Source organism: Salmo salar, chromosome ssa12 (assembly GCF_905237065.1).
Source record: "Salmo salar chromosome ssa12, Ssal_v3.1, whole genome shotgun sequence".
Lineage (NCBI taxonomy): Eukaryota > Metazoa > Chordata > Actinopteri > Salmoniformes > Salmonidae > Salmo > Salmo salar.
In genome coordinates, this window is record NC_059453.1 from 61,429,858 (window position 1) to 61,486,156 (window position 56,299).

Below are 56,299 nucleotides of genomic sequence, written 5' to 3' on the forward strand. Positions count from 1 at the left end.
CATTTTAACAGATTAGTATCTTCAATAGACCATATTTCACACTTCCAGAAAATCTGCATATCTGATCTTTGATTTTGCAGCATATTAAACCGAAACTTTGGTGTCTCTGATACTGGCAATTAATAACCAACTTTGTCACGTTGCAAGAAAATAGCGCTGCTGTGATGTACTGTAGTCCGACAAGCACTACACCAGCTAGTGGGACTGAAATTTTGTTGATGCCACAAGTCAACACTTATTATAGGCCAAATTATGGAGTAGAATAGTTATTTTTTCATTGACTGCTGATAACTTTCAGATATGAATAACATCAATTGAGTGCTACAGTATTAAGAATGAAGAGATGCAAATAAAATAAAAACATTACTTATCCAACAGCTCTACCTTGTGGTAGAAAAATAAACTACATTTACATGCAATTATTATGACACTCAAGAAATGGCTCAACTAATGACATTTTAATTCAAGCTTTCATACAAAAATCAAACAAACTGTCACATGGCTTTGGCTTAAGTAGCACTAATACATACACATACACAATATCACTTTTTACGACTGATTCCCTATCCTGGTCCTAAATGTATCTTTGCATGTACCAATTCAACCTAAACCTATCTGTATGAACTAAAAGGAAACACAGTTTTAAAACAAATCCATTGTCTTAAAAGGCACTGTGGAACCTCCTGATATGAATCCCAATTTAAACTTTAAAACAAGACTAAACTGGTGTTACGGTCCTGTAGTTACAAGGAAAGTATCATTTAGGTTCTTTGAGATGAGATTCACCCTAAAATGTCCAGCAGCGGAAAGGTATGTGATGTAGCCAAAGACCACAACCATTCTCAGAGTGTGGGTGTCGTGCTTTTACTCCACTGAATAACCATGACTAAAGGGGTTCCGGGTTACTCTCCTTCAAGTCTGTGGTCCTTCATGTGGTCCTCGTCTACTAGGCTCCTGGTGGTGTCCATTGGCCACCATACGTTGCTCTGTATGAAGGAGCTGGCTAAGCAGTGGACACAGGCATGTGTCTTACCCTTAACTGCTTTTAGCAACGCTGGTACACTGACACACTAGCATTACTGGGAATTGGGTTGCTAAAAAACAGAACAGGCTGGAGGAGCAAGAATTTTATTTATTTTTATTACAAAAAACACAAGGAAGGGGTAACATTGAAGTATTAGAACATGAAGGACAAACAATGCAGCGTCAAGACACTATCAAACATGTATCAGTCTTTCCGCAACAGAGCAAGAAGTTAAATAAAATTCAATTTCCGCTAACTCTTGCCGGTGGTCTGGACGGTTGGTCTTTATAACTGGGGGAACTTGAGACAAATTACCTAAAGTTATTATTTAACAGACTTTCCACATAATTTGGATATTTTATCTCAAATTCCCCCCGCTATAAGGACCAACGGCCAAGATCACCGGCAGAGTAAGTTGAAATATAATTTTATTAACTTCTGGCCTGCGGACTGTTCAGTTTTTGCAACCCAATTCCTAGCAATGCTTGTGTGCCAATACACCAGTGTTGCTAAAAGCAGCTATCTTGGCCTCTCTCTCACTGCTGATTCATCTTAGCTGCTTCTGCCTTGATGAGTGAGATCAGCTCCTGGTTAATCAGAAACACAAAACGAAGACCTGCAATCTGGAGAGACAAATGACTTGTTGTGACATTCATGTATTAGTAGAGGTGGTTGTTATAGATCAGGTATTATGAAGTAAAAAGCATGACAGGCAGACAGAACTCAATCTCAACTATGTAGTCTTGTTTATAAGCCCCTTTAAAACATTTCTTCATCTCACTCTTCTTGCACCAGCTACCGTATAATACATCCTGCCATTTAAGTCTTCCAGAACCTTCCACAAACCTCCACTACAGAGTTGTTGTTGAGTTTCCACTTGTTGCCCGACAGGACTGGTCTGCCGTCTATGTAGATGGGCCTGCGGCCCTCGTTGGCTATGAAGAAGTCCCCGTTGTTCTTCAGTTTAATGATCCCTGTACATTAGACATAGACATTTATAAACAGTTACAAACACACAATGAAAAACTAGATCAAGTCCTGATATTTTGCCATAATATTACTATATGATATACGTTTATCAGAAAACAGTCATTTCAACAGGGTCTAATTTCACTATGGTTAATTGAGGACAGGGCAAGCACTGTCCTCTAGAGCCCAGATAATACAGGTTCTTCAGCATCAGACCCGGGTAATGCAGATATGGGCTGCATCCAAAATGGCATCCTATTACCTATTTAGTTCACTACCATAGGGTGCCATTTCAGTCACAGCCAATGTTAAATGAGGTCCATGTCATGGTGCTGATAAGGGAGTCACCTTGTTTCCTGGAGATCTTCCAGGCAGGTCCTTCCAGAGACAGATCCACATCTATTTGCTTGTCCTTGGTGGCTCTGCCCAGGGTGATCTAGAGGAAGTCAGATTAGCTTCATAAATATATATATATATATAAAACATTTTCATAAGAATACATTTCCATATAATGAACCTGCTCCACAGTCATCTTACTATGGTCCTAATACAATTTGGTACTGTACTGTAAATTCAGTTAATTCAATCTGAAATGAGCTGCTCACCTCTCGTGACCTCATAAGGTAGCGAACCATCCGGCCTCTCAGAGCTGCCAGCGTCTGGTTGTCAAAGTCTGGAGAGTTCATACCTGAGAACACAACAACATAAACCCCCTGCAAGACTGGCTTCTTACACACACACACTCTCTCACACACACACACACACACACACACACTCTCACCTGTGATGCTGTCCACCAGGACCTGCCAGCGTGGTAGCTCCTGCTCCAGCTGTCTTATCTCCTTCTTCTGATGGCGGTCAGATATCATCAGCTCTGAAAGTGGGGACAGAATGAGGAAGGGCAGCAGGAGAGAGAATGGGGAAGAGGAGAAGAGATGACAGACTTTAAGCCAATCAACATGCATTAAGGTGCTTTGAATTTGATCAATGAAGCACCTTCTTAGATAGAACCTTGCACATTACTGACACATAAAAAGGAGTCTGTTTGAGTAACTCACCATGCTCCAGCACCTCATCTCTGCTCTCCCTGGGTAACGAGACAGAGAAACTGATTAGAATGACGGGGAGAGGAGGAGCTCTAAATTTGAATTCAGGGAAACTGGAAATGAATTGTGGTCAGAATGTTGACCGGTTCTCTTACTTTAGCTTAGCATCATCCACCAGCTGTTCAGCATCAGAGAAGTTGAGGACTTGGTCACCTTTAGGGAAAGGTTGGACTGCAAAAGACAATCAAACCATACAATAAGGCATTATATATAGGGGGACTGATGGGCACTGTCTACTCACTTAGTTTTAGTTTGCAACAGTGGAACAAATCAAATTTGTCACATGCGCCGAATACAACAGGTTACAACCTTACAGTGAAATGCTTACTTACAAGCCCTTAACTTAAAAGGTTGGTTAAGTAAAAAAGAAGAAGAAAATAAACAAATAATTAAAGAGCAGCCGTAAAAGAACAAGCAAAGCTACATACAGGGGGTTCTGGTACAGAGTCAATGTGCAGGGGCACCGGTTAGTCGAGGTAACTGAAGTAATATGTACATGTAGGCAGAGTTAAAGTGACTATGCACAGATTATAAACAGAGAGTAGCAACAGTGTAAAAGAGGAGTCAGGGTAGTCCTTGATTAGCTGTTCAGGAGTCTTATGGCTTGGGTGTAGAATCTGTTAAGAAGCCCTTTGGACCGAGACTGGGTGCTCCGGTACTCTCCTTGCTTGGAAAATGGCTGTGTGGTTTTTCTTGTTAAGGTGCTGTCCTAACATAATCTAATGTTGTGCTTTCGCCGTAAAGCATTTTTGAAATCGGACAATGTGGTTGGATTAACGAGAAGTGCATCTTTAAAATGGGGTATAATAGTTGTATGTTTGAGAAATTTGAATTATGAGAGTTTTGTTGATTTGAATTTGCGCCCTGCTATTTCACTGGCTGTTGAATAGTGTGTCCCGCAGGTGGGACGCTAGTGTCCCACATACCCCAGAGAGGTTAAAGTTCTTACTCACATTGGCTAAGGAAAGCGTGATCATACAATCGCCCGGAACATATTCCAGTCTGTGCTAGCAAAACAGTCCTGTAGCTTAGCATCTGCTTCACCTGACCACTTTCTTATTGACCGAGTCACTGGTGCTTCCTGCTTTAGTTGTTGCTTGTAAGCAGGAATCAGGAGGTAGTTCAACTTTTAGAAATAATTCACTCCATGGATATCAAGTAATGGACTAACGGGGTAGCAGCTTCCCAAATGGTACCCTATTCCGTATTAGTGCACTACTTTTGACCAGAGGCTATGGGAATAGGGTGGCATTTGGGACAAAGCATATGTAACGAACCAATAAGCCCATTTGAGTTTCTCTCACCACTCTGGTCCTCCAGCAGGTAGTACTGTTTGAGCAGCTGCCAGTGCACCAACAGGCTCTTGGGTGTGCGGGAAGGGTAGAACACACTGGGGTGCTTACTCAGCAGCTCCTGGAACACCTCCAGCTTGGGCTGACTGCTCTGTTCATCAGAAAACATAAACATATTTAAACAAACCCACACTCACTTCTTCAAGCTGACACGCATATAGTGCCATCAATCCCACACATGTAAACATATGCAGCAAGTAAAATATTTCACCAATGGGCAGGTCATTGCTTTTTCCAGCATCACTACACTTATTTTATGGCAGAACCATATATACACAAATGTTTATAAATCACTCTATATACAGTCAGTCCACACCATCTGTATTTGGACAATGAAGCTAACATTTGAAATGAGGTTCTACAGTGAGCTCCCATAGTATTGGGACAGTTACACATTTTTTGTTGTTTTGCCTCTGTACACCAGCATTTTGGATTTGAAATGATATGTTGACTATGAGGTTAAAGTGCAGCCTGTCAGCTTTAATGAGGGTATTTTCATCCATATCGGGTGAACCGTTTAGAAATTACAGCACTTTTTGTACATAGTCCCCCCCATTTTAGGGGACTAAAAGTATTGGGACAAATTCACTTATGTGTATTAAAGTAGTCAAAAGTTTAGTATTTGGTCCCAAATTCCTAGCACGCAATGATTATGTCAAGCTTGTGATTCTACAAACTTGTTTGATATTTCCTGTTTGTTTTGGTTGTGTTTCAGATTATTTTGTGCCCAATAGAAATTAATGGTAAATAATGTATTGTCATTTGAGTAACTTTTATTGTAAAGTAGAATATAATATGTTTCTAAACACTTCTACATTAAATGTGGATGCTAAAATGACTATGGATAGTCCTGAATGAAATCGTGGATGATGAGTGAAAAAGTTATACGCACAAATACCAAACTTCCCCCAAAAATGCCAACCTCACCTGTTATTGTATTGGTGAGAGGTTAGCATGTCTTGGGGGTATGATATTTGTGCATCTGTAACTTTCTGACTCATTATTATTCACGATTCATTCAGGACTTACGTGCTAGGAATATGGGACCAAATACTAAACTTTTGACTACTTTAATGCACCCACCTGCAGCATGCCCTCCAGCAGGTATATTTCACTGGTCACCCCCAAAGCCAATTCCTCCTTTGGCCACCTTTCCTTCCAGTTCTCTGCTGCCAATGACTGGAACAAACTGCAAAAATCGCTGAAGCTCACTAACTTCAAGCACCAGCTGTCAGAACAGCTCACAGATCACTGCACCTGTACATAGCCCATCTGTAAATAGCCCATATAACTACCTCATCCCCATACTGTATTTATTTATTTTGCTCCTTTGCACCCCAGTATCTCTACTTGCACATTCATCTTCTGCACATCTATCACTCCAGTGTTTAATTGCTATATCGTAATTACCTCGCCACTATGGCCTATTTTATTGCCTTACCTCCCTTATCTTACCTCATTTGCACACACTGTATGTATGTATGCATGCATGCATGTATATATGTATATATGCATGTATATATGTATATTCCCCTACTGTATTATTGACTGTATGTTTGTTTATTCCATGTGTAACACTGTGTTGTTGTATGTGTCGAACTGCTTTGCTTCATCTAGGCCAGGTCGCAGTTGTAAATGAGAACTTGTTCTCAACTAGCCTACCTGGTTAAATAAAGGTGAAAAAAAAATGCACATAAGTAAATTTGTCCCAATACTTTTAGTCCCTTAAAATAGTATGTACCGTAAACTCCGGACTATAAGCCGCAACTTTTTTCCCACGCTTTGAACCTCGTGGCTTAAACAATGACGCAGCTAATATATGGATTTTTCCCGCTTTCAAATTTGTGGGTCCTGACAGCGTGGAGTATTGTAAAAAAATCCACTATCATCAACGGGTTTCGAAAGGCTGGACTGCTGCGTGTTGAAGAGGGCTCAGCGGGGGATTTGCCTCCGGATGAAAGTGACGAGAGCGACAATGAAAACGATCCAATATCGGATGAAGCAATTCTGAGGCTATTCAACTCCGACACAGAAGGAGATGAGTTCAGTGGTTTCAGTGCACAGGAGGAGGCAGATAGTGACCAATGACTTTCTTGGTAGGCTACTGTTTACTGCAAATGTTTTATTTTTGTTACAAGCCGTGTTTCGTTAAAGCCTATTTATTTTTCTTACAAGCCGTGTTTCATTAAAGCCTATTTATTTTTGTTACAAGCCGTGTTCGTTAAAGCCTGTGTAAAGTTAATTTGTTTCAATGTACCGGTAGGCACCTGCAGCTTATAGACATGTGCGGCTTATTTATGTTCAAAATAAAAAAAAAATTTAATTCAGTGGGTGGGGCTTATATTCAGGTGCGCTCAATAGTCCGGAAATTACGGTAAATAAAGTTCACCCGATATGGATGAAAATACCCTCAAATTAAAGCTGACAGTCTGCACTTTAACCCTATAGTCATTGTATCATTTCAAATTCAAAGTGCTGGAGTATAGAGCCAAAACAGAAAATGTATCACTGTCCCAATACTTTTGGAACTCACTGTATACTCCAGCATTGTGGATATGAAATCATGTATTTCATACAAGACGACAGAACAGAAAGTCACTTTTTATTTGAGGGTGTATTTGTTTTACTGTTTAGAAATGAAAGCACTTTATGCATCCCTTCCCCATTTGAAGAAGTCATATGTATTTGGACAAATTCACTTATTGTGTTTTAAAGTAGTCAAATATTTAGTATTTGGTCCCATACTCCTAGCACGCAATGACTAGGTCAAGCTTGGGACTCGTTGGATGCATTTGCAGTTTGTTTTGCCCAATAATAACTGAATGGTGAATGATAACTGGAGTAATATAAGTGTTCAGAAATATCTATTCTTACTTATAAAAAAGTGACTCCAAAATGACATGACATTATTCACCATTCAGTTCCTCTTGGGCAAAACATAGTCATTGTGATGTAGTCATTGTGTGCAAGGAATATGGAACCAAATACTAAACTTTTGACTTCTTTAATACACTAGAAGTGAATTTGCACAAATACTTATGAATTCTTCAAACATGGCATATGTATGAAAATACCCTGAAATAAAATGTGACATTCTGTACTGTCGCCCAATATGAAAAATGCTATATCAAATTCAAAATGCTGGAGTATAAAGCCAACTTTAAAAATGTTTGCTTCACTGTCCAAATAGATATCACGTGGACTGTATATGGTTCTGGTTTTTGATGTTTATTCAACCATCTCTGAACTGTGTGTCTGATTAAAGAGATTGAGATGCAATAGAGAGCATCAATAACTCTATATTTGGGCGTTGCTTTGTGACTGACTCCATATTTCGAGAGCAAGAACTGGGTCATCTTCACCTGATGTGACTTCATATTTTAAACACCATAGAAACCCCCCAGCCTCACTCACTGATGCAATCTTGGCCAGCAGAGCCTCCTCAGCCTGACTGAAGAGAGCTTTGCTCTGGATTGCAGCAATGGCCTCCGGATGAAGCTGCCTCATCGCCTGCCATGCCAATCTATAACACAGAGACAGGTGTAGAACATTGTTACACATTATAGAGATTTTATTTTCCTTTACTTGACCAGTCAAATCAACAATAATTGGTTGTCTATTACAATAACAGTCTTGAGGTTAATTAATAAGGGGGAGGAACAAATTTGACAGTGGTGTTCAAATGTGCTGCATGGAGCGAGAAAGATAAAGAGAGTGGAAGGAAAAGGATAGTTGGAAGTGGATAGTAGGAGATGGCCAGGGGTGTGTGGGTTGTGGTGGAGCTCTCACTTGGAGATGACGGGGTCGTAGAGCAGAGAGTACCAGCGCTCCTGGATCTCCCTCAGGGTGAAACGACAGCTGAATTTCACTCCCAGATGAACAGAGGTCAGATCTGTCGTCTAACAGCGCACACACACAACACACACACAGGCAGTTGTGCATTACCACATCAATGAGCTGTATTACACATCCATAGAAAGATTATATGGATACATCACAAACACATTGAAAATTCATATTTTCCATTCATCAAGGTCAATGTTTACATAGTATACTATGCTGCCAAATTCCAATGATTTATAGCACTGATGCTTCAGTTATATATCAATAGCCTCTCTCTACTGTCTTTAGGCCTATTACCTGTAGCACAGCGTTGATGAGCAGCAGGTCATCAGTGGGTTTCCAGCGACCCAGGTCTTTAGTGATCTGGAGGGGCTGCTTGCTCTTCTTCACCCTCTTGGCGATGGGCGGGGGGGTGATCACCATGGTGAGGGGCGGCGTGAGGGCCGTGTTGGACTTGGACATCTGACATAGGAAAGCATGGAAATGGGGAACCAATGAGGCATCTCCTTTGCCTTTTTCAGCATTTACTTTAGTAGGGATTTCATCATCGGTCAGACACCCTTATTAGTTAGAGTCTAGAGACAAATAAAGAACTGACCATATAAACAGCGCAATACTCTGCAGGTTGCAGTTTGTCATGAGTCTTGTCCTGGAGGCAGAACTCAGCGATTTTTCCTTAGACAGTCCAGCTGCAAAGTCAAAATTGGCTATATTGTAAATATTCATGAAAATGAAAAAATAAGCTTTTTGGTCTAAATGTAAAGTTAGGCATTAGGGATAGCAGTATGGTTAGGTTTAAGGTTTAAAATCATATTTTTCGACTGTGGCTGTGCTAGGTAGTGACCACTCTGCAGAGCTGCCTCCAGAACAAGACTCATGACAAACTGCAACCAGCAGAGTATTGTGCTGTTTATGTGGTATATGATTTTTATGGTCAGTTCTGAAAAATGCTAACCTGCTAATAGTCTAGCCATTTAATCAAGAGTAATTCAACAACTACCGGTACCTCCCCATCTACCTTTCTCAATATGAGCTACCCATAAAAACACCACCCTCTCTTTGGAGTCAATTCCTCCTTCATACCTTCTTCTTCTCATTGGATGAGGGTTCGCTCCCAGAGAAGCGGATTGGCTCGATGACAGGTGGGCCCTTAACCCTGCTGGATGACTTGGCCAGGCTGCTCTCCACCAGTTCATCATCAAACTTCTTCCTTTTAATTGACCTAGGAATAGGAGAGGATTAGATATCATATAGATATCATATAGCAACCAGAGCTGCAACAGAGAGAACCCCTGAGCTTCCTTTCAGGCAGGCCTACTTCAAATTCAAAGGGTAGGTGATGCAGAATGAATGCTGTCCACTGGTCAGAAGTGTAGGCAGTTATTTTTAATCACTGAACTGTACAAGGTGTTAGATGTTCATATTTCAGGTTAAAACTAATGGAAAGATTGAAGCTAAAAAAGTGCCTCCATAGACAAATTAGTAACGTTCAAACCTCGAAGAGCTCCTGCGATTGGGCACAACACCACCACCCCCAACAAATGCCTGTGTTGCTGTTCTTTTGATATCTTTCATCCCAGTCGACTCCTCGTCCTCTGAACGGCTCTGTGTCCCAGCTGCTCCCATCGGTGCCCCAACCACAGATGCAGCTGCAGCACCTGCCTGCATATCTATCCCCACAGAGACAAATCTCAATGTTAGACACTATGGAATATGGTGACAACATAAATGGCAACAACTTGCAACAAAAGGCAGACAACCAAGAGATGTGCATACCTTTTTCCATGATCTTGTTCACAGTCCAGAGAGTTCGAATAAATGTTGAATAAAGTAATGTTGCTACATTCGGCAGGTGTCACTCAGACAACGTATCTCAGGTGGCAATCTGAGATGAAAGGAAGGTATTAGTCAGAGATGGGCGGTAAATGGGAAGCATGTACTCAACAAATATGGAGTTTCGATTAGCAACTATCGACATTTACTGACGTCACAGGCGGTATGTACATCCAAAAAAGATCTAAATAAAAACGTAGAAGCAACCAATGTAAATCGCACATGTCCCAAGGATCCCGGTTATTACAAACCCTGCTTCCATGTATAGGTCGTTAGTCTACAACAGGTAAATACATTGGAGGTGCTGAATAGGCATTTTTTCGGTTGCATGTAACTTTTTATTTACACATTTTTTGGAAGTACATGCCGGCCGTGACGGCAGTAAATTACGATAGTTGCTCATCAAAAGTCAATATTTAGTGAGTAACGAATGTATTTTGACATTATTAAGCTTGAAAAGCTGGTGAATGGCTGGTTCCTGGGGCTGAAAGGAGATTCGCCATATCAACGTCTCCGTCCTGTAAGGCCAGATTCTGGTTCAAGTGAAACTTGAGCTGGTGAATGCGAGTTTGAATCGGAGCTTCCTGGGAACAGATACTTGGGCAAGTTGTGCTATTGCTAGCTAGTTTGATGTCGATACAGCAGTAACGTTAACGGTCTTCAAAGCTAGGAACATTTCACATCATGGTTATCTAACGAAGCAGCCTCTTCGCTTATTTCTCTACCTACCTCGTCTCAGGCTGGGTTTATCAGCCAACTAGAGTCTGTTCAGGTACGTTGAACTTCGAATAAATCAACACAATTGCTATATGTTTCTGTTATATTCACAATTAGCTAGCTAGTTACATTCATGCTAACAATAACAGAACGAAACATTTCCGGTACGCACAGGAAATGCCGTTGGCCGTCTTCTTCATAACGTTCTCGTAACGTAACATTGTCGCCACCAACAGGACTGGCTCATTTACATCAGACTACCCATTATATTGACCAGATACTCAAGTGGTCGCTCTAACAATGGAAATAAATGTCTTCAAAAATGGATGACAGTCCAAACACGTTATACACTTTCGCTCGGGGTAATCACCGTCGAAACCGGATGCAGATTGATTGCCATCTTAAGTGGAGGCCCAATTCACTAACGTTATCCCCTCAATTTAGCTCGAGGGAGAGAGTGAAGAGTCAAACTCTGGTGACCGTGATATATATATATATATATATATATATATATATATACAGATTTCGGCAAATTGGCATAGTCTCGTAGTGAGGAGCCTAAAAAACGTTGCTAGATTCATAAACATATTTTTTGCAATTCTTAAATGTATTAGAATAAATTACGAAACTATAAAACTAGCTACCTGACAGGAGTGCTAGCTAGATATGTTAGGTTACTAGGTACATTAATAGCTTTAGGTTGGTTGTTTTTAAGCGCAACTTCAAGATTTCCTCCAAGGATGTTTCCTCTCCGATCATTACTCTCCCTCGCTTGGGCAAGGGACATTAAGGTACACTCGGATGTGAATATGTAAAACGTCATTCAAGGGCCGAGGGCTGTCTATGGTGGCTTGCATTCCAAACACTTAAGACACCCTATCCCCTCAAATTAAAGTCGACACTTCTGATGATGTATTATGACGTCTGACGAGTACACGCTTGCAGGGCGAGGGAGGAAGGAATGATTTTTAAATGGACCGCCCATGCCTGGAAATTCGTCACTCGTTTATCCCACGATGATTGTGTTTTCAGCCACCGGTAGCTTGTCGTTGCTTTATATGTGCTACAGTCAATTATGATTACATGTCTACTTATATTAACTATATAATTATTAATAAACGCCTAATGTATGATAGCTAGCAAATTAATTAGCTAACTAACGTTAGCCTGCCTAGCTACTTCTGAAGAAGGAAAATGTTTTATTTCCAAAAGTTAACCAAACAAAAACATTACTTTTATGAGACGTGTTTGTGCATTAGCACAATTTCAAAATTATTTACATTCGTTTTTACTTACACTTGTATGTTGACTCCATATTGACATTGAGGTTATACGTTTTGGCTGACTTTTCTTAGCAGATGTACAATCTTCGTGAATTGAGTTATGGGGCGTTTCAGGCCCTGAAGTGAACATAATTGTACACTTGCAAACTCCATTAAAAACGAGGACTGAGGGGCTTACGTTGCAAAGTTCCCTTGCTTGGCTAATCATTTGGACCGATGACAAATATGGCCGTGGCGATTCCCCCACGGGCATAGAGCTGAGGCTTTACGTCCGAGGGCTGTCTACTTTGAGTTTGAAACGCAGCCAGTGTTTTTTCTTAAAGTTTGCCCGGGATGTCACGTGTCCTACTTATATCACTCGTGACAACCTAACATGCTGACCAGACCGCTCACGCCATTACATTTACATTTTAGTCATTTAGCAGACGCCCTTATCCAGAGCGACTTACAGTAGTGAATGCATACATTTCATTTCATACATTATTTTTCTGTGCTGGCCCCCCGTGGGAATCGACCCACAACCCTGGTGTTGCAAACACCATGCTCTACCAACTGAGCTACAGGGAAGGCCATCGCACGCATGTTGATTTTGTCCACCCACACCAGACGCGATCAGTACACGCAGGTTGAAATATCAAAACAAACTCTGAACCAACTATATTAATTTGGTGACAGGTCAAAAAGCATTAAACGTTCTTCTTCTTTGGACTTGATGTGGCGGTTGGCATTAACTTTAAGGTGCACTACCAACTGGACTGGAGTGTGGACGTCAGTTCGTCTTTCAATCACCCACGTGGGTATATGCACCTAAAAACCAATGAGGAGATGGGAGAGGCGGAACTTTCAGCGTCTCAAGCGTCACAAATAGAACCAAGTTCGCAGACGCTCGTGAACAGTGTGAGTTCAATGATTAAATAACATGTATGTGTACATTTGTTTTTGCACCCACACTGCTCGTACGTGTCAACGAGCGTCTGCATAGCCAGGCGCTAAAGTAGAACTTGGTTCTATTTGTGACGCTTGATGCGCTGCAAGTCCCACCTCTCCCATCTCCTCATTGGTTTTTAGGAGCATATACCCAGGTGGGTGATTGAAAGATTAACTGAGGTCCACAGTCCAGTTGGTAGTGGTAATGCACCTTAAAGTTGGTTGCCATTCCATATCAAGTCCGAAGAAGAAGAAGCTGAAGGTGGAGCGATTACGAGAAACTAACTCAGTTTACCCTTTTATCTGTGGATTACTTGTCGGAGTAGAGGATCTTGTGCATTTCAGGTAAAATAACAACTCAATGTTTATATCCCAGGACAAATTAGCTAGCAACAGCAAGCTAGCTAGCTAAATTGCCAGAAATGTTTATTGCTTTTCGATCTGTCCCCAACTTAATATAGTTGGTTCAGAGTTCGTTTTGATATTTCAACCTGCGTTTCCTGATCGTGTCTGGTGTGGGTGGACAAAATCAGCATGCGCGCGATGGCGCACGCAGACCCACGCGAGTGGCCTGGTCAGCATGTTAAGCTTCACATTTTTTGTTGAGCAAATTTGACACTGGACAAAACACCACCTGCTGGAGACAATAGATTTTGGGCCCAGTTATACCTCTCGATTCACCGCTTCCTCTCTGTTTACATAAGTGGTTTACCCCAAAACCACTTTATTTCAATGTGATTCTCTGTCATAAAAATACATGCTATGTGGTTCGAGTAGCTATGTGAACTCATAGGATATGTGCAATTAATGATGACTGGTGGTTTAGTCAAAGAACCATTTTTCCCCAGAGATACTTCTAATATCTCTGGTTTTACCCCATTGAAATATAATTTTATGGTTTACCACAGACTTTCTAGACTGAGGCCCAACATCGCGAAACTTCCAGGAATGCTTGCGAAGGAGACTCGGCAGACCGCAGTTTGGGGTTTGAGAAGTCAATGAGAGAAATAAAAAAATTCTTCCTTAGTTCATTTTCTCTAAATCTAAAGGCACAACCAAGATTTGACCCAGTCTTCAGTAGCTGAACATGTTATTACTCCAACTGCGTGAATGTGACAAACTGATACGTTGACATTATCATCAAAAACAACTTTACATCAAAGGGATGCCTTTAAAACATTCCCCAACCAGAAACCGTGGATTGATGGCAGCATTCGCGCAAAACTGAAAGCGCGAACCACTGCTTTTAATCAGGGCAAAGTGACCGGAAACATGACCGAATATAAAGTGTAGCTATTCCCTCCGCAAGGCAATCAAACAAGCTAAGCTTCAGTACAGAGACAAAGTGGAGTCGCAATTCAACGGCTCAGACACGAGAGGTATGTGGCAGGGTCTACAGTCAATCACGGACTACAAAAGAAAAATCAGCCCCGTTGCGGATCACGATGCCTTGCTCTCAGACAGACTAAACAAGTTTTTTTGCTCGCTTTGAGGACAATACAGTGCCACTAACACGGCCCGCTACCAGGGCTCTCCTTCACTGCAGCCAACGTGAGTAAAACATTTAAATGTGTTAACCCTCACAAGGCTGCAGGCCCAGACGGCATCCCCGGCCGCGTCCTCAGAGCATGCGCAGACCAGCTGGCTGGTGTTTTTACAGACATATTCAATCAATCCTTATCCCAGTCTGCTGTCCCCACATGCTTCAAGAGGGCCACCATTGTTCCTGTTCCCAAGAAAGCTAAGGTAACTGAGCTAAATGACTACCGCCCTGTAGCACTCACTTCTGTCATCATGAAGTGCTTTGAGAGACTAGTCAAGGACCATATCACCTCCACCCTACCTGACACCCTAGACCCACTCCAATTTGCTTACCGACCCAAAAGGTCCACAGACAACGCAATCGCCATCACACTGCACACTGCCCTAACACATCTGGACAAGAGGAATACCTATGTAAGAATGCTGTTCATCGATTACAGCTCAGCATTTAACACCATAATACCCTCCAAACTCGTCATTAAGCTCGAGACCCTGGGTCTCGACCCCGCCCTGTGCAACTGGGTCCTGGACTTCCTGACGGGCTGCCCCCAGGTGGTGAGGGTAGGTAACAACATCTCCACCCCGCTGATCCTCAACACTGGGTCCTCACAAGGGTGCCAGCCCTCTTCTGTACTCCCTGTTCACCCACGACTGTGTGGCCATGCACGTATCCAACTCAATCATCAAGTTTGCAGACGACACTACAGTGGTAGGCTTGATTACCAACAACGACGAGACGGCCTACAGGGAGGAGGTGAGGGCCCTCGGAGTGTGAGTGCGAGGTTATTTTCCTGACACCAATGTCAACAAAACAAAAGAGATGATCGTGGACTTCAGGAAACAGCAGAGGGAGCAGCCCCCTATCTACATTGACAGGACAGTAGTGGAGAGGGTGGAGAGTTTTAAGTTCCTCGGCGTTCACATCATGGACAAACTGAAATTGTCCACCCACACAGACAGCGTGGTGAAGAAGGCGCAGCAGCGCCTCTTCAAACCTCAGGAGGCTGAAGAAATTCAGCTTGTCACCAAAAACACTCACAAACTTTTACAGATGCACAATCGAGAGCATCCTGTCGGGCTGTATCACCGCCTGGTACGGCAACTGCTCCGCCCATAACCGGAAGGCTCTCCAGAGGGTAGTGAGGTCTGCACAACGCATCACCGGGTGCAAACTACCTGCCCTCCAGGACACCTACACCACCCGATATCACAGGAAGGCCAAAAAGATCATCAAGGACAGCAACCACCCGAGCCACTGCCTGTTCACCCCGCTAACATCCAGAAAGCGAGGTCAGTACAGGTGCATCAAAGCTGGAACCGAGAGACTGAAAAACAGCTTCTATCTCAAGGCCATCAGACTGTTAAACAGCCATCACTAACATTGAGTGGCTGCTGCCAACATACTGACTCAACTCAAGCCACTTTAATAATGGGAAAATTGATGTAATCAATTTATCACTTGCCACTTTATATTATTTATATTAGATAATGTTTACATAAGCTACATTATTCATCTCATATGTATATACTGTACGCCATACCATCTACTGCATCTTGCCATCTTGATGTAATTAGATGTATCACTAGCCACTTTAAACAATGCCACTTCATATAATGTTTTCATAACCTACATTACTCATCTCATATGTATATACTGTACTCTATACCATCTACTGCATCTTGCCATCCTGATGTAATGTATCACTAGCCACCTTAAACAATGCTGCTTTATATGTTTTCATACCCTACAATACTCATCTCATATGTATATACTGCACTCCATACCATCTATTACATCTTGCCTACGCCGTTCGGCCATCACTCATTTATATATCTTTATGTACATATTCGTATTCATTCCTTTACACTTGTGTGTACAAGGTAGTTGTTGTGGAATTGGTCGATTACTTGTTAGATATTACTGCATGGTCGGAACTAGAAGCACAAGCATTTCACTACACTTGCATTAACACCTGCTAACCATGTGTATGTGACAAATACCTTTGATTTGATTTGATGGCCTGCACATGTGAAGTTCGGCGCGAGATGACCTTTAGACCTGAAGATGTGTTTCTAGGCATGAGCTAGCCAAGGACGCCATGACATCGCGAAGCAGTTTCTACTTATCTTCATACTTAACCATCTTTGATTTTACCAACAGATTCACAAAGGACTATTTATTTTATAGAACTTTATTTTTAAAATTAGGAAGGACAATCACACTAATGAATTGGGCAACTCTGAAAAAGCCAAATCAATCATCAAAATCTATCGTTTGTGCTACCAATTTCAACTTTTGCCATTAACTTTCCACCTATACAATCATATACCACTGATGTACCCCATATCCACATCCCCTTCAACACACCCTGCTATGTGCTGTCTGTTTACCAAACAGACAGTATACAAACTATACCTCTGAGTCAGTATAGCCACTGACAGGCACAGACACACTGCTTACAGTCACCTGTTAAAGTCCAGCACAGACACCTAAGGCCTCTGCTGCTGCCTCTGCCAGGCAGAGGGGGAAAATAAGAGAAAAAAAGAGCCTATGAATCATTAACCATTTTGGAAACATTTCAGCTCTGACTGAATTTATATTATTGAACTATTACCTCCAATAGACCAACAGCCACTGGCTATAGATGTTTTTGCTCTGGCATTTCAATCCACCAAAACCACAACCACCCCTTTAGGCAGTCTTCAATATTAATTATAGGCCTATTCATGTATAATACTAGGAAATGCACCATATGTTTATAGCTGTGTTGGTAATGCATTGTTCTGTTCATAACCAGAACATTTTGGAGAGTGAAGCAAGTTTAATTGCAGGTAAAGTGTGTTTGGTATTTTACTCAGAAAGAGATGCATACCCAATCACAATAACATATTACTTGAGTAGACCTCTTACTGCAATGTACCCGTTAACATAACTCCTAACCTAGAGGGTTGATTCCTGTCAGTCAACCTTTGTTCCAGTGTGATTGGGGTCTTTTTGGACAGTCAGGGGTTTTGTAAAAAACCCTCTCTCTCTCATCAGTCATCCACAGGGCAGCCAAAGATTAGATAGGAGGATGAGGGTTTTGTAGAATGTAAGTGGGGGTAGAGCGGTTAAGTGATGCAAACTGTTGACCTGCAAACTTAGCACTAATGAACAGTAGGTAGCACAATGAATGTCCCCACAGACATGTCTCACAGGAACAGCGATACCCAGCAGCGGCATTCCCAGAATCACCTGCCTTCATGTCTAAATATTATCCCATCAGTTTGAACCACAGACAAGCTACAACCAGAATGCCTGACAGGAAAATATGCCCCAAGGTAGCGTGACTTTCACATTTCTAGGAAAACAGAAGACCATGCATACATGTATGACATTCTTTTAATAGCGAACAATTACAAAATTATTTTTTGTACCTTTTTATAATGTGTTATGCCAACAGAGAAAGAAGCATTTTGAAGCACCACATCATACAAGTCACGTCAGGTTCTAGATGTAGAAAAAGGCTAACACACAAATTCTTTTTTTGACGTAAGAGATACAGACAACTCACAGAGGATACATAGTTTTGTACAACTGAGTATGACTTCATATAAGATAAGAAGACTTTTAAAAAGACAAAAGTGTTTGTAAACAAGAGTAACCTAGGTGGGAGTATATGAAGCACCATGTTAGTCCCACCAGCTGCCATTTTTCACTAAGATTCTAATGAACACTATATAAGCACCATATGAGCACCATTCTGATAGAAACATCACAGTTTTGTCCAAACTAATAATAATTCAATAACACTCTTCTAAAGGCAGTACATGGCATATTTATAATCATTTTATAGCATCTTCATCAGCAATGCGTAAACATTAATAAATGCAACTGAAGTTTGGTTTGGCTTGGCCTCTGCCAATCTATGATTTAAATTAGAGAGGAATAAGTTGCTTTCTGTTTGTCTAAGCTAAGGAATGACTTACAACTGTTCTGGTTATGAACAGAACAATGCATTACCAACACAGCTGTAAACATAAGTTGCATTTTCTAGGATAATACAGTACCAGTCAAAAGTTTGGACACACTTACTCTATTCAAGGGTTTTTCTTTATTTTTGTACTATTTTCTAAATTGTAGAATAATAGTGAAGACATAAAAACAATGAAATTACACACATGGAATCATGTAGTAACCAAAAAAGTGTTAATCAAATCAAAATATATTTTATATTTGAGATTCTTCAAAGTAGCCACCTTTTGCCTTGATGACAGCTTTGCACACTCTTGGCATTCTCTCAATCAGCTTCACCTTGAATGCTTTTCCAACAGAAGTTCTCACATATGCTGAGCACTTGATGGCTGCTTTTCCTTCACTCTGCGGTCCAACTCATCCCAAACCATCTCAATTGGGTTGAGGTCGGGTGATTGTGGAGACCAGGTCATCTGATGAAGCACTCCATCACTCGCCTTCTTAGTCAAATAGCCCTTACACAGCCTGGAGGTGTGTTAGGTCATTGTCCTGTTGAAAAACAAGTGATCGTCCCACTAAGCGCAAACCAGATGGGATGGCGTATTGCTGCAGAATGCTGTGGTAGCCATGCTGGTTAAGTGTGCCTTAAATTCTAAATAAATCACTGACATTGTCACCAGCAAAGCACCCCCACACCATATCACCACCTCCTCCATGCTTCACGGTGGGAAACACGCATGCCGAGATTATCCGTTCACCTACTCTGCGTCTCACAAAGACAAGGCGGTTGGAACCAAAAATCTCAAATTTGGACTGTTCAGACCAAAGGACAGATTTACACCGCTCTAATGTCCATTGCTCGTGTTTCTTGGCCTAAGCAAGTCTCTTCATCTTATTGGTGTCCTTTAGTAGTGGTTTCTTTGTAGCAATTCGACCATGAAGACCTGACTCACGCAGTCTCCTCTGAACAGTTGAGGTTGAGATGTGTCTGTTACTTGAACTCTGAAGCATTTATTTGGGCTGCAATTTCTGAGGCTCGTAACTCTAATGAACTTATCCTCTGCAGCAGAGGTAACTCTGGGTCTTCCTTTCCTGTGGCGGTCCTCATGAGAGCCAGTTTCATCATTGACTGCACTTGTAGAAACTTTCAAAGTTCTTGACATGTTCCGGATTGACTGACCTTCATGTCTTAAAGTAATGATGGACTGTCGTTTCTCTTTGCTTATTTGAGCTAGTATGGACTTGGTATTTTACCAAATAGAGCTATCTTGTGTATAGCACCCCTACCTTGTCACAACCCAATTGATTGGATCAAACACATTAAAATAAATTCCACAAATTAACTTTTAACAAGACACACCTGTTAATTGAAATGAATTCCAGGTGACTACCTCATGAAGCTGGTTCAGAGAATGCCAAGAGTGTGCAAAGCTGTTATCAAGGCAAAGGGTGGCTACTTTGAAGAATCTCAAATATATCATATATTTTGGTTACTACATGATTCCATGTGTTATTTCATAGTGTTGATGTCTTCACTATTATTCTACAATGTAGAAAATAGTCAAATATTTTTTTACAAAAATACTCTTGAATGAGTAGGTGTGTCCAAATGTTTTACTGGTACTGTACACAAATAGGCCTATAATAAATGAATATTGAAGATTGTCTAAAGGGGTGATTGTGGTTTTTGTGGACTGACCATTACATGCTATGATCAAGATGCATACTTACAACTGAATTTAATAAAATCTGTAAAATTGCAATTCATGTCTAGTTAGGTGAGAGGAACATAATTTAGTTATCAGAGATTCCACTGGTAATATCATTGGCTACTGGTAGTATCATTGGCTACAATCTAAACCACAAGTAAGTATAAGTGATATTGCATTCATGACCATTATTGAATAAAGCACTAAGTTTAAGTGGTGCAAGGGTAATCAACCTGGTATTGCGATGGAAAATCACTTGTCATTAAAGTACTAAGCCCAAACCATCTGGGCTTGAGTTCTGAGGGTCTGAGGGCCTGGTCTGTGGGTTGAGGCCTGCAGGGTTTCAGCTTCAGTTGGGCCCTCTTTCTTCCCCAGTGCTCCCATCTGTCTCACTCTGAGAGACTGGGATTGTCAGTCACTGTCAAATGCACATAGCTAGTGTTCAGCACGTCATTGGCTCATCTCTCGATGAACTGCAGGTTGATCTCGCTCTCTGGCACCAGCAGTGTCCGGGTCATGGGTTTGACTGCTGCACCACTGCCTTCTGGATCGGGCTTCACATCAAACTGCATCAGAATCTGAGGGGCCCAGGAGAGGGGTTGAGAAAATGAGAGGGCGCCCCTCACATGTACAGTACTTGGAAGAATGGAAGTCCACTATGAGGATAAATGTACTGGGACTCAAAACGCTATGGAAAGGATATGTCATTTCCAGAGAACCTCACTGCCAAAGCCTAGCTGTAAAAGTGACCAAAGATCTACTCACTCGTGCCAGTGCCAGGTAGACCTCCAGCTCTGCGATGCGGCGGCCGATGCAGCTGCGTTTGCCCACGCCAAAGGGCACTGAGGCGTAAGGGTGGTGGCCTTTGTACCGGTTCAGCCAGCGATGGGGCTGGAATGTATCCGGGTTCGGGAAAAATGCTGCATTCCGGGATGTGGCGAAGTGGCAGAGGGTGATCAGAGTCTGGATAGGATAGAATTGTGACATACTGTTGGTAGGAATCAGTTAAAAAACCTTGGTAAAATCCTTCCATTACATATGTTAGCCTTCTTCCCACCTTAATATTACATCAGATTTTTCCAAAAATTTGGACAAAGAAGCACTCAACATCACGTCAACACTTACGTTTTTGGGGAGGAGGTAGTCTCCGACCTGGATGTCTTTGTCAGCAATGACCCTGGCATTGGCCGCAATAACAGGATAAAGTCTGGAGAAGCCAAAACATAACAATGTCGGTGTGACTGATCAGTCTAATGATTGATCGATTGGTTGTAGTTGATTGAATCAGGGTACATAGTTCATTCAAATTGGTAGTGGATGAAATGAGCTCCCCTTAATTATATAATGAGAAGCTATGAGCACTTACCTGAGCACCTCCTTCACCACAGCCCTCATGAGGGGCATGCGAGCCACGTCTACAGCCCCAGGCACCCTCCGACCCCCCATCACGGCCAGTACCTCCTCCCTCAGCGAGACCTGCACCTCGGGGTGCCGAGATAGTTCGTACAGGGACCAGGACATGGTGCTGGAGATCTGAACACACACAGGACACAACAGGTCAGTACGACAGAAAGATCGTTCACCATAAGGTCACTAGCAGTGGATGGAGAGGATAGTGAGCTCCTTACAGCTTAAGAAGAGGTAGTATGCTGTGATTTACTCAATGATATAGTATACTTTTGACTAGGAGTGAGAGGAAATGGAGATGTATGACTATTGGATATTTTATAAACTAATAGTAAAGAGCAGGCTCAAAGATGGAGCGATTAGGACAGAGAAGACAACGAGGAGGGAGAGATGCAAGAGGAAGAAGACATGAGAGATTTTCTTCACCGTGTCCACTCCAGCCAGAAGCATCTCAGTGACGTTGCTGTACACTGTCTTCATGGGCAGCCCTGTGCGGGTCAGGAAGTAGGTTAGATATCGACCCTCCACCTTCTCTCCCCGCGCCACCTTCTCCGCTTCCTCCTTCAGACGCTGGTCAATGTGACCTTTAGCTGCAAGGAGAGAGATCAGGGGTCAGATCAGAGTAAAAAATCTCAGATCTGGGTTCAAATACTATTTTAAATACTTTCAGCGTTTGCTTTAGCCTAACAAATGCCAGATGGGCGGGGCTTGCATTGTTTCCATAGCACCAATCATCAATCAATTCCAGCTGAAGTATTTCAAATAGTTTTTGAACCCAGGTCTGAAGGAGCTCTAGTCCAACTAAGGGAATCTGTACAGCTTGGAAAATAAAAAATAGACCTCCGGGAAAGCTTACTACAGGGATTACAGGTGATGAATGGAAGGCAGCCACACACACTATGGGTCCTATTGCATGGGAACGATTTATAGCAAGTTACTAGAAATCAATCCGTTGAGGGTAACTAACCACTGGGTGTTACGCTCGTCGTTTGAATGAGGAGACCAAGGTGCAGCGTGGTAAGCGTACATCTTTCTTTATTAGATGAACACCAACAAAATACAAAACCGAACGTAACGTTCTGCAGGGCTAGACAGCACAATGCAAAAACAAGATCCCACAATCTCAGGTGGGAAAAAGGGCTGCCTAAGTATGATCCCCAATCAGAGACAACGATAAACAGCTGCCTCTGATTGGGAACCGTACTAGGCCAACAAAGAAATATAAACATAGATTTGCCCACCCAAGTCACACCCTGACCCAACCAAATAGAGAATAAAACAGACTCTCTAAGGTCAGGGCGTGACACTGAGGGCATCTAATAATCATAAGTAGGTCAGTGGGGTTAAATAGATCTAATGTAAGACTAACAGTGACATGCTTACTTATGGACCCTTCCCAACAATGCAGAGAGGAAAAAAAGTATAATAGAAAGATAATAACACAAGGAATAAATACACAATATGTAACAATAGTATGAGGCTATCAAAGATGGCAGCTCACCGAATTGGAAAATGTAGTCCCAGCATTGGCAGAAAGTGTCCCAGGGCATGGGGAACAGCTTGTGTAACCAGGCGGGCATAGCCATGGTGAGGAGTGTCATGACAAACATGGTGTTAATGGACTGGATGAAACACTCTGTCTCTGTGGGAACCACAGGGTCTAGGCAACCAATCTTGGACTCGAACAAGACTGAGGAGATCCCTGCAGAGAGGAAGACAGGCACAGGTCAAGGGTGAGAAGGGTTTGAAGGGCTTTCCGGAAGGGCTTTGTTTTGTTTTCCCTCTGTAATACAGATACAATCAAGCCTATTATAGACTTGTCAGAGTACCCTATCCTACCATACACAAGTAAGTGGTGGTACGGTCCCGTGTGGTGGTAAGGTCCCGTGTGGCTCAGTTGGTAGAGCATGGTGTTTGCAACGCCAGGGTTGTGGGTTCGATTCCCACGGGGGACCAGTACGGAGAATAAATGTATGAAATGTATGCGTTCACTACTGTAAGTCACTCTGGATAAGAGCGTCTGCTAAATGACTAAAATGTAAATGGACTAAACTAGAAGCCCTCAATGCTAATTGACATTGATACAATAAAGTTGCTTCCTGATCTTGTATCTTATTACGGGACTGATCTCAGATAACCTCACACCTGACCTCGGATGCTGAACTCATATGCCACCGTATAAAAACAAAGAGAACAGGTTGAGTGCAAATAGGTCTTACCTTCGAGGCCGAAGCGGTAGAACTCACTGCTGATGTTCGGGACGAGACCGCAGGGGTCCTGGCGCCTGCTGAGGCGGAGCTTAGCAATGAGGTCATCAACAACGGCATTTAGAGTGGTGTCGTAGGCCTCCACCGCCTTTGGATGTAGCATGTGCTTCCCCAGGAGACTCCGCACCGCCTGCCACTCCTCCCCTTCACTGAAGAGAGTAAATGTTACCGTTGCAAAATTCCTGGAACTTTCAATAAATTCCATGGCTTTCCCGAAAATTCCTGTAATAAGGAGGGAATAAGCAGGAAATCCGGAATCCTCCAACCAGGTTTTTTGGAAAAACAGGGAACGAATTTAAAGTTCCCAGCTATTTGCAACCCTAAGTAAGGTAAACAGAAAATAATGTCATCAATGAGTTTGCACAGCAAACATCCAATAGTTTACATGTTTTATACAGGCTGAGCCAACTGTAACTGTAGGCTACTTGATTGAACTGTAATTGAACTGTGAGCATTTTCATATTCCTGCTCATTAGGTTATAACCCATAGGTAATAATAGATCATAGGCTGACATCTGACTCTCTGTCTGTGTCTGTCTGCCTTCTAGACCAATTAGTCCTTTGTCTTAAAAGGATACTTCAGGATTTTGGCAAACTCATGGATACCATTTGTATGTCTCTGCATCCAGTATGAAGGAAGTTTGAGGTAGTTTCGCTAGCCAATGCTAACTAGTGTTAGCACAATGACTGGAAGTCTATGGTAACTGCATGCTAGTTAATACCATAGACTTCCATTCATTGCCCTAAACACTAGTTAGCAAATGTGCTAATGCAAGTTAGCAACTTCCTTCAAACTGCACACAGAGACATGGTATCCACGAGTTCATCAGACTAGGGAAGTAGATAAAGGGCTTCATTGCCAAAATCCTGAAGTATCCCTTTAAGTCTTTGTTTCATCTCTGTTAATCTTTCCTGCTTCCTGTCAACAGCACATGAACCGGATGTCAGAAGAGCTTAGATTAGCATGACAAGCATGGGAGGGGAGACAGCAGAGGAGGAGAGTAATGGTACCCACGCTGTGAGCAGTCCGTAGCCATGACCTCGTTGTTTCCTGTAGTCCTTCCAGGAGGAGAGGTCAGAGCGGATGGGGGTCTTGCCCTCCTGCCTCAGCACTTGCTCAATCAGGGCTGGCTCTGCCACGTGCACCGTCAGGATGGGGCCGAAGCTGGTCTTCCACATCGGCCCATAGCGCTTCACACCCTCAAGCTGGGAGAAGACAACACATTAGTACACAACGCATATAGATGGTATGATTCACTGGAGATGGAACCATCCATAGAATTAGAAATAATCTATTTCTATGGACGTAGCATCAACATGTTGTGAGCAGACCTAGCTACAGTTCTATGACTGTACGTACATGACTGTACATACATACCCCAACCAGAAGCCATGGATTACAGGCAACATCCACACTGAGCTAAAGGGTAGAGCTGCCACTTTCAAGGAGCGGGACTCTAACCCGGAAGCATATAAGGAATCCCGCTATGCCCTCCGACGAACCATCAAACAGGCAAAGCGTCAATACAGGATAAAGATTGAATCGTACTACACCAGCTCCGATGCTCGTCGGATGTGGCAGGGCTTGCAAACTATTACAGACTACTACACCTCCCTCTGAAACTGGATCCTGGACTTCCTGATGGGCCGCCCCCCAGGTGGTAAGGGTAGCAATCAACACATCCGCCACACTGATCATCAACACGGGGGCCCCTCAGGGGTGCGTGTGCTCAGTCCCCTCCTGTACTCCCTGTTCACACATGACTGCATGGCCAGGCACGACTCCAACACCATCATTAAGTTCGCAGGTGGCACAACAGTGGTTGGCCTGATCACAGACAACGATGAGACAGCCTATAAGGAGGTCAGAGACCTGGCCGTGTGGTGTCAGGACAACAACCTCTCCCTCAACGTGATCAAGAGAAAGAAGATGATTGTGGACCACAGGAAAAGGAGGACCGAGCACGACCCCATTCTCATCGACGGGGCTGTAGTGGAGCAGGTTGAGAGCTTCAAGTTCCTTGGTGTCCACATCACTAACAAACTATCATGTTCCAAACACACCAAGACAGTCGTGAAGAGGGCATGAAAAAGATTGACTGAAAAGATTTGGCATGGGTCCTCAGATCCTCAAAAAGTTCTACAGCTGCACCATCGAGAGCATCCTGACTGGTTGCATCACTGCCTGGTATGGCAACTGTTCAGCCTTCGCCCGCAAGGCACTACAGAGGGTAGTGCGTACGGCCCAGTACATCACTGAGGCCAAGCTTCCTGCCATCCAGGACCTCTATACCAGGTGGTGTCAGAGGAAGGCCCCTAAAAAAAGACTCCAGCCACCCTAGTCATAGACTGTTCTCTACCGCACGGCAAGCGGTACCAGAGCGCAAAGTCTAGGTCCAAAAGGCTTCTTAACAGCTTCTACCCCCAAGCCATAAGAATCCTGAACAGCTAATCACATGGTTACCCAGACTATTTGCATCTATGCATAGTCACTTTAACTCTACCTACATGTACATATTACCTCAATTACCTCAATTACCTCGACTAACTGATGCCCCCGCACATTTACTCTGTACCAGTACCCCCTGTATATAGCCTTGCTATTGTTATTTTACTGCTGCTCTTGAATTATTTTTTACTTATCTATTTTTTTACTTAACACGTGTTTTTCTTAAAACTGCATTGTTGGTTAAGGGCCAGTAAGTAAGCATTTCACTAAGGTCTAAACCTGTTGTATTCGGCCCATGTTTTAAATACAATTTCATTTAATTTTAAAGCTGCTGATGTAAAGTGTATGGACAAAATCTGTACAAAAAATGTCAAAGCTTTGGGAGCGCCAGTCAAGCTGTGATAGAAAGCTTGCCTTCTTGCTCCTTGTGCTCCCCATCTACACCTATGAGGCAGCAGGTAAACAGAAAAGTGCCCTAGTGGCCTAAGGCACTTTCCTGCTCAATGCCCTATCAGTGTAAGAGAACTGATGTATGTATACCATTTATCTAACATAGTCTATGCATATGCAACTGCATGTCTGGTGCATTTAGGTCATCACAGTATAGCTTATGTTGGCCCTCTCATTGCTTTTTAATTGCTGGGCAATTACATTACACACTGGTGGTTAAGTTGTACAGTAGCCTACATGTAAGGAGAGGCTGTGACAGAGTGTCTGCCCTACAGCACCATGCCACACCCAACAGCAATGTCATAATCTATCTATTACAAGACAATGTGTGATGACCAGTTAAATCTGCCAATGAAACATTCGTTATGGTATTGCTGTTTATGAGACATTATGAAACACTAATTCCATACATTCACGCGCCTATCTTGCTTTAATATAAAGAAAGTCGTGACTAAAAAGAAAAAAAATGAACAAGTCATCAAAATAATTTACCTGCAGCTCGTGGAGGCGGGACAGTCCCCGTTTGGCGAAGAGGTCCCAGGCAAATTTGGCGACGGTGGGTCCCGGCATTTCCTCCAGGGTTTTCACCCTGTGCGCCGCCTCTGCCTTCTTCCGGCCAACTGAGCTCTCAGCCCAATTGTCCATCCACTTGATCAGCGGGGTCATACTGCGACCAGACACTTTGAGGGCTTGCTGCAGCATCCTTTTTGCTATGTTCATGTACTGGTAGGGAAACAAATGCAAGTCTATCGGGTGTCGGTGCTCATCTTGCACCAAGGCACCAAGACACTATTTATATCGCTCGACCCATGTCGGACTGGGACCTGCGCGACATAGAGTTGTTAAGTTTCTCATTGGGGGCCAATTAAAGCGAATCCTGGCGTCGACCCCACCCAGTGGCAAGGTTTTGGACGCAGTAGGCGTGGACTATTTGGAAGGTGTGTCCAGATCGCAGAAGTCAGACTAGCGCACACATGGAAGGTAAATAATACTTTTTTCTGTATTTTTCTCTAACACCGATGGAGGCTGCCTAGAAATAATTTTCGGGCTAGGCCATTAGGAGGAAATTAATAACAAACAGATAATGCATGATAGAATGCGTTTCCATAAATACAGCCTGGTCTCATACACTTGAAGTAATATAGTAAACGTGATTCCGGGACAATCAAATTAGTATGCTATATTATGTTTGGTATGGTTACATAAGCCAGAAGGTTACATAAGGTAAAAACGAAAGGAGAGTGGTTGATTGGGATGGATGGATGGATGAATAGGTGGGCGTATAACGTGAATGTCTAGCAACCCAAGGGTTGTATGTTTGAATCTCATCATGGACAACCTTAGCATTTGAGCAACTTTTCAGCAACTTACTACATTTTAGCAATTTTGCAACTACTTAGCATGTTAGCTAACCATGACCTTAACCCTTTTAGCTAACCCTTCCCCTAACCTTAACCCTTTAACCGAACTCCTAACCTTAACATTAGCCACAACAAATTGGATTTCGTAACATATTGTACATTTAGCAAATTTGTAACATTGTGCTGGACCACAAGAAGAGTAGCTGCTGTAATTTGTTACAAATCATACGAAATGGATGATGAACATCCACAAATTAATACATACCATATGAAACGTAACGTCATACTAATTGGAGATTTTCTCAAATGTATGTACAGAATAATACAACATTCTCTGAGACCAGGTTGCAGCGGGTGTAGTCTACCATTTCAATGTATTCTACTCCTATTCTATTATGTTAATCTGGTGTGGATAAGTAATTCTACACTTGCATGAGTATGAAACAAACAAGCAATATCAAAATCACATGTCAGGCCGTTTACTAAAGAATATTCGGGTATTCTATAAGGGATATGCTTTCTTTCAATGGGGTTAATGTATTGTATTTCAGTGACTAGAAAAACCCATGACAAATTTTATAAAATGATTGATCCTGACATTTTAGAATGCATTTCCCAGTCCTGTAGGTGTCGAGCAATACGTCTATCCAATTATTGTCGTCTGAATTCAAGGATTCGCTAAAACTGCGAATTATTTGCTCATAAAGGGTCTACTGAGAATGTATTGCAATAGACTACGTGGATTAGGCTACTTGCTGACTCGGGGATTTCCTGTTGGGGCTCGCCTCCGCCATTGCGCGAGCACGAGTGAGAAAATCCTGACCCGCTTTCACTGAAGTGGATGCGTGCCAAGACGCAATGTGTGCGCCTCGCACCATGAAGTAATAGTGATTATAGGCCTACTTGGAATCTGGTTTGACGTTTGCTCTTATGCTTCTATAGTTCAAGCCAGAAAGCCCTTTCCCCGGATGCCATTTTCAGAGAATGATCGAACACTGAAATACCTACGACGCTAACCAAATACAGACACAGATTTGGTCCGCCTTTAGATACTTTTTGTGGCCAATTTGCATGCCCACGCGGCCAGTCAGTGGGAAATCATTAGATATCCTTGGGAAATTATTATTCTAGTAATTTACCTTCTAGTTCCCCAAATTCTAAGATTTTTTAAAACGTTTTTATTTTATTATATCTATTTGAATTGTTCTGCATAAGACTATAAAAACGTGATCGTATATAAATGTAAGCATGGTTTGAAATTATTATATTTTAGTAAAATATTGTATTTGTTTGGGCTTCTTGAGGTGAATTTGCAGTCTACAAGGTATTTGCAGTTCTGTTCCGACCCCCTGACCATCCGCTCAAGAAAAAGTAGGACCGCGGCTGAATCTACACTACATGACCAAAAGTATGTGGGAACCTGCTCATCGAACATCTCATTCCAAAATCATGGGCATTAATATGGTCCCCCTTTTGCTGCTGTAACAGCCTCCACTCTTCTAGGGAGGCTTTCCACTAGATGTTGGAACATTGCTGCAGGGACTTGCTTCCATTCAGCCACGAGCATTAAGTGAGGTCGGGCACTTATGTTGGGCAATTAGGCCTGGCTCGCAGTTGGCATTCCAATTCATCCCAAAGGTGTTTGATGGGGTTGAGGTCAGGGCTCTGTGCAGAACAGCCCTAGACCATTATTCCTCATGCACCAAACTTTACAGTTGACATTATGCATTCGGGCAGGTAGTGTTCTCCTGGCGTCCGCCAAACCCAGATTCATCCGTCGGACTGCCAGATGCTGAAGCGTGATTCATCACTCCAGAGAACGCGTTTCCATTACTCCAGAGTCCAATGGCGGCGAGCTTTGCACCACTCCAGCTGACGCTTGGCATTGATGTTGCTTCCAGAGGCAGTTTGGAACTCGGTAGTGAGTGTTGCAACTGAAGACAGACGATTTTTACTTGCTTAAGCACTCACGGCCCCGTTCTGTGAGCTTGTGTGGCCTACCACTTCGTGGCTGAGCTGTTGTTGCTCATAGACGTTTCCACTTCACAATAAGAACGCTTACAGTTTACCGGGGCAGCTCTAGCAGGGCAGAAATTTGATGAACTGACTTGTTGGAAAGGTGGCATCCTATGATGGTGCCACGTTGAAAGTCACTGAGCTCTTCAGTAAGGCCATTCTACTGCCAATGTTTGTCTATGGAGATTGCATGGCGGTGTGCTCGATTTTATGCACCTGTCAGCAATGTGTGTGGCTGAAATAGCTAAATCCACTTATTTGAAGGGGTGTAAAAGAAAAATCGAAAGTAATATGGATTGTCCCAGAGCCTTTAGTAGGTTATTTAGTATTTATTAGGTCCCCATTCCTTGGATCCAAACAGGATTAAAACAATTACATCACAACAAAACAACAGCCTACAATACTTCATACACACATTATTACATTCTTACTCAATTATTATTAGAAATGTACAATACTACAATATTACAATGTGTTTGTTTGTAAAGTGCGTGTGTTAGAATGTGTGTGTGTGTTTGTCTCCTTTTTTATTTATTTTTTATTTTATTTATTAGGATTCCCATTAGCTGGCGCCAAGGGCAACAGCTAGTCTTACAAAAGACTTTACAATTGCCATACATTAAAAAACATTAACATGTAGTGTGTGTGCATCTGTCAGTTACACATACATGTCAGTACATACACACAACAAGTAGGTCACATGGGGGAAAGCCATTGTGCTGTGAGGCATGTCTGGTGGGGTAAGTGTGTGTGTGCTTTGTAAGTTGACTATGCAAACAATTTGGATTTCCAACACATTGTTTCTTAGAAAAAGAAGAAGTGATGCAGTCAGTCTTTCCTCAACGTTTAGCCAAGAGAGACTGGCATGCATAGTATTAATATTAGTCCTCTGATTACAATGAAGAGCAAGATGTGTGGCTCTGTTCTGGGCCAGTCGCAGTTTAACTAGGTCTTTCTTTGCAGCACTTGACCATATGACTGGACCATAATCAAGATAAGATAAAACTAGAGCCTGCAAGGCTGGCTTTGTTGAGTGTGTGGTCAAAAAAGCAGAGCATCTCTTTATTACAGACCTCCCCCATCTTTACAACCATTGAGTCTATGTTTTGACCATGACAGTTTACAATCTAAGGTAACACCAAGTCATTTAATCTCCTCAACTTGTTCAACAGCCACACCATTCATTATCAGATTAAGGAGAGGTCTAGAATTTAGGGAATTATTGGATGTGGATGCGGGTACGCAGACCCACGAGCCGATGCAGCCCCTCATGATTTCAGTTTTTTTGTGGCCCCCACCCCCATCAAAGTCTCCCTTCCCTGGTCAATCATTACACCAAGCAGTTTAGTGTCCTCAACTTGCTCAATTGCCACATTATTCATTACAAGATTTAGATGCGGTTTAGCGAATGATTTGGCCCAAATACAATGCTTTTATTTATTTTATATTTAGGACCAGCTTATTTGTAGCCATCGATTGTAAAACTGACTGCAGCTCTTAAAGTGTAGCAGTGATTTCGCTTGTTGTGGTAGCTGACGTATAATGTTGAATCATCAGCGTACATAGGCTTTACTCAAGGCTAGTTGTAGGTCTGTCACATCTGTCGTCAGGAATGGACCAAGGCGCAGCGGGTTGCGTGTTCAACAACATATTTATTAAAGGACGTTGACCACGGAAAACAAGAAAATACAGCAACACGACAGGAACAGTTTTGCAGGCTAACAAAACGCAGTGCAAAAACAACTACCCACAAACCACAAAGACAAACACACCCTACTATATAGGACTCCCAATCAAAGGCAACTCAACACACCTGCCTTCAATTGGGAGTCCAACCCCAATTAACTATACATAGAACCACAGACATAGACCAGTGACAAACCCCATACACATACATCAACTCCCCTCTGCCACGTCCTGACAAAACTACAATAACCAAATATCCTCTATACTGGTCAGGACATGACAAGGTCATTAGTAATAGGCTTCCATTAAAGAACACCCTCTGTGTGGCAGACAATGTAAAGCCATACCACACCTGTTTTTTCAGCAGCAAACTATGATTGATAATGTCAAAAGCTGCACTGAAGTCTAACAAAACAGCTCCCATAATTTTCTTTATATCGATTTCTTTCAGCCAATCATCAGTCACTTTTTGGGTCCCTAAGCAAGATTTGGTTGCAATTTTACACATTTTGCCATGTGCATAGGATATCTGAGTGAGAGGGACTAACAAAATCAATGGGGACGCCTGGAGGTCAGGGCCCCTGATTACTCAGCCATGATTGCTCCAAATGTTTAGATAGCTGGCTAGACTAACTTACCTATCAATCTATAAAATGTTAGCTGACATGGGCTAATTGAGTGACTGTCAGTGATTGACATGAGGAAAACTGCTGATGCAATCCCAAATTTGAATATTGCACCTTGTGTATTCCACTATTCTAACAACTTCAATTGAAGTTATACGCCCCAGTATAAGACAATTGCCCTCATATTTGAGAGACACTGGCGATTTCATAAAACAATTCAAAATTTGTGATGTTTACTTGGATATCTCTCATCGCCCATTAGTGTATAAAGAAAAAACATGACAAAAGACTGAAGGAATTCAAGTTATTTTTTTAACAGAGAGGGGACACAACACATTCTACAGGTTTTTTGTTGAACCTGGCAACTATCCTCCAGTACAAATATATATATATATTACACAGTTGAAGTTTACATACACTTAGGTTGGAGTCATTAAAACTCATTTTCCTACCACTCCACAAATTTCTTGTTAACAAACTACAGTTTTGGCAAGTCGGTTAGGACATCTATTTTGTGCATGACACAAGTAATTTTTCAAACAATTGTTTACAGACAGATTATTTCACTTATAGTTCACTGTATCACAATTCCAGTGGGTCAGAGTTAACATACACTAAGTTCACTGTGCCTTCAAACATCTTGGAAAATTCCAGAAAATTATGTCACGGCTTTAGAAGCTTCGGATAGGCTAATTGACATTGTTTGAGTCAATTGGAGGTGTACCTGTGGATGTATTTCAAAGCCATCCTTCAAACTCAGTGCCTCTGCTTGATATCATGGGAAAATCAAAAGAAATCAGCCAAGACCTCCAAATTGTAGACCTCCACAAGTCTGGTTCATCCTTGGGAGCAATTTCCAAACGCCTGAAGGTACCACGTTCATCTGTACAAACAATAGTACGCAAGTATAAACACCATGGGACCACGCAGCCGTCATACCGCTCAGGAAAGAGACACATTCTGTCTCCTAGAGATTAACATACTTTGGTGCGAAAAGTGCAAATCAATCCCAGGACAACAGCAAAAGACCTTTGAAGATGCTAGAGGAAACAGGTACAAAAGTATCTATATCCACAGTAAAACGATTCCTATATCAAATCAAATCGAATCAAATTAATTTATATAGCCCTTCGTACATCAGCTGATATCTCAAAGTGCTGTACAGAAACCCAGCCTAAAACCCCAAACAGCAAGCAATGCATGTGAAAGAAGCATGGTGGCTAGGAAAAACTCCCTAGGAAAAACTCCCTAGAAAGGCCAAAAACCTAGGAAGAAACCTAGAGAGGAACCAGGCTATGAGGGGTGGCCAGTCCTCTTCTGGCTGTGCAGGGTGGATATTATAACAGAACATGGTCAAGATGTTAAAATGTTCATAAATGACCAGCATGGTCAAATAATAATAATCATAGTAGTTGTCGAGGGTGCAACAAGCACGTCCGGTGAACAGGTCAGGGTTCCATAGCCGCAGGCAGAACAGCTGAAACTGGAGCAGCAACACGGCCAGGTGGACTGGGGACAGCAAGGAGTCATCATACCAGGTAGTCCTGAGGCATGGTCCTAGGGCTCAGGTCCTCCGAGAGAAAGACAGAAAGAGAGAAAGAGAGAATTAGAGAGAGCATATTTAAATTCACACAGGACACCGGATAAGACAAGAGAAATACTCCAGATGTAACAGACTGACCCTAGCCCCCCCGACACATAAACTACTGCAGCATAAATACTGGAGGCTGAGACAGGAGGGATCAGAAGACACTGTGGCCCCATCCGCTGATACCCCCGGACAGGGCCAAACAGGCAGGATATAACCCCACCCACTTTGCCAAAGCACAGCCCCCACACCACTAGAGGGATGTCTCCAACCACCAACTTACCGTCCTAAGACAAGGCCGAGTATAGCCCACAACACAACCTGAAAGGCCGCACAGCAAGGAAGAAGCCACTGCTCCAAAACTGCCACAAAAAAGCCAGACTACGGTTTGCAACTGCTCATGGGAACAAAGATCGTACTTTTTGGAGAAATGTCCTCTGGTCTGATGAAACAAAAATAGAACTGTTTGGCCATAATGACCATCATTATGTTTGGAGGAAAAAGGGGGATGCTTGCAAGCCGAAGAACACCATCCCAACCGTGAAGCACGGGGTGGCAGCATCATGTTGTGGGGGTGCTTTGCTGCAGGAGGGACTGGTGCACTTCACAAAATAGATGGAATCATGAGGATGGACAATTATGAGGATATATTTAAGCAACATCTCAAGACATCAGTCAAGAAGTTAAAGCTTGGTTGCAAATGGGTCTTCCAAATGGACAATGACCCCAAGCATACTTCCAAAGTTGTGGCAAAATGGCTTAAGGACAACAAAGTCAAGGTATTGGAGTGGCCATCACAAAGCCCTGACCTCAATCCCATAGAAAATGTGTGGGCAGAACTGAAAAAGCGTGTGTGAGCAGGGAAGCCTACAAACCTGACTCAGCTACACCAGCTCTGTCAGGAGGAATATGCCAAAATTCATCCAACTTATTGTGGGAAGCTTGTGGAAGGCTACCCAAAATATTTGACCCAAGTTAAACAATTTAAAGGCAATGCTACCAAATAATAATTGAGTGTATGTAAACTTCTGACCCACTGGGAATGTGACGAAATAAATAAAAGCTGAAATAAGTAATTCTCTCTATTATTCTGACATTTCACATTCTTAAAATAAAGTGGTGATCCTTACTGACCTAAGACAGGGAATTTTTACTAGAACTAAATGTCAGGAATTTATTTTAAATGTATTTGGCTAAGGTGTATGTAAAATTCAGACTTCAACTGTATGTATATATATTGTTACTATTTGATACTATTTACAAAATCATGGTGTGGCTATGGGCTGCATTTGACCTCCTGACCATGCATGTCTATTTATGGGTTATCTGGAAGACAAGTTTATTTGGCACGAAAACCCTTTCTCCCAACATATACTTACAGTGCATTTGGAAAGTATTCACACCCCTTCATTTTTTCCACATTTCCGTTAAGTTACAGCCTTATTCTAAAATTGATTAAATTAAAAAAAAAATCTCAATCTACACGCAATACCCCATAATGACAAAGCGAAAACAGGTTTTTAGATATCCACCTGTGGTAAATTCAAATGATTGGACGTGATTTGGAAAGGAACACACCTGTCTATATAAAAGTCCCACAGTTGACAGTGCATGTCAGAGCAAAAACCAAGCCATGAGGTCGAAGGAATTATCTGTAGAGCTCCGAGACAGAATTGTGTCGAGGCACAGATCTGGAGAAGGGTAACAAAACATTTCTGCAGCGTTGAAGGTCCCCAAGAACACAGTGGAACCACCAAGACTCTTCTTAGAGCTGTCAACCAGGCCAAACTGAGCAATCGGGGGAGAAGGGCCTTGGTCAGGGAGGTGACCAAGAATCCGATGGTCAGTCTGACAGAGCGCCAGAGTTCCTCTGTGGAGATGGGAGAACCTTCCAGAAGGACAATCATCTTTGCAGCACTCTACCAAATCAGGCCTTTATGGTAGAGTGGCTAGACAGAAGCCACTCCTCCAAACTCCAAGCGGGGGAGTGGCTTCTGCCCACTCCTCCAAACTCCAAGCGGGGGAGTGGCTTCTGCCCACCCCTCCAAGTGGGCTGACACTTATGTCCCCCCGAAAATAAATGGTGGACGACTGGACGAGGTGACCGGTTTCTACCCCTGCCATAGTTGTTCAGTATGTAAGGTCTCCTGTAAAAAAGTGAGTGAATTCTGTAGCTCTGCCACTGGTAAACAATACACTACCAAACAGTTCCTCACATGCAGCTCTTCTAACATCATATACTGTACCTTATCTCTTGTCCATGCAATACGTGGGTGGGTAAAACCAGTAGACCGATAAGAACACACATTATAGAACACAAGCACTGTAAGGAGAAATGACCCTAAATCCCCAATTGCACGTCATTTCTCAGAGGCCGGTCACCCCATCTCCTACATACATTTGACATTTTAGTCATTTAGCAGACGCTCTTATCCAGAGCGACTTACAGTAGTGAATGCATACATTTCATGCATTTTTTTGTATGTCCTTCTGTGCAATTTAAAAATGAAAAGTAAAATAGGACAAAACACACATCACGACAAGAGAGAGACCACAACGATACATAAAGGGAGACCTAAGACAACACAGCATGGTAGCAAGACAACATGGTAGCAACACAACATGACAACAACATGGCAGCAGCACAACATGGTAGCAACACAACATGGTAGCAACACAGCATGGTAGCAACACAGCATGGTAGAAACACAGCATGGTAGCAACACAACATGGTAGCAACACAACATGACAACAACATGGCAGCAGCACAACATGGTAGCAGGACAAAACATGGCACAAACATTATTGGGCACAGACAACAGCACAAAGGGCAAGAAGGTAGAGACAACAATACATCACAAGAAGGAGCCACAACTGTCAGTAAGAGTGTCCATGATTTTTGCAGCTCGTTCCAGTCATTAGTTGCAGCAAACTGAAAACAGGAGCGACCCAGGGATGTGTGTGCTTTGAGGACCTTTAACAGAATGTGACTGGCGGAACGGGTGTTGTATGTGGAGGATTACGGGCTGCAGTAGGTATCTCAGATAGGGGGAGTGAGGCCTACGAGGGTTTTGTAAATAAGCATCAACCAGTGGGTCTTGTGATGGGTATACAGAGATGACCAGTTTACAGAAGAGTATAGAGTGCAGTGATGTGTCCTATAAGGAGCATTGGTGGCAAATCTGATGGCCGAATGGTAAAGAACATCTAGCCGCTCGAGAACACCCTTACCTGCCGATCTATAAATTACGTCTCCTTAATGCAGTATGGTGGGATGGTCATCTGAATCAGGGTTAGTTTGGCAGCTGGGGTGAAAGAGGAGCGATTTACAATAGAGGAAACCAAGTCTAGATTTCTCTAAATAAAGGGACCAATGTGTGACCTCAGGGTCAGAATTTCTAAATGGTTTGATATACATTTAAATATTATTTTCTTGCAGCTTTCCATGTGTAGTTTTAAAAAAAACATTTTTAAATGTAACCTTAATTTAACTTGGCAAGTCAATTAAGAACACATTTTTATTTACAATGACAACTACCTCGGTCAGACCCAGACGACGCTGTGCCAATTGTGCACTGCCCTATGGGACTCCCAATCACGGCTGGATGTGATACAGAAATAAAAGTCTAGACATGCACAATGAGACCATAACTCCTCCTAGCAATAACAAAACATCTACATGTCATTCAAATTGTCACATGAAACATGGATACCACATGTTTATTTGTCATGCCTAGTAGCCAAGTCTATTTGCGCTTTAGTCAATTTCCCTATCATTTAGCCATGCTAAACATTCCTGAAGAATGAAAAATATACAGCATTTCTATACATTTGTTTAAATAGTTGATATAATACAATGGGTTCTGTCAAGAACATCATTGACAATAATGAAATTCATATAAATCAGTAAACTCTTCGAGCATTGTGTTTGTGTGTGTTACACTGTATACCCTATTTTAACTTACAGCATGTTCTCTGGCTTTATGACATGATTAGATCTCTTTATCATCAATACTCATCCAGCACTGTGTGTGTGTGTGTGTGTGTGTGTGTGTGTGTGTGTGTGTGTGTGTGTGTGTGTGTGTGTGTGTGTGTGTGTGTGTGTGTGTGTGTGTGTGTGTGTGTGTGTGTGTGTGAGATGCTGTTATTCATCTGGTCACTGTCATCTGGTACTTCTGTTTTTTTCAATGTCCTCACTGGGAATGAAGAACATGGTACAGAGGTAATGGGTACAGGTATCTGGAGATCCTTCCTTTGTTAGATTGTCTGTGCTGTAGTTGTAGAGCTCCTTTGCATTTCTGATTAGGGCTCGGCCAACCTTCACTGCTGTGGTTTCATGCCTCTCGATTACTGCACTTTCCCCATCACTGGCACCTTTACCATGTCTGGAGCCAGAATTGTGTATAGGGCAACCAAAATCAAACACAGCATAACAAACATCAGATATAGTTCCTTTTGATGTGTAATGTGCCCACAGCCATCAGAGTATTTGTAGATCTTGTTGGGATTCAGATTTTAGTTTTTTTAGATGATCAATAGCTACAGTTAGAAATGCGTTGACAGCATTGTAGTCGTGCTTGATATCATTATACAACTGTCGTCTGTGATGGTCTTCTGGCATTTCCCACATTTGCAGAACATTACCAAGGGGTGCAGTGTAGCACTCCTCTTGGGTCCAGAAAGCCCCCTGGGCCTCTTTCTGGTACCTACAAGTGTAGTTCTCGGCAAAGTCCAGGATGCCCAATGCTGTTTGTTTCCCGTGAGGTTGGCTTTCACTTTTGCAAGTTGATTGTTTTGCCAGTCCTTGATCTTAATCTATAAAACATAGCAACTCCTATTGAGATATCAGGGTTGAGAAATTCTTGGTGCAGCCGAGCAATGGAGTGGTCAAGAAAGCTGGCTGCCTTCTGTCGTGTCTTTGGCTATGCCGGATTAAGTGATATGACATGCTATTCTATAAAATCCTTTCTCTGTAATTAATATTACCTGATTGAGCTAATCATGTAAATGTAATTAACTAGAAAGTCGGGGCATCACGAAAGAGTGTTTATAGAGCTGTTATCTTCCGAATAAACTCTTAAAGACCTAGTAATATTTTACATCAATAGCAGTCAATATTAATCGTCACCTTATTTCAGTCTCATCTGAAAGTTGTACATTCTTGGTTATCTTCACAAACCCTGGCTAACAAGTTGAATCAGCAATACAAAATTGGGTTAAATTATTTATTTACTAAATACCTAACTAATCACACAGAATTACATATACACAGAATGCAAATTATGTCATACAGAAAATGTCCCTAGTGGACGGAGACGACATGACGTCTGGTTACACAAAAGAAAGGGGGTTGGGTTTGAGTGAAAGACTGAGGAACAAAGGTCTGCTCTGCTCTGCTCTGCTATCATAAATACAGTATCTTATGCATTCTAAATTACCGCCCATTTGGAAAAGGGAAATGCAATAAATATTTACTCTGAGCTGCGCTTCGGTAGGTTGGTCGTAGATGCTGGTCGTGTTGCCCAACAGAGATCTTGCTGTCCTCGGAAGAATGTCTCTGGTGGTAAATTGGATACGTTGTAGTATCTTCGTTGTGTGTTAGACTGGATACGTCGTCCGTCCTTTCCTAGCCCACGTTTACAGCTGCTGTTGCTAACTCAATGGCTAGGATATCTCACGTCTTTAGTGAATAAGAGTTCAAAGTTCATACCATTCACAACCAAAGCTCACGCTGAGGTTGGCTTAGTTCTGTAGTTGACATGTTAGTCCTTTTTAACGTATGGGACCGTCGTCCTCACGTCCTCGGAACAGAAGGTTACATTTTCGTCAAGGGCTTATATAGTGGAGGGAGAGAACGGTGTGTTTCATAGTTTATAACCTATGTCTCTTCACAGGGGCGGGCCACTGATTGAGCAGGGCTCTAACCTTATGAAAACCCAATTCTCTAATTTGGAAGCTAAAATTACATTTAATCTTTTCACTAATAGCTTCATATTCAAACATTTAAATTGCACAACAATTCCATGTGAATCTGATAACTAGAATGTGTAGACTTTCCCAGATACAGTTTATGTCGTCCTGTCATCAGTCATAATGTCTCAGATGACAACCGAACTGACATCATATTCATTAAGTACCAACGCATATTTTCAACTGGTTCTATTACCGAAATATGGTTCCTTTCCCCCCACTTGTTTGATGTTCCCAGACTCTCTATGTTTAACAAAGGCTATTCAAGAGTCCTTCAGTAGAGTCAGAGAGAGAGGGAAGGGAGAAAGGTATTTATGGGGGGGTCATAATCCATACCCACAGGCCAACGTCATGACACTTCCCATTCTTCTTGTTCAACTTTTTCTTATCTGGCACTTTGTGAGAGACTGCTTCATAGATTTTTTCTACTGCTGAGACTGTAGATTGAGGTAATCTATATGTCGACCGCATGGGCTTTTTTTAAGCTTGCCTTAAGAGTTTTCTACTGACTCCAAATCTTTTTGCAAACTGTATCTGTAAGTTGGATTCTTAATCATATTCAGTGAACAAGCCAAAGCTTTCCTAGTTGCAGATTGTCTGGACTTCGATTGGCTTTTGGCTACTGCTTCAACAACTGCCACATTCAACTTCCCTCTCTGTGGATCAGATGTTCTTCTGATGGGAAATGGCTGCCTTCCTCACTGAGGCCTTTTCAATGAGCTCCATTGTAGTAGTGACATAGTGACTGTACGTACATATCCCAAACAGAAGCTATGGATTACAGGCAACATCCGCATCGAGCTAAAGGCTAGAGCTGCCGCTTTCAAGGAGCGGGACACTAATCCGGACCCTTGTAAGAAATTCCGCTATGCCTCAGATGAACCATCAAACAGGCAAAGCGTCAATGCAGGACTAAAATTGAATCCTACTACACCGGCTCTGATGCTCGTCGGATGTGGCAGGGCTTGCAAACTATTACGGACTACAAAGGGAAACACAGCCGCGAGCTGCCCAGTGATGCGAGCCTACCAGATGGGCTAAATGCCTTTTATGCTCGTGCTTTGCCACACAGTCGTGGGTGAACAGGAAGTACAGGAGGGGACTAAGCAGGCACCCCTGAGGGGCCCCCGTGTTGAAGATCAGCATGGCAGATGTGTTCTTGCCTACCCTTACCAACTGGGGGTGGCCCGTCAGGTAGTCTAGGATCCAGTTGCAGAGGTAGGTGTTTAGTCCCAGGGTCCTTAGCTTAGTGATGAGCTTTGTGGGCACTATGGTGTTGAAAGCTGAGCTGTAGTCAATGAACAGCATTCTCACATACAGTAGGTGTCCTTTTGTCCAGGTGGGAAAGGGCAGCGTGGAGTGCAATTGCATCATCTGTGGATCTGTTGGGGCGGTATGTCCTCTTTGGTACTTTTATATATAGCAACAATACATTACAAAACAAACTCTTTAATCCCAACCCTCAGCCACTCTCAGCCCATCCCACCTATCACCATAGACCACCCTTGTTTGGTTTCCATGTGCCATATCTTTTTCAATTGTGCTGTGATGTTTAACAAAATGTTGGAATCTTTCTAATCGTATATTATCCACAGATTATGAGCTAAAGATAAAAACCTTTCCTACGAGTATTATTACATTATTTATTGATGGGCGATCTGGAAAGCCATTGCCAAACACTGCTATTTGTAAGGTTCATTTTAAGTGCATGTTGTGATTTTTTTTAACCATTCCTGAACCTGTGACCAGAAACAAGTTACATATTGGCAATACCAGAATAAGTGATATATTGATTCTGTCTCTTTGCAACAAAATCTACAGAGCTGAGATTGTTGTATGCCCCATATATGTAGCATTCTGTTGGTGGCAAGAATTGTATACAATAATTTAAATTGAAAAACTCTGCGTTGAGTCAAGTGTAGTTTTTTGTACCAGTTCATAAACCATGTGCCATGGAATTGGTAGATCGAAAATCTTCTCCCATTTATTTTGCAACCTGTATGCGCAGCTGTCAACATTTTTGTCCTCAGATGAAACTGAAATATTTTTCTATTTATGCCAGTTCCTTTCAGCCAATTTGTATCTTTAATATATGACAGGCAAACAAGTTCCCTACCTTCTCCCTTTTCCACTTGCCTCCATTTTTGTGGTAGTGCTGCAATCAATCAGTTGGTTGTAAATTTGGATTGAGCAGATATTCCCATATATTTTCAATAACTGCATATGTGACATAACTCCTCCATTTCTATTCATAATATCATTAGTAAATATACCAGTTTTAAACATGTTTTCCATAAAGAATGTTTTATTTAAATCAATATATTTGAGTTTAACCATAACATTTGTTGTATCTTTTCTAGAGGATAAAACTGAAATTGTAACCAGCTTTGTATGGCTTGTTTAAGAAAGGGCAATACTTTAAACAAAATTTCATTTTCAATTAGTCGGAAATTAGAAGTTGTAATCTGTATGAAGGCAAAAATTCCATTTTTTAACAAAGGATGAACTTTTCTTAATCTACTGGAGAACCATTTTGGGTAGAAGTATAATTTATGTATGAGTAAAGCTTTTAGTGAGAGGTTTAAATCTTTAATATTTAATAATTTTAGCCCCCCAAACTCATATTCATTATATAAATAAGCACGTTTAATTTTGTCTGGCTTAGCATTCCAAATAAAATGAAATATTTTTTACTCAAATAATTTTCTAAACAAATCTGGGTAGGCAATGCCATTAGTAAGTAAACTGTGATAGGACCAAAGAGTTAATCAATGTGATTTTTCCATAAATAGACAAGTATTTACCTCTCCATGGTTGCAGAATAATATCTATTTTTGCTAACTTTCTATTGAAATTAATTGTGGTAAGTTCATTTGTATTTTTTGAGATGTGAATACCAAGTATGTCTACTTCATCATCTGCCCATTTTATTGGTAAACTACAAGGTAGTGTAAACACTTTTTTAAACGATTCAATACGTAATATGGCACACTGTTATAATTCGGTTTTAATCCAGAGAGGCGAGAAAAGTGATCAAGATCTTCAATGAGACTGTGCAGGGATCCAGATTGCAGACTAGAGTCATCAGCATACATTGACACTTTTTATTTTTATCCCCTGGATTTCTAACCTCTTGATGTTCTTGTTGGATCTTATTTTAATAGCTAGCATTTCAATGGACATAATAAATAGATATGGAGACAACGCACAGCCTTGTTTTACTCCTCTTAAAAGCTCAATACTTTCTGAGAAGTAACCATTTTACATCTGGTGTTGCTGTACTTAATTTTTAACCCATTTGTGTAAGAGATTCACCAAAATTGAAGTATTTCAGGCATTTATATATAAATTGTAATAGTACTTTATTAAATACCTTTTCAAAATCTGCTATGAAGACCAGACCTGTTCAATTGTTTCAAGTAATTGTTGTATATTATCTCCAATATATCGTCCATGTAAAAAAACCTGTCTGATCAGGATGAATAATATCTGGTATAACCTTTTTTATTCTATATGCTATGCATTTTGCCAGGATTTTCACATCACAACATTGAAGTGTTAGAGGCCTCCAGTTTTTTGGATTGGACTGAATCTTTATGCTTACCACCTGGGTCGTGTTTTAGTAGTAATGAAATCAGACCTTCTTGTTGACTACCTGAAAGTATACCATTTGTATTAGAGTAATTAAAACATGCTAATGGATCTTTGAGTACATCAAAAAAGGTCTGATATACCTCTACTGGTATACCGTCAAGCCCTGGTGTTTTTCCAGACTGAAAAGATTTTATTGGCTCAAAAAGTTCCTCTTCTGTAAGTTGGCCTTCACACTGGTCTTTATGTAAATTTGTTAATTTGACATTATTATTAATAGGAAAGAAATCCTTACAGTTAACATCATTCAGTGGAAATGGAGGAGACTGAAAAGAAAACAGGCTTAAAATATAATTTTGGGAATCATGGATAACTCCATTTGTAACGAGTTTCTGTAAATTCTTTTTGGTAGAATTTCTGTTAAACTCAAGAAAAATGTTGTGCATTTTCCCCATTTTCCATCCAATTCGCTTTATTTTTGTAATAAATTACACTCGATCGTTCTTGAATAAGTACCTCCATTTCTTTTTGTTTTTCCTCTAACCTATTTTGTGCCTCTATAGTACAGTTTACATTACAATCTACCTGCGCTGTTACTTCCTCTATTTCCTTTATTAGTCTAATCTCTTTTGACCTAAACTGCTTTTGTTTTAATGATGAGTATTGTATTGAATGGGCTCTAAAAGTACATTTGAAAGTGTCCCATACAATAAAGGGATCTGCTGTACCTATGTTGTATAAAAAAAGTAAATTCTGAATTATTTTGTCTTAGTTAAGAACAAATTGTCATCCAACAGGCTTTGATTAAATTTCCAATATCCCTGTCCACGTGGAATTTCTCTAAGAGTTATATGGAGGCCAATTAGATGGTGGTCCGATCGCATTCGTTCTCCTATTAATACTTAAGCATACAGTAGCTGCAACTTTGTAAATCTCCAATTGCCCTAATATTCCACCCACTTAAACCTCCCCCCATATCTAGGTCTGTTGTCACTAAGACATCAGAACATCTCCCTGACTCATGACGCACCTTTGCGTCCTAAGGCAAACCCTTGGCCACCAATTGGTGTTGGCCAGAGGGAAATATGGGCAATCCCATGATAGCATAATTATCTATGAGGATGCCTAAGAGAACTAACCAAATAACATGGAAAACAGTAAAAAAAAAAAAAAAAATAGTAACAATAATAGATATTAATATAAATAATAACAGCACGCTCATATTTGAAAGTCCTAGCAAGGCTATAAGTATGTCAGCCCAGCCTGCTCAGGTCATTGGATTCAATTGTTGGAAATCCAATTTATCAACCCATGGAGGTCTGGATTTGGAGTCACACTCAAAATTAAAGTGGAAAACCACACTACAGGCTGATCCAACTTTGATATAATGTCCTTAAAACAAGTCAAAATGAGGCTCAGTAGTGTGTGTGGCCTCCACGTGCCTGTATGACCTCCCTACAATGCCTGGGCATGCTCCTGATGAGGTGGCGGATGGTCTCCTGAGGGATCCCCTCCCAGACCTGGACTAAAGCATCCGCCAACTCCTGGACAGTCTGTGGTGCAACGTGGCGTTGGTGGATGGAGCGAGACATGATGTCCCAGATGTGCTCAATTGGATTCAGGTCTGGGGAACGGGTGGGCCAGTCCATAGCATCAATGCCTTCCTCTTGCAGGAACTGCTGACACACTCCAGCCACATGAGGTCTAGCATTGTCTTGCATTAGGAGGAACCCAGGGCCAACCGCACCAGCATATGGTCTCACAAGGGGTCTGAGGATCTCATCTCGGTACCTAATGGCAGTCAGGCTACATCTGGCGAGCACATGGAGGGCTGTGCGGCCCCCCAAAGAAATGCCACCCCACACCATGACTGACCCACAACCAAACCGGTCATGCTGGAGGATGTTGCAGGCAGCAGAACGTTCTCCACGGCGTCTCCCGACTCTGTCACGTCTGTCACGTGCTCAGCGTGAACCTGCTTTCATCTGTGAAGAGCACAGGGCGCCAGTGGCGAATTTGCCAATCTTGGTGTTCTCTGGCAAATGCCAAACGTCCTGCACGGTGTTGGGCTGTAAGCACAACCCCCACCTGTGGACGTCGGGCCCTCATACCACCCTCATGGAGTCTGTTTCTGACCGTTTGAGCCGACACATGCACATTTGTGGCCTGCTGGAGGTCATTTTGCAGGGCTTTGGCAGTGCTTCCCCTGCTCCTCCTTGCACAAAGGCGGAGGTAGCGGTCCTGCTGCTGGGTTGTTGTCCTCCTACGGCCTCCTCCACGTCTCCTGATGTACTGGCCTGTCTCCTGGTAGCGCCTCCATGCTCTGGACACTACGCTGACAGACACAGCAAACCTTCTTGCCACAGCTCGCATTGATGTGCCATCCTGGATGAGCTGCACTACCTGAGCCACTTGTGTGGGTTGTAGACTCCGTCTCATGCTACCACTAGAGTGAAAGCACCGCCAGCATTCAAAAGTGACCAAAACATCAGCCAGGAAGCATAGGAACTGAGAAGTGGTCTATGGTCCCCACCTGCAGAACCACTCCTTTATTGGGGGTGTCTTGCTAATTGCCTATAATTTCCACCTGTTGTCTATTCCATTTGCACAACAGCATGTGAAATTTATTGTCAATCAGTGTTGCTTCCTAAGTGGACAGTTTGATTTCACAGAAGTGTGATTGACTTGGAGTTACATTGTGTTGTTTAAGTGTTCCCTTTATTTTTTTGAGCAGTGTATATATATATATATATATATGAAAAAAGAGAAAACCTAAATATATGGGAAGACCAGTCCTTTTTTTAATGTCAATTACATGCAAGACATATTTCATGTAGTCCTCATTATATCCTGTTGTATTCCGACAAAAAAAAGGAAAAAGGAACATAGATTCTAACGGCCGCTAGTAACTGCAGGTAAAAATTAGTCCTAGGCATCACATTATATCCTGTTGTATCGTGCCATGGCTGTGCCAGAGCCGGCCGCTCCCTTATGGGAAGGCATACTCAAGTTCAACTCACAATCGATTCCGACACAGGCAAGGCACGACAGCTAAGAACACATGCAGTACAGACAATCCAGAGTGAGTAAACCTGTAAAACCAACCCTCTCTACACCCTACACATTGTTTTTTATTCCAGCACCTCGCCTGTTTTGCACCTAGGCCTATATCATTAGGGTCAAGAATATAAAAAGGTAGCATAAATAGCTTATATAGAAATATATAATATACCTTTCTGTCACTTAGAGAAGTGCTTCCATAAGCCAATTATTGTATTAGTTCTACCGTTAACTTTAATCACTTTATCCCAGTGTTAACCAGCCCACACACAATAGAGACAACAACCCTGTTGACAATACCTCATCCATCCATTTGCCGTTGTGTATCGGAAGAATAATCATGGTGTTGATGTGAGCCATGACCAAGCTTTCAAATCAGCCTCTGGTCCGTGCATGCTCTGAGTACACATCCTGGTAATCTGTCTGGTACCTCGGCCTTGTGAATGTTGACCTGTTTAAAGGTCTTGCTCACATCTGCTACAAAGAGTGTCATCACACAGTTGTCTGCAACAGCTGGTGCTCTCATGCATGCTTCAGTGTTGCTTGCTTCGACGCGAGCATAAAAGGCATTTAGCCCATCTGGTAGGCTCGTATCACTGGGAAGCTCGCGGCTGGGTTTCTCTTTGTAGTCCGTAATAGTTTGCAAGCACTGTCACATCCGATGAGCATCAGAGCCGGTGTAGTAGGATTCAATCTTAGTCCTGCATTGACACTTTGCCTGTTTGATGGTTCATCTGAGGGCATAGCGGAATTTCTTATAAGGGTCCGGATTAGTGTCCCGCTCCTTGAAAGCGGCAGCTCTAGCCTTTAGCTCGGTGCGAATGTTGCCTGTAATCCATGGCTTCTGGTTGGGATATGTACATACAGTCACTGTGGGGGGGGGGACGTCATCGATGCACTTATTGATGAAGCCGGTGACTGAGGTGATATACTCCTCAATGCCATTGGATGAATCCCTGAACAAATTCCAGTCTGTGCTAGCAAAACAGTCCTGTAGCGTAGCATCCGCGTCATCTGACCACTTCCGTATTGAGCGAGTCACTGATACTACCTGCTTTAGTTTTTGCTTGTAATCAGGAATCAGGGGGATATAATTATTCGTCAGATTTGTCAAATGGAGGGCGAGGGAGAGCTTTGTTTGCATCTCTGTGTGTGGAGTAAAGGTGGTCTAGAGTTTTTTTCTTCTCCTCTGGTTGCACATGTGACATGTTGGTAGAAATGAGGTAAAACGGATGTAAGTTTTCCTGCATTAAAGTCCCCGTCCACTAGGAGCGCTGCATCTGGATGAGCATTTTCTCATTTGCTTATGGCCTTATACAGTTCATTGAGTGCGGTCTTAGTGCCAGCATCGGTTTGTGGTGGTAAATAGACGGCTATGAAAAATATAGATGAAAACTCTCTTGGTAGATAGGGTGGTCTACAGCTTATCATGAGGTACTCTACGTCAGACGAGCAATACACCATGACACCAGCTGTTATTGACAAATTTGCATACATTTCTAAAAAACTATTTTTGCTTTGGTATTATGGAGTATTGTGTATAAATTGATGCTGGAGAAAAACAATTTAATCCATTTTAGAAAAAGGTTGTAACGTAACAAAATGTGAAAAGTCAGTGGGTCTGAATACTTTCCGAATACACTGTAATAATTGTCAAATAGAGACTTACCCAGAAAGCCAAAATGTGACATCATGTGTGAATACTTATGTAAATGAGATTTCTGTATTACACTTTCAATACATTTGCTAACATTTTTGTGTATTGTGTGTAGTTGGGTGAGAACAAAAAACTATTTTGAATTCAGGCTGTAACAACAAAAGGGGTATGCATACTTTTTCAAGGCACTATGTATCAAGCACATTATATGACATTATGTGAATTTGGAATGTCTGATTATATGCCATAGGAAAACAAATAGGAAAACAATCACAGATCAATCTAAAATATGCATTGAGGTAAAAAGCACTATACATTACATTCAAAAATCATTAGGCTGTTTGAGGGAAAATCAATTATTTAATCATTATGGCCAGGGCTATAAAGGTTGTAGTTTACAGTACCATTTAGAAGAGTTGCAGCCTCCTCAGTGCTGTGTTGAACCTCATGAGAAGTCTCTGATTTCATTCTCTTTCCTGGAGAAATGTACTTGCCAGGTCCCTTTCAAATTCCAGCTGGACAATATGGGCTTTTGGTTGATGTAACATGCTGCATGCATCTGTGTTCACTGAATGCTGTAGGCTACAATCAGATGGCAGGGTGGCAGGATGTTTTTTGCTAGTCTAAAATTAGATACATGCTGCTTTTCTTCTCTCATTATATATTTTGCCTTAGAAGACTAAATAAACCCTTGCTCACCAAAATAGTGCCATAAATCGATAGAATTAATGTTTCAATCTAGTTGACATCAGTAAAGTTATCTGTGAGCTCTGCTTCTTTCGCAGAGCAAAGACTATTAGGGACCGGGGAGAAAATGCAATAACAAAAAAATGGGAAAGATTTGCTGTGCAAAATTTCCAAATGACATCAGTTTCAGCGGTTGTAAGGAAATAGAAAGCTGTGAAAATGATCAGCTTTTATCCTTTCTAGGGTAGGTGGGACAAAATCGTCCCACCTACTCAACAGCCAGTGGAATCCCGTGGCGCATTATTCAAATACCTTAGAAATGCTATTACTTCAATTTCTCAAACATATGACTATTTTCCACCATTTTAAAGACAAGACTCTCCTTTATCTAACCACACTGTCCGATTTCAAAAAGGCTTTACAACGAAAGCAAAACATTAGATTATGTCACCAGAGTACCCAGCCAGAAATAATCAGACACCCATTTTTCAAGCTAGCATATAATGTCACATAAACCCAAACCACAGCTAAATGCAGCACTAACCTTTGATGATCTTCATCAGATGACAATCCTAGGACATTATGTTATACAATACATGCATGTTTTGTTCAATCAAGTTCATATTTATATCAAAAAACAGCTTTTTACATTAGCATGTGACGTTCAGAACTAGCATTCCCACCGCAAACTTCCTGTGAATTTACTAAATTACTCACGATAAACGTTCACAAAAAACATAACAATTATTTTAAGAATTATAGATACAGAACTCCTTTATGCAATCGCTATGTCCGATTTTAAAATAGCTTTTCGGTGAAAGCACATTTTGCAATATTCTGAGTAGATAGCCCAGCCATCACGGGCTAGCTATTTAGACACCCACCAAGTTTAGCCCTCACCAAAGTCAGATTTACTATAAGAAAAATTGGATTACCTTTGCTGTTCTTCGTCAGAATGCACTCCCAGGACTTCTACTTCAATAACAAATGTTGGTTTGGTTCAAAATAATCCATAGTTATGTTCAAATATCCTCTGTTTTGTTCGTGCGTTCAAGACACTATCCGAAGGGTGACGAAGGGTGACGCGCCCGACGCGTTTCGTGACAAAAAAATTCTAAATATTCCATTACCGTACTTCGAAGCATGTCAACCGCTGTTTAAAATCAATTTTTATGCTATTTTTCTCGTAAAAAAGCGATAATATTCCGACCGGGAAACCCTGTTTACGTTCAAAGACAGAGAAAATAAAAACATGGTGTCGCCTCGTGCACGCGCCTCAGTCTCATTGTCCTCTGATCGACCACTTACCAAATGCGCTAATGTTTTTCAGCCAGGGGCTGCAAAGACATCATTCAGCTTTTTGCCGCCTTCTGAGAGCCTATGGGAGCCGTAGGAAGTGTCACGTTACATCAGAGATCCCCTGTTTTGGATAGAGATGATCAACAAGGCCAAGAAATGGTCAGAGAGGGCGCTTCCTGTTTGGAATCTTCTCAGGTTTTGGCCTGCCAAATGAGTTCTGTTATACTCACAGACACCATTCAAACAGTTTTCGAAACTTTAGGGTGTTTTCTATCCAAAGCCAATAATTATATGCATATTCTAGTTTCTGGGCAGTAGTAATAACCAGATTAAATTGGGTACGTTTTTTATCCGGCCGTGCAAATACTGCCCCCTACCCTCAACAGGTTAAATCGGGTACGTTTTTTATCCGGCCGGTAAAATACTGCCCCCTATCCCAGACAGGTTAACCCATCTGAACAGTAGGCTACAGTTCCCTTGACATGATATCTGCCTATTGGAAGTCCTCATCTTGTGACTGTAGAATTTGACTTGACTGTTGAATTTGTATAGCGCCTCACAATCATCACACATAACATAGCCGTTACCACTTCACCAAATCTTTCCCAAACATGACTTTTCAGACCATCCCTTCTCTTTATTTTCAACTCTATTTAGCATCTTTTCTCTTATTGAATTAAACTTTGACCTTGTCCTTTTTGTCTCTGTGGATCGATTTTCCTGCCTGTTCCCAAAAGTATTTGGCGATTGGCGTGTAGGCCATTTGCTGCACGTACAGTTAGGCCCTAAAGCTTAGGCTTATTATGCACTAATGCCAGAGATTTTTTATTTCATTATTTTAGGATAAATGTAGCCTATAGATATAAATTGCACAATAATTATACATTTATGGATTTTTTAAGGTATTCTTTTCTCTTTATTCAATCCGCCCACCACCTACCCGCCCTTCATTGACATAGCCACATAGGTCAACCCGTGCATCACTACAGTGAGCATAATTTCACAGGAACTGTATGAGTGTATTTCCACATCTGCCACTAGAGGATGCACCCATCAACCTAAAGACTTATACAGGACAGAACATTTCTGTAATGGGACAGTTTACTGTAAAACTGAGCTATGAGGATCAAAGTGAGGATCTACCACTCGTAGTTGTTAAAGGTTCTGGACCAGCTTTATGTGGAAGGAACTGGTTACAAAAGCTGAACTGAAAATGCTAAATCTATTCAGAAAGTGTTGGAGATGCATGCTGAAGTATTCAAGAACGAGATAGACATTAAAGCAACTATCCTAGTGAAACCTGAGGAAAATCTGATGAAAGGTCTTGATCTAGTTGCTTACTTGGATGATCTGTTAATCACAGGCCAGAACGAAAAGGAGCACCTGAGGAACTTTCAAAAGCTACTGCAACTTCTTCTGGAGAACAGACTGAGTAAAAAGGTTAAAATGTGAGTTTGGGAAAACATGGATCGAGTATCTAGGTCATGTGTTGGATAGCAGAGGAATCCATCCATCCACAGAGAAAGTCAAAGCCACCCAGGGGGCACCTCCGCCTACCAATGTGAAGGAGCGGAGGGCCTTTCTGGGTCTTGTTAACTATAATGGATGTTTTGGCCACAGCGGAGCACAGTTCTAACGCCACTGTACAGGTTGCTGAGAGACCAGGTGACCTGACGTTGGAAACAACAGGAACAGGATGCCTTCAACAAATGCAAAGAACTTAACGAGTGATCAGGTCTTAGTTCACTCGAAAGTAAAACTATCCCTTACATTTTACATTTTACGACTGCTGTCCTAGCTTCAGGGGTAAACTGGTTCCACCTTTGGGGTGCCAGGACAGAGAAGAGCTTGGACTGGAAGGGCCAAGAGACCAGAGGTGGGGGTGTAGGGTTTGAACATAGCCTAAAAGGTAGGGAGGGGCAGTTCCTCTTGCTGCTCCGTAAGCAAGCACCATGGTCTTGTAGTGGATGCGAGCTTTGACTGGAAGCCAGTGGAGTGTGCGGAAGAGTGGGGTGACATGGGAGAACTTGGGAAGGTTGAAAACCAGGCGAGCTGCAGTCTTGTGGATAAGTTGCAGCGGTTTGAAGGCAGAAGCGGGGAGCTCAGCCAACAGCAAGTTGCAATTGTCCAGACGGAAATGAGAAATGCCTGGATTAAGACCTGCTCTGCTTCCTGTGTGAGATAGTGTTGTACTCTAGAGCATGAACCTGCAGGAGTCGCTGCTTTGATGTTTGCAGAGAATGACAGGGTGTTGTCCAGGGTCACGCCAAGGTTCTTTGCACTCTGGGAGGGCAACACGGTGAAGATGGAGAGGTCTTTGAGTAGGCAGGCCTCAGTCTTGTCGAGGTTGAGCTAGAGGTGGTGGGCCGACATCCAAGCTGAGATATCGGCCAGGCCTGTAGAGATGCACGTCGCCACCTGGGTGTCAGAAGGAGGGAAGGAGAAAAGTAGTTGAGTGTCATCCACATAGCAATGAGAGAATATGACGGAGCCGAGTGACTTGGTGTGTAGAGGGAAGAGGAGAGGGCCAAGAACCGAACCCTGGGGGACACCAGTAGTGAGAGTATGTGGTGCAGACATAGATCCTCTCCACATCACCTGGTAGGAGCGGCCTGCCAGGTAGGATGCAATCCAAGAGTGTGCAGAGCTTGACACGCCCAGCCCTGAGAGGGTGGAGAGGAGGATCTGATGGTTCATGTGTCGAAGGCAGTGGATAGATCTAGGAAGATGAGAACAGAAGAGAGAGAGTCAGCGTTGGCAGTGTGGAGAGCCTCTATGACACAGAGAATAGCAGTCTCGGTTGAGTGACCCGTCTTGAAGCCTGACTGGTTAGGGTCAAGAAGATTGTTCTGAGACAGATAACGAGACTTGATCAGAGACAGCAGGCTCAAGTGTTTTGAAAATAAAATAAAGGAATACAGGTTTATAGTTTTTGATGTCAGATGAGTTGAGTGTTGGTTTCTTGAGGAGGGGAGCGTCTCGGGCCATTTTGAAGCCAGTGGTCAGGGATGAGTTGATGAGGGAAGTGAGGAATGGGAGAAGGTCTCCAGGGTGGTAGGATTAAGGAGAGAGGAGATGGTAAAAAAGTTTAGCGGCAGAAGCTTGAAATTTAGAGTGAAATAAAGTGGCTTTAGCAGATGAAGAGTAGGTAGAGAGGAGGGAGTGAAAGGATGATATGTCCTGCGGAAGTTTAGTTTTCTTCCATTTTCGCTCAGCTGCCCACAATCCTGTTCTGTAAGCTCGCAATGAGTCACTCAGCCACGGAGCAGGAGGGGAGGGCCAAACCGGCCGGAGGGAAAGGGGACTGTGCTAGTCATAGGTTGCGGAAAGGGAGGAGAGTAGGGTCGTAGACGCAGAATCAGGAGACCGGAAGAAGAAGGATTTAGCAGAAGGGAGAAATGATGGAAGAGGAAGATGGAAGAGGAGAGAGTAGTGGGTGAGAGAGAGAACGAAGATTGTGACGGGCTGAGTGGCAAGGGTTGGAGGAAAGGGAGACAGAAAAGGAAACAAAGTAGTGGTCAAAGACCTGGGCCCAGATTCACAAAACACTTCCTACACAAAAACTTAAGAAGCGTCTTAAGAAAAAAAAAAGTTCATAAGATAGTTCGTAAGATTTAACTTCTTTGGGATAGGGGGCAGTATTTTCACGGCCGGATAAAAAAACGTACCCGATTTAATCTGGTTACTACTCCTGCCCAGAAACTAGAATATGCATATAATTAGTAGATTTGGATAGACAACACTCTAAAGTTTCTAAAACTGTTTGAATGGTGTCTGTGAGTATAACAGAACTCATATGGCAGGCCAAAACCTGAGAAGATTCCATACAGGAAGTGCCCAGTCTGACAATTTGTTGTCCTTCTGTTGCATCTCTATCGAAAATACAGCATCTGTGCTGTAACGTGACATTTTCTAAGGCTTCCATTGGCTCTCTAAAGCTGCCAGAAAGTGGAATGGGGTGTCTGCTGTCTCTGGGCAAAGAACAGCAGCAGAGTTTGTAAGTGGTCAGCCTGGGGACAGTGAGACTGGAGATGCGCGGTCACGAGACTACTCCATTTTTTTCTTTCAGCCTTTGAATGAATACAACGTTGCCCGGTTGGAATATTAGCGCTATTTTACGAGACAAATAGCATAAAAATTGATTTTAAACAGCGTTTGACATGCTTATAAGTACGATAATGGAATATTTTGAAATTTTCTGTCACGAAATGCGCTCGCGCGTCACCCTTCGGATAGTGACCTGAACGCACGAACAAAACGGCGGTATTTGGATATAACTATGGATTATTTGGAACCAAAACAACATTTGTTGTTGAAGTAGAAGTCCTGGGAGTGCATTCTGATGAAGAACAGCAAAGGTAATCCAATTTTTGTAATAGTAATTCTGAGTTTAGTGAGCCCCAAACTTGGTGGGTGTCAAATTAGCTAGCCTGTGATGGCCGAGCTATGTACTCAGAATATTGCAAAATGTGCTTTCGCCGAAAAGCTATTTTAAAATCGGACATAGCGATTGCATAAAGGAGTTCTGTATCTATAATTCTTAAAATAATTGTTATGTATTTTGTCAACGTTTATCATGAGTAATTTAGTAAATTCACCGGAAGTTTTCGGTGGGTATGCTAGTTCTGAACATCACATGCTAATGTAAAAAGCTGGTTTTTGATATAAATATTAACTTGATTGAACAAAACATGCATGTATTGTACAACATAATGTCCTAGGAGTGTCATCTGATGAAGATCATCAAAGGTTAGTGCTGCATTTAGCTGTGGTTTGGGTTTATGTGACATATATGCTTGCTTGGAAAATGGCTGTGTGATTATTTGTGTCTATGTACTCTCCTAACATAATCTAATGTTTTGCTTTTGCTTTAAAGCCTTTTTGAACAATGTGGTTAGATTAATGAGAGTCTTATCTTTAAAATGGTGTAAAATAGTTGATTGTTTGAGAAAATTGAATTGTTGTATTTTAGTTGGTTTTGTATTTCGCGCCGTGCGATGCCATTGGCTGTTGGCTAGGGGTTCCGCAGGTGGAACAGGGTTCCGCTAGCGGAACGTCTGTCCTCAACAGGTTAATGATTTTCTTACGAACTTCTCAAATATCTTCTTACAAAACAAATGTTTGTTGCTAGGTAACCATTTTAGCTAGCTATCTAGCTAGCAATGGCAATTATGTTAGCATATTTCTTACTAAGATTACTGTTCTAAAACATGTTCTTTGGTTTAAAATAATCAATACTGAAACTTTCAGATTAAGTTTGTGTGAATTAAACATGTTCATTTGCTTTCATGAGCTTTCATGAGCTTTTCTCTCACTGCCCAGAAAGATAGAGAGTGAGAGCGAGAGAGAAATATATACCTAAGATCACACCGGACAGCAGATAAGACAGGAGAATTACAACAGATAGGAAAGACTGACCCTAGCCCCTGGCACATAAACTATTGCAGCATAGATACTGGGGGTCGGGGAACACTGTGGCGCTGTCCAAAGTTAGCCCCGGACAGGGCCAACCAGGCAGGATATAACCCTACTCACTTTGCCAAAGCACAGCCCCCACACCAAAGGGATATCAACAGTCCACTAACTTACTCCCCTGAGACAAGGCTGAGTATAGCCCACGAAGATCTTCCCCACCGCGCAATCTAGAGGGGGCGCAAAAACAGACAGGAAGATCACGTCAGTGACTCAACCCACTCAAGTCGAGTATAGCAAAAAAAGCCTGGCACAACCTGATTCACCCCACCTAGGGATGACATGGGAGAGCGCGAGCAACCAGTGACTCAACCCCCATAATAGGGTCAGAGGCAGAGAATCCCAGTGGAGAGAGGGCAACCAGCCAGGCAGACAGCAAGGGTGGTTCGTCACTCCGGCACCTTGCCATTCATCTTCACACACCTAGGCCAGGCTACACTCAATCATAGGACC

General features: G+C 42.2%; 2 protein-coding genes across 6 annotated transcripts; both read right to left on the minus strand.

Moving 5' to 3' along the window:
• Positions 1-443: 443 nt before the first annotated feature.
• LOC106565444 (microspherule protein 1) lies at positions 444-12,430 on the minus strand. Of its 5 annotated transcripts, none has more exons than XM_014132589.2 (15): positions 12,141-12,430; positions 10,071-10,179; positions 9,790-9,964; positions 9,378-9,516; positions 8,592-8,756; positions 8,241-8,350; positions 7,866-7,974; positions 4,404-4,542; positions 3,195-3,270; positions 3,052-3,080; positions 2,775-2,867; positions 2,599-2,681; positions 2,342-2,429; positions 1,871-1,998; positions 444-1,647 (listed from the first exon to the last, which is right to left on the minus strand). In XM_014132589.2, the coding sequence occupies exons 2-15, from the start codon at positions 10,078-10,080 to the stop codon at positions 1,561-1,563; spliced, it is 1,431 nt and encodes a 476-aa protein (XP_013988064.2). In that variant the 5' UTR covers positions 10,081-10,179; positions 12,141-12,430; the 3' UTR covers positions 444-1,560. The 5 variants fall into 5 exon arrangements, with proteins under 5 accessions (XP_013988064.2, XP_045547562.1, XP_013988066.2 ...); XM_045691606.1 differs by lacking the exon at positions 12,141-12,430 and adding an exon at positions 11,489-11,673; XM_014132591.2 differs by lacking the exon at positions 12,141-12,430 and adding an exon at positions 11,017-11,243.
• A 7,606-nt stretch (positions 12,431-20,036) lies between these two features.
• Positions 20,037-27,669, minus strand: LOC106565446 (25-hydroxyvitamin D-1 alpha hydroxylase, mitochondrial). The gene is made up of 9 exons (XM_014132592.2): positions 27,326-27,669; positions 24,950-25,140; positions 23,887-24,083; positions 23,169-23,369; positions 22,094-22,257; positions 21,627-21,793; positions 21,386-21,467; positions 21,026-21,223; positions 20,037-20,838 (listed from the first exon to the last, which is right to left on the minus strand). The coding sequence occupies exons 1-9, from the start codon at positions 27,551-27,553 to the stop codon at positions 20,719-20,721; spliced, it is 1,548 nt and encodes a 515-aa protein (XP_013988067.1). The 5' UTR covers positions 27,554-27,669; the 3' UTR covers positions 20,037-20,718.
• Positions 27,670-56,299: the final 28,630 nt, after the last annotated feature.

Bases quoted from the DNA above. Each gene is read 5' to 3' on its own strand.
- LOC106565444 (XM_014132589.2), bottom strand. The intron at 2,430-2,598 runs GTGAGCAGCTCA...GACTTCCTCTAG, and splicing joins ACCTTATGAGGTCACGAGAG to ATCACCCTGGGCAGAGCCAC. The intron at 1,648-1,870 runs GTTTGTGGAAGG...TTGTCTCTCCAG, and splicing joins ACAACAACTCTGTAGTGGAG to ATTGCAGGTCTTCGTTTTGT.
- LOC106565446 (XM_014132592.2), bottom strand. From the start codon at position 27,553: ATGAACATAGCAAAAAGGATGCTGCAGCAAGCCCTCAAAGTGTCTGGT. The intron at 25,141-27,325 runs GTAAATTATTTT...GTCTTCTCCCAG, and splicing joins CCCGCCTCCACGAGCTGCAG to CTTGAGGGTGTGAAGCGCTA. The intron at 23,370-23,886 runs GTAAGACCTATT...TCCTCTCTGCAG, and splicing joins CTACCGCTTCGGCCTCGAAG to GGATCTCCTCAGTCTTGTTC.